This window comes from Eucalyptus grandis, chromosome 5, assembly GCF_016545825.1.
Source record: "Eucalyptus grandis isolate ANBG69807.140 chromosome 5, ASM1654582v1, whole genome shotgun sequence".
Lineage (NCBI taxonomy): Eukaryota > Viridiplantae > Streptophyta > Magnoliopsida > Myrtales > Myrtaceae > Eucalyptus > Eucalyptus grandis.
Genome location: NC_052616.1, coordinates 32,379,797 through 32,451,312, shown reverse-complemented (window position 1 = coordinate 32,451,312; position 71,516 = coordinate 32,379,797). Strand labels below are relative to the sequence as shown.

At 38.8% G+C, this 71,516-nt stretch overlaps 6 protein-coding genes and 1 long non-coding RNA gene across 7 annotated transcripts; 4 read left to right on the top strand and 3 right to left on the bottom strand.

The window, feature by feature from the left end:
- The first annotated feature begins 3,332 nt into the window (after positions 1-3,332).
- Positions 3,333-10,287, top strand: LOC104444833. Its single transcript, XM_010058588.3, is given in 4 exon segments — positions 3,333-3,653; positions 7,328-7,828; positions 9,356-9,526; positions 9,529-10,287. Coding segments are annotated over 4 exon segments (1,182 nt in total). The 5' UTR covers positions 3,333-3,565; the 3' UTR covers positions 9,951-10,287.
- A 4,152-nt stretch (positions 10,288-14,439) lies between these two features.
- Positions 14,440-18,572, top strand: LOC104444834 (cytochrome b561 domain-containing protein At4g18260). The gene is made up of 4 exons (XM_010058589.3): positions 14,440-14,992; positions 15,118-15,279; positions 16,442-16,590; positions 17,775-18,572. Exons 1-4 carry the CDS (start codon positions 14,873-14,875, stop codon positions 18,121-18,123), a joined length of 780 nt encoding a protein of 259 aa, XP_010056891.2. The 5' UTR covers positions 14,440-14,872; the 3' UTR covers positions 18,124-18,572.
- Positions 18,573-44,941: 26,369 nt separating this feature from the next.
- LOC120293835 (UDP-rhamnose/UDP-galactose transporter 6-like) lies at positions 44,942-45,634 on the bottom strand. Its single transcript, XM_039313604.1, has 2 exons — positions 45,497-45,634; positions 44,942-45,253 (listed from the first exon to the last, which is right to left on the bottom strand). Exons 1-2 carry the CDS (start codon positions 45,632-45,634, stop codon positions 44,942-44,944), a joined length of 450 nt encoding a protein of 149 aa, XP_039169538.1.
- Positions 45,635-46,680: 1,046 nt separating this feature from the next.
- Positions 46,681-47,865, bottom strand: LOC120293140. The gene is made up of 3 exons (XM_039311953.1): positions 47,192-47,865; positions 46,842-47,095; positions 46,681-46,769 (listed from the first exon to the last, which is right to left on the bottom strand). Exons 1-2 carry the CDS (start codon positions 47,786-47,788, stop codon positions 46,844-46,846), a joined length of 849 nt encoding a protein of 282 aa, XP_039167887.1. The 5' UTR covers positions 47,789-47,865; the 3' UTR covers positions 46,681-46,769; positions 46,842-46,843.
- A 1,470-nt stretch (positions 47,866-49,335) lies between these two features.
- Positions 49,336-50,872, bottom strand: LOC120293277. Its single transcript, XR_005551030.1, has 3 exons — positions 50,763-50,872; positions 49,434-49,515; positions 49,336-49,353 (listed from the first exon to the last, which is right to left on the bottom strand). It is a non-coding gene; the product is annotated as an uncharacterized LOC120293277 (long non-coding RNA).
- Positions 50,873-55,762: 4,890 nt separating this feature from the next.
- Positions 55,763-61,269, top strand: LOC104444835 (urease accessory protein G). Its single transcript, XM_010058590.3, has 7 exons — positions 55,763-55,902; positions 56,041-56,232; positions 56,371-56,431; positions 59,627-59,828; positions 60,301-60,422; positions 60,556-60,660; positions 60,975-61,269. The coding sequence occupies exons 3-7, from the start codon at positions 56,384-56,386 to the stop codon at positions 61,056-61,058; spliced, it is 561 nt and encodes a 186-aa protein (XP_010056892.2). The 5' UTR covers positions 55,763-55,902; positions 56,041-56,232; positions 56,371-56,383; the 3' UTR covers positions 61,059-61,269.
- Positions 61,270-62,756: 1,487 nt separating this feature from the next.
- On the top strand, positions 62,757-63,780 carry LOC104444837. The gene has a single exon (XM_010058591.3). The coding sequence runs from the start codon at positions 62,860-62,862 to the stop codon at positions 63,313-63,315; it is 456 nt and encodes a 151-aa protein (XP_010056893.2). The 5' UTR covers positions 62,757-62,859; the 3' UTR covers positions 63,316-63,780.
- Positions 63,781-71,516: the final 7,736 nt, after the last annotated feature.

Sequence of the window (71,516 nt, the reverse complement as noted above, 5' to 3'; positions counted from 1 at the left end):
ATGGACAAAAGTGTGAATGTCCTTAGTTTCTAGCCACTTTAAATTTGGCCCAAGGGACGAGGGAAGTTTTGGAATTAAGTGTTTGTTGGATTATGTGTTGGGGGTTATATCAGTATTGGAGATTGGATCGGTATGGTTTTACGTGGCCAAACATGGATTAGGCCCGAATACGCGGCATGAACATTGTTGTCTTTATCTTTGTCTCTATGAGGTTGAAATGTTTTCTTGTCATTTTCTTTCAAAGTTATGGCTACATCAGTGATTTTACCATTCATCAAACTCTCACTCTAACAATGTTCTGAACATAAAAGTGTGTAGTTCCACCCCCGTCTACCGTGTTGAGTCACAAGCAACATCTCAGAAAGCACGAATGAACTACATGCAGGGAAACTTGCATGTGTGGTTCTAGCTGAACTTCAATTTTCTCTCTCACTCTCTCTCCCTCTCTCTCCCCCAATGATGACAAGGTCAACAAAGTTGAGGGATATGTGCGTCAGCTTGTGTGAGTAGTAGATAGGCATCAAGTGTTCGCAATAATGGTCATAATCTCCTTTCAAATAGAGGTGGATAAACCCACACAAACTTCTCTCTCCAACGCCAAGCACATTGTCTATTGCTCTTGTTGCTTTCCTTTGCCATTTTTCACAGGTCCATGTGACACGGTTTCTATATTGAATCTATACTACTTCAAGAAAGTGTTGGGGTGAGGTCAACCCAAGTTTCTATACTATTGGGATCCAATTGGCTGAACCGGGTGAGCATTGGTCCACTTAAATTTTCTTGGAATGTCTCTATAGTTAGCTTTTCATTCTAGTGATAGAATGTCATCTTTGCCCTATACAGCTTAAGATGGAAAAGTGGGAATCAAATACCTCTATACTTTGCAAATTTAGGTATTTTGAATTTCTTAGGGATTTTCATGTCAAATTCTATCTCTAAACCAATTAGCTTGGTGAATTCATTGGCCCATAAGGCTTAAATGGCCTTCATCTTTTCTTCCATTTTATCTAAACGCCTTTCATTAAGCTCTCTCTTCCTCTCTTCTTCCTCAAATGATGTAGAGGGACATTAAGCAAAATAGTGACTTCGACTTGCATGAGAAGCGGGTCTTCTTTACCTTACCTACCAAAAGAAAATGCGATTCAAACCCTCTGTCTTTCTAACATCACCTATGGAGTCACCAATCTATACAGCTAGAAGCATCTTAGTCCCTAGAATCTTCTCAAATTCTATGTTTGAGTAATACAAGGGATCAAAATTCAGTTATGAACTTAAATGCCAAATCAGAGTTTGCACCAATCCATTTAGGTAAACCTACATCGATTATACACTTAATAGATCTAAGGACCTACACACTCCTCAAAGCTTGTCTGGGACAAACGAGTCTACAGAATGTATATGAAGGGATTTGGACAAGTTTATTTCATCAGAAGCTTGGTTGAGTTCTATTTTTTGTTGAGAAAATTCGTACCAGATTTTGAAATTGACAAATTTTTTTAGTTCTAACGCTTATATTAGAATAGATTGATTATAAACATGTTTATGAGTTTCTGATTGAAGACTTCTTTCAAAGTCTATTTTATTCCAGAAACATATCCCACCTTGACAAGTCCAAATCAATATTGTGTTAAGGCCAGAACGAGAAAGAATCCATAATCAAACTTAATAAGGTTACAATACAGATTCAGAATGAAACTTAGATTGTAAGGATTTTCCTCGGAGAATGTCTAATAGCTAGTGCAGCATGGAGGACTATTTAAAAAGATCATTCGGTCAAGAAAAAGTAGGAACTTGAATCTAAAATTCCAAAGTCTGAAGTCATTCTCAATTACTTGTCTTCGTCTATAAGCATTTCAAATTGTGATCAAGAGAGAAAATACAAAAGAAAAAAAATGTCTTAATGAGATAGTGTGATCTAACATTAAAGGTGCGAATGGTAACGTTTACGTTTCTTTTTTGTTTGGAGAAAGAAACAAAAAAAAGTGTTTACATTCAGGAACAATTTTTGAACAAAAGAACGCGTTTGGTAACGTTTGTTACGGAAATAAAAAATGAATAGAAACACGTTTGGTAAATTTTATTCTTTTTTATTTATTTTAATTTTTTAAACATTTTTATTTTATTTTTCATTTTTCCTTTCTTTTTTCGGCCAATCCCCGCCTTCGGCGACCGAATGACGGGGCGGCCTCGCCCGGCCACGGCGAGGCTCGCGCCCCCGGCGAGGCTCGGCCTCGCCCGCGCCGGCGACAATCCGGCGAGGTCGCCGACCCTCGAGGGCATCGCCGGCCCTCGACGGCCGGTCGCCGGCCATGGCGAGGCCGGCGGACCGACGAAAGAAAAAGAAGAAAAAAAGAAGAAGAAAAGAAGAAGAGAAGAAGAAGAGAGAGAAGAGAAAAATGTTTCTTCATTTTTGTTTTCGAACAAGAAACAACAATTTGTTGTTTTTTTTTTTGTTCTTATTTTGTTTTGGAAACAAAAAAACAAAAAAAATGAAACGCAACCAATTGCGTTTTTTTTTTGTTCACTTTAACAAAATCCGTACAGAAGTGTTCCGAAACGTTTCTTTGGAACGTTTCCATGCACGCCCTAAGTATTTACACTCATAAGTGAAATTTGACTAGTAAGCTGTTGGTGTGGGAGAGTGAATGTACGCTTAATCTAAGTTGAACCATTATAAATTTCACAGGCAATCTTCTCCTCCTTGAACTATATTTATTTAGCTCTATTACACCCTTTTAAGTTATTGTAGAAGTTTGATGTTTTGCAAAACTAATTATGATCTTTTTCTAGATTTTGTTAGCAACTTATTTTATTTTATAATTATTTATCAATATTTCTTTTAAACACTTATTCACCGTTTCCAGGTGTTTGTACTAATTTTGTCACTTTAACATATTAGATGTGAATTTATGGCAATATTCATTGCTTGGATGATGCATTAGGCTTGACTTTCGGGTATCGCTTGCCCTAGGCCCGTTCATCGACCGCCTCTAATTAGGACCATGTTATATGGACTACCTATTTTATAATGATTCTCCCGTAGATTGCTTATAAACTCTCTCTTTTGTAAACAATCGATGATAGAGAAGAGCTCACGAGTGCTTTAATTTGTACGGGTACAAGGATCCGGCGGTGGGCGGGTCCCCCGCAAGGACACCGCAGAGAGACCACGGTTCCCAAAACACGCAAACCATTAAAGTCGACTTTTCCTTTTTTTATGCCAAAAAGTGGAGAAAGAGATAAACAATAATGTGGCACCAAAGATCAATCCTGGTTCCCACTGACAATGACCTTTTTCTCCTTTCACCATTACTCCTAATCTTGATTATAATTATTTAAATCTCCGAAACCCTCTGGTCTCCATTTATTTATGACCGAAAGCAAAATAAAGTTAATTCCAGAACAAAGTTGTCTTTTTCAAGTTAAGTGAAGACGATTGAACCAGAACCTTGGATAAAAGGACGCCTTCTCCCCCTCCTTTCTCCACTCCCACTCTTCCCCATTAAGCAACACGCTCCACTCCACTCCTTCAACACAGAAAAGAGAGAGAGAGAGAGAGTGAGTGATGGTTGGAACGTTGGAGAAAAGCAAATGGGTCTCGCTCTTACTCTGTCTCTTTACTCATCAGCTGGCTGGAACCGTGGCTGAAGATGGTACCCTCTCTCTCTCTCTCTCTCTCTCTCTCTCTACGCATTTCATCAATTTCTGAGATCTTTGCCTACCATGAATTACATTGCCATTGTGTTCTGTCGTGCGCCTGTTTGTTCCTCATTGTCTGATTCCTCTTTATGTCTGATTCTCATCGTGAGATTTGACGTTTTAGTGGCCATTCAGTCTTCCTTTGGTTCCACCCAATTCAGATATCTCTCTTCAATCCAGCTAATTGAACTGGGTTTCTTTCTGGAGTTGCATTCATCGTGATTTCTTGATGATTTTATGCTCACCGCTTGCATTTTTGCACGATTTCTCTATATTTATTTTTCTTGTGTTTTTTTTATTATCTTTTTCTTGGGAACAAGAGAGACATAAATGACTTTAAGAAAAATAAAGAAACAGGAATATGTGCCAGGTTGCGTTGGTATCCAAAGCCGGCTGGTCCTTTCATTTTTTATTTTGACATTTTCATCAGGAAAAGGAAAATGATTTTTTGAGTTTTTTTTTGTGAGTTTAATTATTATGGATGGTAGAAACTATTTCAGCAGGATTTACAAATAGAACGGCGTCGTTCCACGGCAAGAAAGCGCGGATGATGTGTCTTTATCACGCTCTCCCTCCTCTCTCTCTCTCTCTCTCTCTCTCTCTCCCCACTAGCTGTGCTCACTGTTTTTAATTCTAATTGTGACTAGGTAAATTGACATGGGCCCACAAATCATATTATATGTGTCTACCGGTGGGACCGACACCGAATTTGTTGAATTTATTTAAAAAAGAAAGATATTATTTTCACCATGTTCCAAGAAATTATTTTCTCAACAATCGCACCTGCTCTGTCTAAGCCTAACGTGTTCGCTAGGGTGCACTAATGTGACACTAGTAACATAGTCGACCCCATGCCCCCTATAAAGGATGGGAGGACCACCATGATTACTCGACCCACCATTAAGGTTCGCACGCATCGCATTTACTTCTGTACTCTCTTGGCATTGTCCTTAACAAAAACCAAGTTTTAGTAAATCTTTTGAGTGTATTTTTTTCCCAAAAAAGAAGAAGAAAAGAATACATCTTTTCGTATATTTTCATTTTCACTAGGCAATCTCTAATGGCTATTTGTCAAAGCGCACGTCGCTAGATCTCCTTTGGAGCACAAAATCGATGGAACGGGGAAAATCTGTGGAGGCACGTTCGCAATGCACCTTAAGCTCACCTAACAAATTCATTTATGCTTCCTTATATGATTAAGTGGTGAACTTTGGGTAAAAATAAAATGGTGAACTTTGTGTAAAAATAAACTGATGATTTAGGAATCATATGCATTGTCCTTAAGCTTTAAGCTATGAAATATCGGATGTGTGCTGTCAGCTGGCCTGAGTTCTACGTGCTAGTGAGCAAGTATAGACAAGCTTATTCTCTTCCTTGATTCGGATTGCTCGTCTAGGTCCAATCATTTGCCAATTGACAAACTTAAATAAGGGTTTTTGGCTCTTTTTTTGACTTGATTCGTGCTAGAGACTCTTTTGGTTGATTTAATGATCGATGATACACTACATTAACATATAGTGCATAAAAATAATATATAGTAGAATCGTTGTATGGTCTCACACGGGCATACATCAATCCCGTTGGATGATTACAGTTTGCGACATTTCTCCAATGGATGTGCATATGTACCAAATTACATTTAGAATTAGAAAAAATATATATTTTCTCCCTCTTCTCTCAAAAGTAAAAGAGAGGGAAAAGGGGCTTCCCGCCAAATAAGAGGCATCTTTTTCCCTTTCCACTGAATTGAGAGACCCAATGTGCTTTCCGCAAAGCATCATGGCATCCGATGATTTTGATCTTCTCTTTTTTCGTGTTTTTGAGGTGGTTCTTTCCACATTCTCATTATATTATTTAATATCCCCAAAAAATTCAACCTAGAGTATAGTAAACCGATGATGGTCCGTGATAAGGGCGAGCTGATTACCTTTCTGTCGGTCAAAGCGGGGTTTGACTATGAATAAGAAGAGTGGGGCCCAAATAGATAAGTGTACTCGGGTTGGGTCCCGCAGAGTTGACAGTGTGGCTCGTTCTGGAGCCCCGTTCCGGTCATTCAGCTCCCATCACATCACCGATTTTGTCGTATATCATCAGTTGGATGTTACCCTTTGTCAGTCTCCCAGCCTTTTCTTTTTTTGTTATTTAGTCTTCCGTTTTCCTTTTTTTCTCCTCATTTTCTGATAATATCTTTTATTGGGTTGCCTTAGTTTCGTGAAACTTTTACTTGGGTTGAATATGCATTGTGAATTCTTTAATTCATTTCTATAAGAACAAAACTCGCCAAAAAACATAAATTATACTTATGATACATTTGTCTTAAAGTTCTTTCTGTTCCACACAAATTTCAAATTTATTTTTGTATAATGGATCTACCTTCTGTCAAAGTTTTGTCGATAAAATCTACCTATGAAAAATTTCAAATTTATATTTATATGATATATTTACTTTTCGGCAAAATTCTATTTACATGATGCTCACATGACTTTAGTGAAATAAAAATGATGTTTTAATTATAAAAATCTTATAACGAAATCTTGATGGGTGAATATGTCACGTAGAATGAAGTTTTGAGGTTTTTTTATTTTTTTTTTTTTTTTTTATTGTTATGTTACGAGAAAATTTTATTGTAAATGTGTCATAATGAATATAGTTTGGAGTTTTTGATGTATAAAAAAAAAAATTCATGATAAATGAGAGTTTGGAGTTTTTGTGGTTTTTTAATATTTTATAAAATCAATTTTTTCAAATTTTGTGCCTTTTTAAATATTCCTTTTTTTATCCGAATGCAAGTTTGACATGTAACACTCTATATAATCTTCCATAATATTTTATAACTTAATTTTACTCAATCTTACATGCATGTCATGCATAGGTTGAAGATAAAAAGCAACCATGAAGTTTCCTTTGCTATCCCTTGAACATGATCTTACGATAACACAGCAGAAGCTGCGGGGGAATCTCATCATTTTTGTTTTTTTCATTGGATTTACTTGTAGTGTCATGGAGTACTACGCATTGTTTTTTGGTGTAAGTTGATGTGATCCGAATGTTTTAAACAGTGCCCACTTCTTTTGTCCCCTTGTTTGAGGAGAGCAGGCTGGTCTCGTGACCATCATAATAACTCCCTGACAATGAAATATTAGCTGCCCTCCTTCGTTTTTCTCATAGATTTTTGCTTCACGAATAAGTGGAATTCTTCTAGCTCCTTTTATTGATATTTTTGTTGCATTTGATAATTAAATTGGAACCCCCATTCTACATAAGGCGAGTGTCGAATTTTCTTCGTTAAAATAAATCAACATGAGCATATCATTAGCTAATATAATTTGCATAACACCACTAGAATGCTTTTTTTTCTTATGTACTTATATTTTTGCTGCTGGAGCAAGCTCGTCTGCAAATTTAATCAAGAAATACAAGAAATATGTTCATTTCATCGAATTCTCTAACTCTTTCCAATCTATGCTCAGTTTCATTTTGATGAAATTTCAACCAAATACCAATTTTATCTTAATTTGGTGAATAGCTATACTGGTTGTGACGGAAAATAAGGGTATTAATGTTTGTGTTGATGTACAATAGAACTGCTACTATCACTTGCTCATTGCTTTTGGTCGATTTCGTCCAGGCCTGGTCACAAATGGCGACTTCGAGACACCCCCGTCGGGCGGCTTTGCAAGTGACGGGCTGTCGGCCGGCGCAGCAGCTATCCCTGGGTGGAAGACGAATGGCACCGTTGAGCTGGTGGAGTCGGGGCAGAAGCAGGGCGGGATGATCCTCATTGTGCCGGAGGGCACGCACGCGGCGAGGCTGGGCAACGATGCCGAGATCAGCCAGGAGCTGACGGTGGAGAAGGGGTCGATTTACTCGGTCACGTTCAGCGCGGCGCGCACTTGCGCGCAGCTGGAGTCGTTGAACGTGTCAGTCCCGCCATCGGCGTCGCAGACCATCGACCTGCAGACGCTGTACAGCGTGCAGGGGTGGGACCCGTACGCATGGGCCTTCGAGGCTTTGGACGACAAGGTGACGCTGGCATTCAGGAACCCCGGGATGGAGGACGACCCAACGTGTGGGCCCATCATCGACGACATTGCGATCAAGAAGCTTTTCACTCCCGATCAGCCTAAAGGTAAAAAAAACTTTGTTACTTATTTTCTTGCACTGGGTCCATGCACGCACTGGATTCATTTGATGGTCAATCCGTGGGCCCTGAATGGAGAAATTTGGGCCGTTGCTTAGGAATGCTCAAAATCTAGTACAGTAAATTTCAAAATCTAGTACGGTGAATTCTTTTTCTGTCTACAACCTTTTCCTTTTCTTGGGCAAAGATCTTTTGCTTTTGAAACTACCAACAACAAAAAGGAAATAGGAAAAGAGAAAACAAAAGAACATGTTTTTGAGGGTTCCCACGATTTTAAGATCATTAATGCTCAATGCACAGGATATAATACTAAACTAAAACTAGGCACTTGCTTTAATGCGAAAATAACTTGATCTGTCAATGCTTGTTCCTACTATGAAGCAACCAAAGATTATTGCCATTTTCTTTCCTCTTTACAATATCAAACTAGGCACAGGATATAATAGATCACATGTTCGTTTTTATCGATAGTTGAGGCTCAGTCATGATTTTCCTAGATGTGATCTAAGTGTGTGACATGCGTATGCCAATGTATTCAGTGAATTATTATTTTTTCTTGAAAAGCAGAAACCAAATATAATGATATTTTTTTGAGGATGATGAAAGCTCACTTAAGGAGGTGAATTTTGGGGGCATAATTTGAATTTTAGGATGAGAAGCCACGATTTTCCATGACTAACTCTGCATTGAATTTTGTCCTTGCTCTTTCCATGAATTTTGTCCTCTGAAGTAGGGCAAGTAGCATTTAGTCGTTTGTCCCCCTTGTTTGTTCGGTCCATTATTCCTCTGAATGAAAGTTCCACACTGTGCAATTAATTTTTCATCGAACTCTCTCGAATTGTTTCTTGCCCTTGGTCACTAAAGGGAAGGACAATCGTTTCCAGATGAAGCACTACAAATGAATAGTGACCAAGGCATGCTTGCATGAAGAGGCACTGCTGTCGTCTTTGCTTTAGGAATAGAATGTCATTTACCGGGTCTTGTGAGTTTGTTGTAACATTTCATCCTATTTTCAACGATATCATCAAACTTATGTTCCTCATCATCCCAAGTGGCATCTACAGAAAAGGAGGGAATGATGTGCTCCGTCCCATGGGTATTGATCATAGAGCATTTATTTTTTTTCTTGGTAGATATGCGAAGATCATGCTTATCTTAGGGTAGGAAAACTCATGTTTCTGTTGACAGAGCGAGTTGTTTCAGTTTTCAGGTTTTTTCAATTGATACGCCTTAAGTTTAAACAGAAGTCCTTCACTGGAAGTCCTCAGTCTTTTGATCATTAAATGATTTAGCCGAACAGATGACAACTTTTTTTCCCCTGATATTCATAAAAAATGTTTTATGAAGACTGAAAAGAAAAATTTAAGTTTCTCTAATCCTGAGTCCTAGAAATGGGTTGCCGTTCCTCTTTTTACTACACATTGCACATCCTGATTTGATATTGTGAAGCATACAAAGGACATGTAGTCGCCCACATTCATGGCGCAGTATAATTTGTTGTCCTGTTGCTTGCAGATAATGCTGTGATAAATGGTGACCTAGAAGAAGGTCCGTGGATGTTCCGGAACACATCTCTCGGGGTGTTACTCCCCACCAACCTTGACGAGGATACCTCTTCCCTACCTGGCTGGAACGTTGAGTCCAACCGTGCTGTACGTTACATCGACATCTACCATTTCTCAGTTCCCAAGGAAAGCGAGCTATCGAGCTCCTTTCGGGAAAGGAAGGTATAATCTCCCAAATGGTCGAGACGAAGCCCGAGAAAGATTACACCTTATCGTTCGCCTTGGGCCATGCTGGTGACAAGTGCAAACAGCCGCTTGCCGTGATGGCACATGCCGGGGATCAAGCCGAGAACATCCATTACACCCCGAATTCGAACTCGACATTCCAAACCGCGAGTGTTAACTTCACAGCCAAGGCCGAGAGGACACGAATCGCGTTCTACAGCGTGTACTACAACACGAGGAGCGATGACATGAGCTCGCTTTGTGGGCCCGTTGTTGACGATGTGCGGGTGTGGTTTTCGCGGGCCGGCAGGAATGCGAATACTGGATTCCTTTTGCCTGCGGCGCTTGGATGGTGGGTGCTTCTTCTGATCTTTGCTTAAGTTTGATTGGGTAGTTTGCGGCGGGTGAACTCGCGGCGATGGCTGGTAAAGGTAATGCGGGGTTTTGGTGAAACCGAATTCCCCGGTTTAAATGTTGTATGCGAGTATCTTTGTCTAAGTTATGCAGGTAACACGTATTACGATACTCTTCAGCAGAGCCTAGAGCTCGAGCAGTGATAGGACTCGGTTTTGCTATGCGTTGGCTGGTTGCTCTTCCTATGTTGATGACTGAAATTGCAAGCTGAGATCATTGTGAATTTTTGCAGTGTCCCTCTTTCTTTAAATCGAGCTTTGTATCCATGTTTACTTTAGTCATCAAAATCATGTTTACTTTAGTCATCAAAATCGCTTTAATGATTGACCAAATCAAGAAGACGTGACTACCCAACGAGCATCATAATCTTTTCGTCTTCTTAAAAATTACTAGTCGAACATGATGCAGCTGATGATTGCGGGGACTCCCCCTTGCTAAAGGGTGAGAATGAGATAAGCTTTAGTTCGGTGCTTGTCTTTAAAGGCTTGTGGATCCCGCGGGCGTGCATATAATATGGAGTAACCAAAACAAAATAAGAAAGATATGGATGAATTGATCGTTTATGCGAAACTTTTTTCACGATTGATTTTTTTTTTTAACGGAAATGGAAGAAAAGTATTAGGAACTTTCAATGCTGATTTTTAGTGTTGATGATCCTAAGTGCTGACACAGTAAGAACAAAAGGTTAGTTTGATGATAATTGAAAATTGATACCCGAATATCATTGTAGAACAATAATAATTTATTGGTAGGGTTAGTAACATATTCGGTAGGATTCTCGTTGGCATTTATTTATTATTTTCTGCTGAATAAATTAGACCCCTGGTTACTTACCACTTTAAGGGAATTTTTGAATTGATGGAGTCTTCGGAATTAAATTCTAATTGAATTATCAAACGAGCTTTATTGACAAATGGGATGGGGTGTAGAAGGTGCTTTAGTACCAAGTGTTTACTTGTGTAGTTGTCTTGGGCCTAGAATTGTGTCCAAGATACCATTTTAATTATGATATAACTTTACCCAGCCTTATTAATATGGTTGACTTTATACAGTATCTGGACATGCTCAAGGATCGTAGTACTTACAACGAATCTGCAATGTAATAAAGCTACATTTCCTATTCCACAGTCACCAACCGTAAATATAAAATGTAAATAGGAAATTTTGTATGCGTATATCTTTTGTTTTCTATCGCACTGTATTTTCCTTTTGCATATCTTTACTCCTTTATACATATTCCACTGGCACTCAAAAATCAACCATGGACATTGACTGAGCCAAAGGGAAGATTTTAGATCAAGATGAATCAAGGCAAACCGGAATGATCAATGGAAGATTAGTAGTTGCGTGCACTCGCCACGACAAGGAGTTAGACTTGTCATTGACTGCGCCGGATCAATAAGGGCAAAGACGACTCAGTCAGCAAAGGCTTTGGCGAGGTTTTGGATGGCAATAAGTATGAAAAGGAGATTCAGAATAAGAAGGACATACACAAACACTTGATGAACAAGATTTTTACTTCTGTTAATATCCTTTAATTCCTTACTATTTATTTCCAGTAATTTTCAGCATTTTATTTATAGCCACTCCTATTGTTCTTTTACTTTGTCAATCAAACAACTGCTCTTGCTCTTTGAAAAATATAAATGTTTTCATTAATGAATTTATTGGATCAATGTACAACTCAATCATCAAATTATTGTTTCTTTCTCGATGGGCGTTTGTCGATATTGAAGCATATAAGGACTCGTGAGTCAAGATGAGGCAAGATAATTTCTATTGTCAAATCGACTATTCAAGGAGAGCCAATGTCGGCCCACATATATCTACACTCTTTTTAAAGTTTTTGACCATTTTATTTTACAAACTATATTAGCTAGTGGCACTAAAATCACAAGTATGAGGACTTACTAGAACCGACTAATTAAGGGGGGGGAACCGAGAAAGAGAAGCATCATTTGGCTCACCTCTCATCGGTGCTGCTTTTCAATGACCATCATCATTGAAACGAAGAAATCAAGTTCTGCTCTCATTGGGACGTGGGGACCAAAGCCACTTTGTTTTGATCACAACATTCCACGTCTCCAACCCCCTAAAGCGCACTATTCATCTTTTTGCCGGCCCACATGTCGCATGCCATGATTGCATTTTGGGACCTTTGGACAAACAGTGTTTCTCGTATCGGACAAAGGTCATAGGGGCATGTGAAGAACCAGTGACTTTGGGATATTAGCTGTCTTTCAAGAGTATTTTTGTTTTATCTCAGGGGCCATCACAATCATCCATCAAACATGAAAACATATCGGGAATAAAAATGTATTTGTTTTGAAGAAAATTTGTAATAACACTTTTCGAGTTAGAATATATATATATATATATATATATATATATTAATTTTAAGTAGTTATATTTTCTTTAATCATAAATGATTTTACATTGACTAATTATTTTTAGATATATATATATATATATTAATTTTAAGTAGTTATATTTTCTTTAATCATAAATGATTTTACATTGACTAATTATTTTTAGTAAATCAAAAGCATTAAAATTCTAAAAACTAATTCGTCAAAATTATTTCACTCAAACAAACAACACACATATGTATCTTCGCTCAAAAAAAGAAAAAAGAACAGCACATCCTAAGGCTTAGTTCAAATAATTATTTGAAATAATTAGTTAATGAAAAATATTTCATTACCTCCAATAATTTATATCTAAATACTTTCATAAGCAATGAGTTTTTTTTTCATTCATTTTTGAAGAGATTATTTTTAAGGAAATATTTTTTAAATAATTTATTTTCTGCAAAATAGATGCATCGAAGTGAAAATGAGATCAATGTTATCTTGAGTCCTTGGCAATACTAAATGTGATGATGGGCTGAATCTTGGAACTTGAAATCATGTTTTTTTTTTTTTTTTTTTGTGTTGGTTTAATGTGTCTAAACAAATGTTTACAGAACAAATTTAGTCATCCTCGAGATGCCAGAGTAGAAGGATATGAATCATCTTTTTAGTTCTAAATTATCCTTTTTGGCGACTATGATTCTGAACCGTTTAGCATAGAATGGAGTAGGCATCCAAAATCAAATCAATCTTCTGAAAGAAAAATGCGAATATGACAAGGTGTATATATGTACACACACAAAGCGATGATGAATACTAATGTTTTTTTGTTCTCTTATGAATACAAATGTTGACTCTAAGAATTATGAATACTCAATCTATTCGATAAATTTCAACAATTATCTTATTCAAATTGTAATCAACTTCATCTTGCAAGTCATCTCAGTAAAACCCGCATGATGATTGCAAACATCGCGATTCAATAGGATCTTGACGCTCTGATGAAACTTATGTCGCTCCCCACAGATTTAAAGGACAAAAGGGGACGAACAAAAGCATAGGGGCCCCTCATATCCACCCACTCAGATTGAAGATCCGAGGCCCTTTTCTTCCCCATCTTTTCATACGTAGAGAGCATGATAATGGGTGTCTTTACTTCGATGATTATGACACGGGATGACTGGTGACCATGATGGATCTCTTGTCGTCATAGGACCTATTAGCTTATATTTAATAACCTCTTGATTTCATGTTTACTAAAAATAATTTAGCAAAAAAATATATTTATGAAATATATATTAGCTCTGCGTTAGTTAAGAATATTTCCTCCGACCAAAAAACATCAAAGTTCAGAATGTTCCAAATATTTTATAGGTAACGTAGGTTATAAATTTTGTGTCCATTATAGTTTATTTACATTTTTATGGGACTGACCAATGTGGAAAGTAAACTAGTTCATTTGCATAATTGTTTATGCCATCACCCAAATCAGTATCTTTCTGCCCTTTGTTTTTCGATTTATAAAGTTGGAAGGTATTAAATATGACTCACTTATTTAAGTATCCGATTACACTGCTACATTATTTAATATACAAGATGAAGAAAAATGACATTAAAGACTGAATCATGTAATTGACCTGGACCTTATTTGTTTTGGGGAAAAAGATCATCGGTAGTTGCAATTTGAGAAGTTTGTAATTATAAAATCCTTAGTTTCTCCTTCTCTCCTCTCTTTAGTGCCCTACCCCTATTGTGTATTGCCACAGCACAATCAGCACCATCGCCTAATCAGCCGTCGGTCAGGCACCTCAGTCGCCACAGGCAGGCACCTTGCCGCTGCCGCCGTCGCCGCCTCCATGGAAAATACCATACTCCTCGGAGAGCTCAAAAGATGGTGTGGCATGACCGGGACAAACACTTATATGTTCTCTGGATTCTAAGATTGATTTATAGCGTTGGTTGGTATTGAGTAACCAACTTCACCCGTTTCGAAGGAAAAAGAAACTAAAGATCAGTGTTAAAGCGCATAGTTTACATTTGCCGGATCAATAGTGACTCTGTATGCCGTATGCAACTACAATGAAATACCCGATTTTTCAACGCCCATCCATTCAAACTTTGACTCTCTTCCTTCCACTACACTTTGCCTGCAAAGTCTTTTCATAGACGACAAAAAGAGTTGAAAAAGTTTTTCCAAAGGTCCAATGCCAAGCTCCACACACCACAGAAAAGCTAGCTTCACGGAATACACTACATTACCATTTTCCTCTATTCTTCTCTCTCCATAATCTTCTTGGATACGCCAACCGACCACCATTAAACTCCCATATGCTTGTATATACTCATAATAATCAATGATCACAGAATATATATATATATCCTCCAGAAGTTGGAGGACTCACATGCGCTTTCTGCAACCAGCCACTTTCTTCCCCAGTATAAACTGATGGGCTTCATCTTCATCACAATCCTCAAAAGCTGAACCCAGAGAGAGAGAGAGAGAGAGAGAGAGAGAGAGAGAGAGAGATTACTCTAAGATGCTGGCAGTCTTAGCAATTCCCGCATGTCAAGCTCTTCTTCTTCCCTTGGCCGCTGATCAACCCGGCGAGGCCAATCAAATTCAAGGCCACAAGAACGTGCGCCAAAATCTTCACAAGGTACGTACTTTTCGATTGTGTATGCGTTGGTTTGAGCTGGCCCCTTTAATTCCCTGCAACCTCTGATCTTCCAGGGATTAAATTCGATCGCAGTTCCTGTGCTTGATTGTTTCTTCTTTTTGTAGATGAATGCGAAGATAAACAAGGAGATAGCGGTGCACGGACTTCTGCTTTGGTCATCAATGGGCTTCTTAATGCCTCTTGGAATACTCGTAATACGATTGTCCATTAGAGAGGAAAACCGCGCACGGGCCAAAGCGTTCTTTTTCCTTCATGTCATCTTGCAGGTAACATATCTTTCATTAAGCCGCATTATCATCATTCTACATGTCATTAAGATATTATGGTGAGTGATTTGTGTAGAACAAGAATGCTTTCGTGAAAAAACAACGTAAAAGAAAAGTTGTTGGAGGACATAAAAATGCTTTCAGTTGCATAGAATAGGATCGTAGGGTCTTAAAGACTGTTGATTTGTGTGTGGACATGACAACCACCAAGGAGGTCTCAAATGATTCTAATCATTGTGTCTATGCTTCTTTTTCAGTGTTTTTTTCAATTCTCTTTAATTGTGGAAAACTTTTATTGATTCCTTGTAAGCCATTCTCCAATAATGAGTGCTTGAATTACAAGAAATACTATTGGAGATGAATAAACTCGCAGCGGTGACACATACAATATTACTCCTACTTTCCATAAGGAAAAAAAAATCCATTTTCGTCACTGATTTTCACTAAAGTTGCGACTCCATGAATGATCAGTACAAATCCATAGATGATATATTCAAAGGGAAGCTACATGTGCTACTAAAAAAAAAAATCATAACTAAAACACTCATTTTGAAAAGGTAAACTTTGAGAACATAAAAAATTATATTATAATATTTAAATATTAAATCACTTATTTATTTAACAGATAAAAACTTATTAACAATTGGTAACGATCCCATGAAAAATGAAATGATATCAAAGTAATAAATCACTAGTTCAAATCTTTCAAACCTCTCATTTATCTTTCTTCTTATATCTCTCCATGCTTAGTATAAGGTCAAATTTCTGAATAAGCGTGAGGAGAATTACTATAACATTTAAATATTAAATTACATCTTTATCTAATAATTTGAGTTTTTAAAATAATCGGTATTGATCCCACAAAATTTGCCATACCCCGTGAATTTCATAAACTAAAAAAGACACAAGCAAAAAGTTAGGGCTAATGATCCAAACATATAAGACAATTTACATTTGATGCTGCATGAACATGTGTCATGTACCTAATTCACTTGTAAAATCCGTCTTTTAACATATGTATCACCAAGCTAGTTCAGGAGAACACAAGAAGATTCTACTTCTCAGGTTCTTCATGCAAACGTTTTCGCTCTATTTTCTTTATTTTATGTCTCGCCTATAAAAATTTCGCTCTATTTTCTTTCTTTTAAGTTTTATTTGACAGGTACTCTCACTACTCCTCGCCACATCTGGAGCTATACTATCAATCAAAACCTTCGAAAATTCATTCGACAACCATCATCAGAGAATAGGCCTCATTCTCTATGTAGCCATCTGGGTACAAGCCTTGACTGGACTTCTGAGGCCCCGTAGGTAAATATACTTTCTCTCATAATAATACGATGAAAACTGTTGGGATGATTAACAAATTTAATTTTCATTAAACACATGATTTCTCGATCTGACAAAGGCAATCTATTCGACTATGAAATAATTTTATGTGCTAATCAAATAATTAAACACTCGAATTTTGATCAATCTCCGTTTTTTGACTAGCTAATTACCTGTTAATATAGATGTGATCTTAGCCAGAATAGTCCCAGGTTTTTCCCCCTGTACGTTTTTTGTGCAAGTGAAGAACATTCTTTGCACCATCTGGAAACGGGAAAGCTAATCCTTCCAACTTTCTCTAATACAATATAAAGTAACATAAAAATAATTTTTGTTTTACGTTTAAGAATATTAGAAAAATTAATTGAGATTAAATTTGTCAACCCTTGTACAAATTTTTAAACGTTTCGCCCTAAAAATGAGTCAAATTATAGTGCAAGAAGTCAAAGTTAAGAGTAGAAGTCAGCCACGAGCAAAAAGAGTCACTTATTTTACTTCAATTTTCATCAAAAAGGCACTTAATTTTAGCTTTCAGTTTTCCCTAAGGTCATTGATAAGTTACTAAATATTATGTAGAAATGTAATAGAGTCCTTGACCTTTTAATCAATACAATTAAGTCTGATATCTTTGCTAAAATGTACGGTCCATTCCCCTGTCTTTAAATTGGAATAATCAATCCTAAATCTATGTTGAGAAATACAATTTAATGCTGCCATGCATGCAATTTTTAGTGCCATCTATGAAAAAGACGAATTGCACAATTTGAAAAATGTTTAAGATTAAAATGAACATAAAAAGTTGTATTAGTCTCGCATTTATTGGCCAAAAAAAAAAAAAAAAATTCTCTTTTCATGAAAAGGGGTCTTCCTTTTATGGTCTCCATGAGAATGGATCCTTTGGTCGTAAGATATCGTAACTCTTTATATTTTTTTCAGAATTTCTAAATCATATGACATACCATATAAAAGTTTATAAGATTTATGATAAATAGATGATATTACTTTTTGCTCGATGTTCATAAAGGGATTGCAGTCTTGCAGATCCATCTCGGGGACTTTTATAAACTTCCCCATCCCAATTATCATATAAAGCAGTCTGGGATTCCTTTTAATCTTTTGCTAGCATCCTTTACTAATACTTTTTTTCCGCCATGGAATCAACGGAGGGGGACCAAAAGGAGAAGCACTTGGTACTTCTTGCATTGGATTCTCGGAACAGCCGTTTCCCTTCTGGGGATCATCAACGTCTACACAGGCGTAATTGCCTTTCACAACAAGACATCAAGAGCCACGTGGGTGTGGAACATCCTCTTCACCGCTCAAGTCTCTCTAATCGCCTTCTTGTATCTCTTCATAGACAAATGGGACTACATGCGAAGACAAGGCGTGAACTCCGGCGACGAGCCGACCACGCCGTCGGCTAACAATCTAACGAGCTCGCAAATCGAGAGCCGCAAGGAGTTGGTGCTCCTACCATGTTCGAAACAAAATGCTCTCAAGAACTTGTTCGATTAGTCTACACGCTGACATAATCTGAACTATTGAGTCCGGCGGATTTTACGTGAAATCCATCGGATTCGATAGTTAAAATCTATATAGATCCATATATTGGCACATTTTTCTTTCTCTTGTTTGATTTTTCTTTTTCTTTTTTCTTTTGGTTTTTGGGAGCATCCACCCTAAGTTCTTCTCTTTGATTGTTTGCTCTCTACAATAGTAAATTATTTTAAGGCTTGAACTCCTAGAGACTCTCTTCAAAGTTCCAAAAATAGCACGAGTACGACTCATTTGCATATTACGATACACATCAATCCTTGGAAGCAGAGGAACAATTTATTCAAGGGTTTTTGTGTGTTGGGTGAATTCACATGAATCGGATCCGTGCAACATGTGGTCCTATGTATGATATTTGTTTGAATAAGGGAATTCAATAGGAGCAAAGCACGTCATGGTGTATCTGTACATATTTGAGATATTCTTCTGTATTGGTTCCTAATTTGTGTTTAGAGATTTTCTTTCTTGTGGATAATCGTGAGTTCAGATGTGGTAATTAGCGGAAGGCGTGTGCGACGATGAAGCAATCAGAATATTAGCATGTGTCATAATAACTGAATTTGAGTGATACTTTTTACAAGCTATGATGAGATGCTTGACGTGGAAAGGTATTTGCTAAATAAGATAGCAAATCAAAAGAGCTATATGATTTTATATATCTGTTATGTTCTCTCTCTGAGCTATTTTGCATGGTCTATGAATTATGCGGATCAATACAATCTCATACCAGTCATTATGTAAATCCCATAATGGGAACGGTAGCGCCTCGCCATTTACGACCTCGTAATCTACAATATTTTAAAAGAAACATCTTTTACTTTCGAGTGATCGACATCGAAATATGAAATGAATAATGCAATTTCGGAAATTTGTCCCACAGAGTCTTTCCTCCAGGGTGCGCTACCGGTATTCAAGTTGAATTGTTTTAAAATTTGCCGCTAATCATTTCCTAGGTCAATTGACAACTTTTAATCCTAGGTGTTGGGAGGAAGTCGACTAATCATCTATAGATCTTCCAAAAAAGTTTTAAATCTATTGTATTCATACTAATTGTTTTAAAATTAAATCGAATTAATTTAGTCTTAAACATTTTTACATTGGTACCTATTTAGTTCATCCGGCCAATTTAGGTTGGAAATCGCCAACGTGCATGTTAACCTTCCTCGTAATACAACCAACGCTGATATGTACAACTTCAAATAATTTTTAACAGTTTTTTTCTTTAATTTTTTATTCTTTTTCTATTTTTCCCTTTTTTTAATTTCATTTTTTCCTTTTTTTTTTCCTTTGGATTATAGCTAGTACCAACCATTGCCAACAACTAGCCACAAGCAAGGATTGCCCTCCGGCTCTAGCAAGGGCACAGCCCTCACAGCTTGGGCAAGGGCAGCCCTTGTTGGATCTTGCAAGGGTCATCTTGTTGCCCCCACTGAGTTTGGCAAGGGAGGGTCAAGCCCTCGCTAAACTCAATAAGGGCCGCCCTTGCCAAGGCCATGAGGATCATTCCTCGCCAATGGCTGGCAAGGATTGCGACGCCTGGCCATGGCTAATATCGGCCACAGTCCAAAGGAAAAAAAAAAAAAAAAAAAAAAGGGAAAAAAGAAGAAGAAAAAGTGAATTTTTTAAAAAATATTAAAAATCGAAAAAAGATCTTAAAATATTATTTAAAAATGTCCATGTCAATGCCGGTCATTCACGTTAGACAGTCAGTGTCCACATCAGCAATTTTCACCCTATATTGATTAGATTGACTAAATTGGTATTAATGTAAAAAAATTTAGGACTAGATATGTATTAATACAATAGGTTTAGATTTATTTATTTTTTAATACTTTCCCCATAGATCAATTGCATTATGAAAATTAAATATCTAGGTTTGGAGTTTGGTTACACGGGAGGAAGGGTTAGCGATAAGGGTGAGCATGATTCGGGTGGGCGGTTCTCACCTTAGAAATGGAAACCACTCACTAAGGACCGATTCCAAAAATTGGAACCAGGAACTGCTCGTTGGTTCCATAGACCCATCGAGAACCAGACCGATCTGGTTCCCAAGTGGGTCCATGGAACCAATCCCTAATCCCTACAAAATCGCATTCATCAATTAATATTATGTTGAACTTAGTTTCTATTTTAGAGCACCAAAACTTGGTCGACGTTATATTTGGGTTGAATTGTGAGCTATTGATTTTGATTAAAGATTGAAAACTACAGAACAAAACGAATAGACAATACTCATTAAATAGAAAATAACTTCTTTGAAGATCATGGTATCGTCCTCTTAGGATTTCCCGACACCAGGAACATTTGGAGATTTAGACTTTACGTTAAAAGTCATAACTTCCACATAAGTTAGAACATTAATCACTTGATCCTTTTTTTTTTCAACGTCAACCTAATTTAATCATGGGAACAACTAAAGAGAGATCTAATTATGCTCTTAAAATGAGCTATCGGCTAATTTCGTATCATGACAACAAAGTATTACAACATTTATGGACATCTCCAATCGGTCTTCTCCTTCCTCTTCATTTGTTTATTCTATTTGGTTGAGAAAGTAAGTAAATAGATTATTAGAATGAAAAAAATAGTAAGGAATTAATCCCGTTACACACTAAGAGACAAAATTAATCAATAATATCTAATAACTACAAATAAACATATGTACACACACACACACACACACACACACACACACACACACACATATACATACACATATATATATATATTTGGTTGAAAGCTACAAAATAATTAAGTAATTGTGATAGGATTTCTTTTTTTTTTTTTTTTAAATATATATACCAGTCTAGTCTGGATTGGTGGGTGATCGGGAACTGAACTAATACTCATTTGTTCCACTAAATTAGAAATGAGAATCGGATTAGCTTTTATGGGAATTGCCAGTTCTGGTCCGATCTTGTTCCAAGCGGTCCGAGTGGTTCTTTTGCATGTCCCTAATTAGTGACCCCACATCACCCAAATATCACATTCCTTAAGTAAGTTCTTTCACAAAGTATGATGGAATCTCTTAATTTGTATATACAAATAGTTTTCTCTTGGGATTTTAAAAATTTAAAAGAAAAACTTTGTGTCCACCCTAAGGTGAAATTGCCACGTGCTATGCGGACGACAACTCAATGCTATTGTGTCGGGTGTGATTAATGTCTTTAAGAAAATATGGAAAAAATGCATGCAAAAAGCAAATTAAACAAATAGATAAATCTTATTCATAACAAAGAACAAGCCTAAAGAGACATGTGTCACGGCCCGAAAGAAAGCATGTCCAAGAGGTTTCCATGGCACGGGCGTGACACATTGAAGACCCTCAGCTTATACCCCCGAGACTTAGAGTATTCTGCTGGGGGCGGGCGATACTGTATTTGTAGGTATACGTTATAAATGAGAGTAGCTGGTAGTTGGCAATAAATGCCGGTAATTGGTAGATGGGGAGGTGCAATCTCCACCGTTAGATCTAAGGGAGATCTACGGATACGATTTGCCTTATACTTGTATATAAAGGGGTCTGCTCCCTCATTGTAATTCATTCACAAGTAATACAAAAACTAGAGCTTCTCTTTCTAAGAGTTTCTCTCTCTACATACGAGTCTTGTGAGTCGAGTGTTGAAAGGCTGCTTAAGGGTAAAACCTTAAGGCCGCACGGGTCAGCCTACGTGTGATCGAGAGTGAATCGATCAGCCCGTGACACATGCATCTTGTTACCAATATTATATTAGAGATTTTTAAAATTTTCTATATAATATTAGAGACAATTATGATATTACCATTGATTATGTATACCAATCAAGATTGCATGAATATCTCATTTGATTGTGCATATTTTTTAATATATATTATTTTAGATAGTTGTCTCATAAGGTCTATATATAAGTTAATGTAATGTTTATTATCATAGATCGAAATACAAAAAATTCCTCTTTTTCACATATCTTTCTTATTTTCTAACTTGGGATTAGAGCCTTCATTCCGTATGCATTCAACCTTGCCACTTTGAATAATGATGGTGTTAGGGACATTGAACCTAGGCTCACACCGCCACAAATGAAGATCTCAACGTATGCTCATTATTAAACTCAGATTCGGTGATAAGACATCAATTTTGATTTTAAGAAATCACAAATCTGCTTTTTGAGGACTTAACTCCTAACCTTGTTATGATTATTCATCTTCTTATCTGGAGCTTGCTTTGTGTTGAATTTGTCTGATATTTAAAGGATATCATGAGGGTTTCGTGAAGATTTCATACTCACAAGTGTTAAATCCATATGCATCCAACCTTGCCACTTTGAATGATGATGGTGTTAGGGACGTTGAACCTAGGCTCACACCGCCAACAAATGAAGATCTCAACGTATGCTCATTATTAAACGTAGATTCGGTGATCAGGCATCGATTTTGATTTGAACAAATCACAAATCTGTTTTTTGAGGACTTAACTCCTAACCTTGTTATGATTATTCATCGTCTTATATGGAGCTTGTTTTGTGTTGAATTTGTCTTATATTTTTCTTGGTTTGTAATTGGACTATGTTTCTTTATTATATATCCATGGAAATAAATGAAATGTTTCTTTGACAAAAACGAAAAATACACCTTGTGTATGCAAACAATGTGCAAATACAAAAAAACTAAGGGGGACAAATCCAATCTTATCAAAATAGCGTTCAATTTCAGTACCAGTGCGCAATTTATTTTTCACAACATGCAAGTCATGCCTCAATTTATTTTTCACAACGACATGGGTTGTCACGACATGCTCCACTCCAATAATTAATTCATAATGCAGAGTTACACGATCATCGGACTTCATGTCTCAAACCAGCATTAAAAAATTCAATCGATGGTTTAAAGCATGTATGATCAATTTTCAAAAGATGGAATCAATTTCATAAGGAAATTCCATAAGGAAAAAAATCATATGTCAATAATTTCCAAAAATAAGTATTAAGAAATAACCACATGAACGAGTTTTTGGTTCTCGGACCAACGGCCCTACTAGGTCTATAAACCTAAGATCGGCTAATTTGAGATGTAAACAATTCAATTATCCTCCTCAATCCCAATAACTTCATATTTCAGTTAATCGACGTAACAATACTTAGATAATCCATATAATAGCTACGCTTATTTTAGCAGCACAAGGACTTTTTTTTTTTTTTTTTTCCCAAAATCTAATTTCCAAGTTAAGAGAAGAGTTTCAACTATATTATTCGAATGTCTAAGCTAATTTTGACATTACAACTACTAATATTAGAAAAAGAAGAAATTAGGCCATGCCCGATCACCCAACATGTGCGTCCTCGGGCCCAACTTCATTGATCGAAATTCCCTAAAAAATAAAACCAAGCTTTGTTTATTTTGCAAAAAGTATAATTGAAATAATTAGTCAATGAAAAATTTTCCATTACCAACAACAATTTATGTTTAAACATTTTGGCGAATAATTGAAATATTTTTCATTTAATCAATTTTTGTAAGCAATACAAACGATTCTTTTGAGTCATTTTTCGTGAAATAAACAGAGCCTAAGTGAGTCAAACATCTAAGATGAAAGATGTCTAGAGAGAGAGAGCGCTAACCTCGAGAGATAAAATTGCAAATGAGAGCCCCTACTAGTGCATTTTTGAAGCCTAGGCTTATTTAGCAAGGGCTTGCACCGGGCCCGACCCGCATGATGTAGCGCTAGGCTAATGTCACGGGCCGATCAATTGGAATCGTGACCGTGTGGTGACTAGGCTCTTTTGGATCGACTCGGATCGTCGAGATGCCTAAGCCAAGCCTTATTCGATTGTTGCTCACTTGCTGCTCACTTGCTCGCTTAGCCGGATCGTAGAGAGAGAAAGTTTCTATAAAGAGAAGCTCCGGAAAGAAATGAGCCTTTGTATTGCTGAATGGTTAGATGGATACAAATGGAGGGGAGGTGATGCAGGAGCATCCAACGTAGCTCCATCGACCAACTTAGAACCATCGATACTTATCCAAGCCAAGAAAAAAATTAGGCATTATGTGCTTCGATAGATCATTTTGAATGAATAATATCAATTACTTATCGATACTTTGTGGTATGTCAATAACTATTGATGGGAGACTACTTTAGATGTCTTGCATGACCAATTGATGAAGTTTCGAGAAGATCATTTTTTTAGTCAAGGGAGAAGCACAAATTTTGGAAGGCTAAAGGTTCAAGAATGCAAGTTCCTGTGCTAATAAATGCATTTCCTAAGTTTCTATGTGTCTTTATTGTTATGTAGTTTCCAAAAGTCAAAGGTTTAAGTTCCTAATGAGATAGCTAGTATAAGCACCTAGAGGGGGGGTGAATAGGTGCATAAACAATTTCTCAAGATACGGAAGCGATTCTAGGCAAAAGATAGAAAGGAAAATACGATCAAAGTAAGGTAAAGGTTAGGGAAGAGAAAATTGAACACAATATTTATAGTGGTTCGGCTTATTTCAAGCCTACGTCTACTCTTCCGCACTGACAGCCCACCGGCTGGATTTCACTATGAACAAAAAGAAGTTACAGCACAGCTTTTCCTTGATTCCACAAAGTGTAGATGTTCTACCACATTTCCTCAAGGTTTCTCACGAATATAGACTCTCTTTTGTTTACAAGATTTTGCTCAACAAATGAATTGACTAAGAACAAGGAACTTCAGACTTTCGAATTCTTCTATCGTGCACACACTCGAACAACTGGAATGTCTTCCTTATATACTCCTTCATGCCATCATACCCGTTGGCACTTACCAAAGGAATTTCTCCAATCTACTCGTTGGACGGAATCAATTAGGAAGATCATTCGAGCTATTAAAGGAACATGTCGATAGCCCATCAATCTTGTTCACCCATACAATCAGGATCTCGATTTCCATAAGTAGAACCTTCCAAGTATACTTTGCCAATCATCGGATCCTTAATATTCGAATCAATTATTATCAAATAAAGGATTCCGTTATATCATATCCAGCCAAGAGATCTTCTCCAGTCAATAAGACCACATCCTTAATGAAACATCTAGTTCTAGATAGCCTTTCTTCAACGAATTAGAAACTGCCAATGAGGATAGACTTTGAGTCTTGAGTCTGGCTGTCCGGAGGTCTTCAGACTTTAAATAGCAGAGTCTGCAAGCCTTCAGACTAGACAGATGGAAACATTTTGTCAACTTCAAAACACTTCAAGAGGATTTCTCCAACAATCTCCCCCTTTTTTTATGGTGACAAAACTTTCCTGCAGATTTGGAAAACTTTGACCTGCAAAACATGTCTCAAACACATATGCATATCTTATAGAGATAAATGGCTAAATGAATAACACTAGAATCTGCAACCACAGAAAATAGGTTAGTCCAGTATGCAATAAAGCCATCCATAAGATATCAATAGTAGTTAATAATAAGCAATCAAATCCAAATCCCAAATTTAGTCCATATCCAGACACACAAGTCAAGTCAAAACAAACCACAAACCAAACAAACCAAAAATTCGACAAATTTAAGTTCAAAGTTTTTCAAGTCTCGCAACTCTCCCCTTTTTGTCAAGCATAAAAAGATTGAGATGAAAATGGAGTGGAGTCAAGAATGCTTGGGAACACGAACAAGCTGGAAATCTTCCATCGACTGAACGATGCCTTCCAGCCTTTTCAAGTCTTCCTTCAGTTGTGCAACATCCTCACCCTTAGCATTAGCCTGAATCTGAAGAGAAATGGCTTGGATTTGATCATTTAATGAACCCGAAGAAGCTTGTCCTGCATTATGCAAGTTCTGAACTTCGCATCCCAATGCATATATCTGACCTTGCATCTCCAAGAGAATATCCATAATTCTGCGAAAGTCTGCTGAATTGTCGGTCTGCGTACTGGCGTCGACACGATCTGATGGAGTAAATGCAGACAATGGTAAATCAGCATAATCACGCAGATTTGGTGAAGAAACATCATGACCTCCCTCGGAAACCGAGAGGCATAAATATCCTCTGGATCTCTGGGATCAACCGACTCCCTCACTGCTTGGATTTAAGGACATTCCTCTTTTCTCTTGGTCTCCCCTGTTTTCATGCCTTCGGTGGAGAGTGCTCCTCATGTTATCATTCTTCTTGATCTCTTTTCTCTTCTTCTTCTTTTTCAACTCTCTCTTTCTCAACATCTCTTTCTTCTTCTTCTTCTCTTTCCTCCGTTTCTTTTTCCTCTGCTTCTTTCTCTGCTTTTTCTTCTGTCTGCTATTCTGAGTCTTTCTTTGGAACAGATCGACTCAGATTCTTCAAAGCCATTGCAGAAATAGTGATGTTATCCTCATCATCTTCATCTTCAACGATGAGAGCTCTTCTTCTCTTGGATGGAGCATCCATGGGCTCCTTCCTTTTCTTTTCCTGCGAAGAGAATTGATGAGATTTGGTGGTGTCTTCTCCTTAAATTTCTCCAATGCCTTGCTTAGTTCCTTCAGACGCATCTTGGTCACCATTTTCAGTCCTACCACCATATGATCGCACGATCGAGCATAAAGAATTTGCGGAGGCTGAATGTTCAGATGTCGAATAACCGTCACAAGACCTGGATAAGGAAGTTGACCTCTGTCCTTCATCACAGCTCTATACATGTAGAACATAACAAGTGTGAGGAAGTGAAAACCTTTTCAAAGTGATGATGGCATACATTAGCTTTGCCTCTGAACTTGAAACATCAGTCTTGGAAGTTGATTTCGGTCTAAGACAATTGATTACAATCTTCTGCAGCAAGATGTTGAATACACTCATCCTTGAGTAGGAAATCTTTTCCTCTATTCTCCTGTCCTTAACAAGTTCCAGTGTAGTACGAGCAATAGAAACTTTAATCCGTTGATGATATCTTCCTCTCAACTCCTAACACATCTGCTAGCATATCCATATCCACTACAAAGTCTTGATCTTTGACACTGAAAGAGAATCTATTCGCATCCAAGAAACTAAGATTTGAATAGAAATATGCAGTTAGTTGAGGATAGGCCCCTGTGGTGTTAGAGCAGAATTTTTCAAGTTGAAGATGACCGAACTTTTCCCTCAAGTTCACATTCACAGCATCCAGAAAGTCAAAATCCACACTCCTAGGGTTTATCACCCCACGCTTAAGCAATTTTGAGTATAGATCCTTCTGTTCCTTCGATCTAAACAACTCTCCCCTTTTTCCTCGATTTTCCGCAGCAACTCCCATTCTTGGTTGAAATTGGAGGATCTGCATCTTCAATGATTTCTTCATTTTGTTGATGATCAACATCTTGAGGACTAGATGGAGGAGAATGACGCTGCTGAGAATGTTGTGGGCTCTGCTGCTAATTTGGAGACACTTCTTCTTCAGTGAGATCGAAGTGCGTAGGCCCCTCACTCATTCGCCGTGGTCCCCTGCTTGCGATCCTCGAAGACTTTCTTGAAGACGACATCTTTCTTAGTCTTTGAAAGATTCCTTGCTTGAATTTCCCAAGAAAGATGACAACTTTTTTGAAGATTAAACAAGAGAAGAAAACAAGAATGGAAGATTGGTGATTTTTAGGGTTTTGGAGTTAAGCAAAGAGAAACCGACTGTATATAAGACAGGTCGAAAGGAGGGGATACCAAACGTCGTAATGGAAAGTGAAAAGATGCCTTTAAAAAATAATCTGCCTTTTTCGAGAAAAAATGGTCATTTCAAAATAACTCATTTTTCTAAAAAATTATTGCAATAATCTCGTTAATTAAAGATAGCGGTTGAGATAACAATAATCAAACACGGTTGATGAACGTACCTTTTCAAGATGAGATTAGAGAGAGAATAACTTACAGTCAAAGTCTTATTTGTCTGAATCTGAGAATCTCTAGACTTTAACTTCTTCAAACCTCAAAATGTTGAGTCTAGAACAGATAATTTCAAATTGATTTTTCTCCAAAGGCTTTGTAAATATATCCGCCAGTTGGTTCTTTGAGTCAACAAACTGAATCGTAATTTCTCCATTTTGAACATGATCTCTAATGAAGTGATGTCGAATCTCTATATGCTTTGCTCTTGAGTGAAGAATTGGATTTTTGGTGAGATTGATTGCGCCGGTGTTGTCACATTTAATCTCCATGCATGAATCTTCAATTCCAAAGTCTCTCAACTGTTGTTTTATTCACAGAATTTGTGAACAACAACTTCCAAGAGCTACATATTCTGCTTCTGAGAGAGAGCTACGTACTTTGCTTCCTTGAAAACCAAGACACTGTCCCGCCTCCAAGTAGTTGATGTACCGAGGTGCTCTTTCTATCAACTCGCATCCGGCTAAGTCTACGTCCGAGTACCCAAGAAGAGTAAAGTCTCCCATTTTAGGATACCGAGACCAAAGCTTGAAGTTGATGCAATATATCTGATAATACGCTTTGCAGCATTTAAATGTGATTCTTTAGAGTCTACGCTTGAAATCGGCACAAATGCAAACACTAAACAAAATGTCGAGGTCTAGAGGCGTAAGATAAAGAAGTGAACCGATGATACTCTATATAACTTTTGGTCGACTTTCTTTCCTCCTTCATCTTTATCTATCTTCAAGGAACTTGACATTGGTATATCGGCCTTTTTGCAATTGTCCAATCCAAACTTCTTCACAATATCATTAGCATATTTTTCTTAGTGAATAAAAGTTCATTCCTTCAGTTGTTTCACTTGAAGTCCAAGAAAGAAGGTTAACTCACCCATCATGCTCATTTCAAATTCATCCTGCATAGTCTTAAAGAATTTCTTGCACAGACTTTCATTAGAGGATGCAAAAATAATATCATCGACATATATTTGAACAAGTAGAAAACTCTTGCTTTCTCTTTTAATGAAAAGAGTAGTGTCTACTTTACCTTTAACAAATCCATTTTCAATTAAAAACTTACTCAGTCTGTCGTACCAAGCTCGAGATGCTTGTTTTAAGCCATATAAAGTCTTTTTGAGTTTGAATATTGAGTCTGGTTTCCTTGGGTCTTCAAACCCAGGTGGTTGTTCCACATAGACTTCCTCATGGATGAATCCATTTAGGAAGGCACTTTTGACATCCATTTGGAATAACCTGAAATTCTTATAACAAGCAAAAGCAAGTAATAATCGAATTGCTTCTAACCTTGCTACTGGTTTGTAACTCTCGTCATAGTCTATCCCTTCTTCTTGTGTGTATCCCTTGGCCACGAGTCTTGCCTTGTTTTTTTTATGACTTTTCCTTTCTCGTTTATCTTGTTTCTGAAAACCCATTTAGCTCCAATAACAGACTTACCTTTTGGTTTAGGAGTCAATTCCCATACATCATTAATGCTGAATTGCCTGAGCTCTTCTTGCATAGCTTCAATCCAGCTTTCATCAGATAAAGCTTCTTCTATGCTTGTGGGTTCTATTTGAGAAACAAGAGCCACAGCATTAGACTTTTCGCGCCTTTTGGATCTTGTGCGAATTCCTTCATTGATGTCACCAATAATAAGATCTTTGGGATGACTGAACTTGTGTTTCCAGTTGCTGGTTAATTTGTCAGATTGATGGTCACTTCCTTCACTTGAATCTTCAACAGTCACTTGTTGCTGGTCCTTCAAAGTCTGAGCTATTTTAGACTTTGTAGAGTCTGGAGCAGGTTCAGATTCTTCAAGATGAGTTTGAATGGATTCATTTTGCATAAAATCTTGGAATTTAACATTCATTGATTCTTCCACTGTTTGAGTCTTCTTGTTGTAGACTCTGTACGCTTTGCTTGTGGTTGAATATCCAAGGAAGATGCCTTCATTTGACTTTTCTTCAAACTTACCAACTCGATCATTTGCATTTTTCAGTATAAAACATTTGCATCCAAATACATGAAAATATGAAACAATAGGCTTCTTTTCTTTGAATAGTTCATATGGGGTTTTTTCCAGAATAGGCCTTAGAAAAACTCTATTTATAATGTAACATACTGTAGAAACTGCTTCAGCCCAAAAACGTGAAGAGATGTTACTTTCAATTAAAAGAGTTCTAGCCATTTCTTGAAGTGATATGTTCTTTCTTTCCACAACTCCATTTTGCTCTGGAGTATATGGAGAGGAGAATACATGCTGAAAACCAGATTCATCACAGAATTTTGTAAAATCATGATTTTCAAATTCACCTCCATGATCTGTTCTTATACTTGAGATAACATACCCTTTTTCATTTTGAACCTTTTTAGCAAACTTTTCAAAGTAAGAGAAAGTTTCAGACTTACTTGCCAAGAAATATACCCAAGTAAATCGTGAGTAATCATCCACAATTACTAGGCAGTATTTCTTACCTCCAATACTTTGTGTTCTGGTTGGTCCAAAAAGATCCATATGTAGAAGCTGAAGTACACGGTTAGTGGAAACTTGATTTATTGGTTTAAAGGAATTTCTTACCTGTTTTCCCAATATACATGGTGTACATAGATCAGACTTTTGGTATGATAAATTGGGTAGACCACGAACAAGCTTCTTTGTTGAGATTTTGGCTATTTGCTTCATATTGACGTGCCCAAGCTTTCTGTGCCATAAGTTTGCTTCGTCTTGGATTGAGATTAGACATTGTGATTCATCTGGTTTCACATCCAAGAGGTAGATATTTCCATGTCTTCGACCCATGAATGACTGAGTAAAATCTTTACTAATTCCTAAACATATTCCCTCTTGAAAGTTGATTTTGAAACTAGTATCACATAGCTGACTAATACTGAGCAAATTGTAATTAAGCCCTTCCACTAAGGAAACATTGTTGATCGTGAGATTTCCAATCTTTACAATTCCAAATCCCACAATTTTTCCTTTGCTGTTTCCTCCAAAAGAGACTTTTCCACCATTTACTCGAACAAGCTTTATGAAGTAATTTGAGTCTCCTGTCATGTGTCTTGAGCATCCACTATCCAGATACCATTTTACCTTTTTCTTGATAGTGACCTACATTTAAAAAAGAAACTCAAACCTTCTTTGGTACCCATATTTTCTTGGGTCCATTGGTGTTAGTATGATATGCGGTTTTTGCCCATACCTTTTTAACAGGTTTCCAAATCATATGGCATTCTTTTTCAAAATGATATGCACTATTGCACTTTGAGCATCTAAGAGCATTGCGACCAACTGGTTTTACAAAGATCCTTTTAAAATGATTTTTGTAAGCATCTCTTGTGGGTCTTTGTTTGATTCTTTCATTCGCTTTAGGAAAATCTATTAAAGGAATGGTTTCAGCAGTCATTCCCAAACCAGATTTATTGAAATAAGGTCTTTGAACAGAGAGAATTTTTTCCAGTTTCTCAGGTCCTATAGAAAATCTTTTGGAAATATTTGAGATATCACTTTTCAAGAATGCATTTTCTTTTAAAAGATTATCTTCACTTTCTTTAAGAGAAGAGACATTCTTGTCTAAACCTTTCACTTTTTCTTTCAAAATATTTTCCTCTTGTTTTAGAGCAGAATTTTCCTTCTTGAGTTCGGAAATTGTTTTAAGAGAAGTCTTAAGACGAAAACACAATTCATCAATGTATTTTGAAACTTTAATAGGGATTTTGAAGTTACCTCAAATTCGCTTTCAATCTGAATCTGTCTCGGAATTTGAATCTGAATCCGATTGTGCCACTCCAGGTTTCAGCTTTAAGAGCTTTTCGGTACTTTTCAGTTTTTCATTTCTTCTTCCTCAGAAGAGGACAGTTGGGTCTGATGTGTCCCTTTTCTTACATTCAAAGCAAACTACATCTTTGTTTGATTCATCATCCTCAACAGACTTAGTCCGTTGCTTTTGAAAACTTTGTTTCTTTGGATTGAATCTTCTTCCTTTTCTGTGCAGCTTTCTGAATCTTCTTATCATGAGAGCAAGTTCCTCATCATCCATATTGTCTTCAGAATCTGTAACATCAGAATCATCATTAGATTTTAATGCAATGGATTTCTTACCTTTAGGGTCTTCGTCTTCATTGATTCGTTCCACTTCATAAGGCTGAAGAGTCCCAACCAACTCATCAACAAATAGTGGCATGATTCTTTGGGTCTCTCTGATTGAGGTCTTTATGTGATTCCAATCCTTGGAGAGTCCACGCAGTAGCTTGTTTACTTTCATGGGATCAGAAATTGGTTGACCTTGATTTTCAAGACTATTCACGATTTCTGTAAAACAACTAAACATATCAGTTATAGATTTCTCCTGGTTTCATTTTGAAGGCTTCATATTGACCGAGGAGAATGTTGATTCTAGTCTCTTTCACTCGATCGATTCCTTCATAGGTAATATGTAATCTATCCCAGACTTCTTTAGCTGTAACACAAGAAGATATTATGTTATATTCAATAGGGGATAAAGCATAATATAAGGAATAAATTGCTTTTGCATCAAGAGCTTGTCTCTTGATTATCTCTTCCTGAGTCATTTCGCTAGACTCAACAGCATCTTTTCCTCTTTCGAGACAGATGCAGCTTTAGGAATGATTCCTTTTTCTACAACGTCCCATTCCAGAGGATCCTTTGATCATAGGAATGCTTTCATCTTGTTTTTCCATATGTTGTAATCCTTTCCATCAAAGTAAGGTGGTCTGGTATTACTTTGCCCTTCTACCAGCCCTGCAGCCAACATACTAGCCATGGATCTTTAACTTTGAAGTAAAACACTTCAAACAAAGTGAGTACACAAGCTATGATACCAATTGAGATAGCTAGTATAAGCACCTAGAGGGGGGTGAATAGGTGCACAAACAATTTCTCGAGATACGGAAGCGATTCTAGGCAAACGATAGAAAGGAAAATACGATCAAAGTAAAGTAAAGGTTATGGAAGAGAAAATTGAACACGATATTTATAGTGGTTCGGCTTATTCTTAGCTTACGTCCACTCTTCCGCACTAACAGCCCACCGGCTGGATTTCACTATGAACAAAAGAGAAGTTACAGCATAGCTTTTCCTTGATTCCACAGTGTATATGTTTTACCACATTTCCTCAAGGTTTCTCACGAATATAGACTCTCTTTTGTTTACAAGATTTTGCTCAACAAATGAATTGACTAAGAACAAGGAGCTTCGGACTTTGGAATTCTTCTATCGTGCACACACTCGAACAACGGAACGTCTTCCTTATATACTCCTTCATGCCATCATACCCGTTGGCACTTACCAAAGGAATTCCTCCAATCTACCCGTTGGACGGAATCAATTAGGAAGATCATTCGAGCTATTAAAGGAACATGTCGATAGCCCATCAATCATGTTCGCCCATACAATCAGGATCTCGGTTTCCATAAGTAGAACCTTCCAAGTATACTTTGCCAATCATCGGATCCTTAATCTTCGAATCAATTATGATCAAATAAAGGATTCAGTTATGTCATATCCAGCCAAGAGATCTTCTCCAGTCGATAAGACCACATCCTTAATGAAACATCCAGTTGTGGATAGATTTTCTTCAACGGATTAGAAACTGTCAATGAGGATAGACTTTGAGTCTTGAGTGTGGCTGTCCGGAGGTCTTCAGACTTTAAATAGTAGAGTCTGCAAGCCTTCAGACTAGACTGATGGAAACGTTTTGTCAACTTCAAAACACTTCAAGAGGATTTCTCCAACACCTAGGTCATTAAAGTCTGTTGTTTATATTTCCTAAGTTTAAAATCCTCCTATAAACAAGGTAAAACTATCAAATGTATGGACATACGAATTTGATAAATGAAAATTATGAGAATTCCTTTGCTTGAGTGAACTTCTTCGAAGAATGGATAACTCATTTTGGTCTCTTTATCCTTGCAGCATAGATCACTCCTTGGTGGTAAGCCAAGAAGCCCTTTATCTTTGGCTAGTGGAATCTATAGGCCTTGGTGGTGAACTTCGTAGATCTCGATCCTCTTCTTCGGTTGGCGTGACCTTTATACCTTGGAAGGAGTCTATCTTTTCTTATTCCCCTTCATTTCTTCACCGTAAACACTACTCCATACACTTAACTAGAAAAATCCCAAAAGAAAAAAGTTTCATTTTGAAATCACTCGCCCCATCACGCATCAAAAGATTGGTATCAGAGCTCAAGGTTCAACTCATTTAAGCGTACAATGAAAGGAGAGATTGCGCAATCCAAAATCTTCAGCAACAAATGGAGCGAGTTCTCAATCTTCTAGAGAATTCAAAGAGACATGGACAGCCAGCAAGGCGTTCCAATGAACGGCATCGGCGTGACGATTTTGAATCTCGTCAAAGTTCTAATGGCGATTCCGATTCCACTGGAAACAACTCTGTGATTATGAATATCAAATTCGAAGACGAAGAGGGAGGCATAAGGAGGACGGACGTGACATTAAAGTAGAGGTCTTTGAGTTTGACGGTAATCTCAACCTTGACGACTTTGTGGATTGGCTACAACACAACTAAACGAATTTTTTACTTCAAGTCCTATTCAAATGAGAAGAATTGTAAGGTTGTTGTCCTAAAGCTAACAAAATATGCTTCTCTATGGTGGGAAGATCTAAAGCATCAACGAGTAAAAGAAGGAAAATGCTTAATCCAAGTTTTTGGAAAAACTCAAGAAGTTGATGAAGAAGAGGTTCTTGCCCGACACCTATAAGCAAGATCTATTCTTCAAATTGAAATCCCTAAAACAACAAGGGTTGAGCGTTGAAGAATACATTCGTGAGTTTGAACAACTCAAAATTAGGTGTGACGTTCCAGAAGTTCTTGAGCAAACCATCGCTCATTTCCTTGGCAACATGAATCGAGAAATTGCCGGTATGGTTGAACTTCAACCTTATTGGTCCTTTGAAGACGTATGCAAGTTAGCCATAAAAGTTGAAAAATAATTGAAGAGCAAGAGATTTTCCTCCAGAAGCTCAACAAATGTGACATCCTATTTTAAGGGTGCTTCCTCAAGTAAGGGTGAGAGTACGTCAACAAAAGACAAAGGCAAGGGAAATATTGCATAGCCTTCCAAAAAAGTCCAAAAGAAATTTGAAGGCAATGCAAGAAATGCTTTAAGTGCCACGGTTTAGTCATTCAAGCAAATTGTCAAAATTGGAGAGTTATGACTCTTCAAGAAATTAAGGAGATCAATTCGGCACTTCAAGAGACTGAGGGTAATCAAGACCAAAATGTTTCTGAATCTGAAGAGGAAGAAGAAATTATGGAGAAAGCCGATGATGGCGAGATGTTGATCATCTGAAGAGCATTACATGTTGAAGTTTATCCTGATAATGAGCAAAGGGAAACTATTTTTCACACCCGTTGCACTATTAACGGAAAGGTATGTTCGGTGATCATCAATGGTGGGAGCTACATAAATGTTGCTTCGACAACTCTTGTCGACAAGTTGAAGCTTCCAACAACGAAACATCCTCAACCATACAAGCTCCAATGGCTCAATAAAGGGAATGATCTCAAGGTAACCAAATGAGTTCTTATATCATTTTTATTGAGAAGAACTATCGAGATCAGGTTGTATGTGATGTGATTCCTATGGATGCATGCCACTTGTTATTGGGTAGATCATGGCAATTTGATATAAATGCTATGCATGATGGTCGAAAAAACACATACTCTTTTCATGAGGAACAAAAATGCATTACTCTTTTACCCTCAAATCCTTCTTTGATACATAATAATCAACCTGGGGAGGGAAACACTTGTAAGGAAAAAATGTTCTCGAGTGAGACACAGGTTGAGAGAGCCATTAGCAAATAAAAGAATGTACTTGCTTTGCTTGTGGTCGAGAAAAAGAGTGAGATAGTAGAGCGACCCATACATCCAAAAATGCATTGCTTGTTGAAAGAATTTGCAGATGTGTTATCGGAGGATTTACCACTTGGATTACCTCCCATAAGAGGTATTGAGCATCAAATTGATTTGATCCTCAGTACTCCACTACCAAACAAGCCAGCTTATTGATGCAATCCAGAGGAAACAAAGGAGTTGCAAAGACAAGTCGATGAACTTATCAACAAATGATACGTTCAAGAAAGCATGAAACCATCTTCTGTTCCAACTCTACTTGTACCTAAGAAGGATGGTACATACTGAATGTGTGTTGATAGCCGGGCCATCAACAACATCACCATTAAGTATAGGTACCTTATACCTAGACTTGATAATATGCTTGATGACTTATATGGTTCTTTTGTGTTTTCAAAGATAGATTTGCGGAGTTGATGAATAGAAGATGGCTTTCAAGACCAAGGGAGGCCTTTATGAGTGGTTGGTTATGCCATTCAGATTATCTGCTCCGAGTACCTTCATGAGACTTATGAATGAGGTTCTTCGTTCCTTTATTGGTCAATTTGTTGTTGTTTATTTCAACGATATTCTTGTTTATAACAAGAACGAGGAGGAGCATATCTCTCATTTAAAACAGGTCTTTAATGTCTTGAGAGAACAAAAACTATACGCTAAAATGGAGAAATGTGAGTTCTTCTCTCCAAGCATTGTGTTTTTTGGTTATGTGTTTCCAATGGTTTTTGTGATGGAATCTCTATTGATCAAGCCAAGGTGGAAGCTATGAAGACTTGCCGATTTCGAAGTCCATTTCTAATGTAAGAAGTTTTCATGGACTTGTTTCTTTCTATCGACGTTTTGTCAAAAACGTTAGTATCGTCATGGCTCCTATAACTTTGTGAGGACAAAGGCTGCTCAAAATGCCTTTGAGGTAATCAAGCAGAAACTTTGTGAGTCCCATATTCTTGCACTTCTTGATTTTGATAAAGTATTTGAAGTTGAGTGTGATTCAAGTGGAGTTGGTATTGGCCCTGTTCTTGTCCAAGCACAAAAACCATTGGCATATTTTATCGAGAAGTTAACCAATTCCAAGAGGAATTATTCAACTTATGACAAAGAGTTCTATGCCATTGTCCGAGCTCTTGATCATTTGAGTCATTATTTGAGGCCAAAGCAATTTGTCATTCATTATGATCATGAGGCGCTTAAGTTTATTAGCGGCCAACGCAAGCTTAATTCGAAATATGCAAAATGGGTAGAATTTCTTCAATAATTTTCTTTTGTCTCAAAATATAAACCTGGGCACACTAATGTTGTAGTAGATGCTTTATTGAGAAGATATTCTATGCTTGTTGTTCTAGACTCTAGGATTCTTGGATTTTAAATCAATGAAATAACTTTATTATGAAGATATGGAGTTCTCATCCATCATTAACAATTGCAAGCGGGAAGTTCAAGGTACATATTCTTTACACGATGGGTTTCTTTTTAAAGGAAATTGATTAGGTGTGCCAAAGAGTTCTTTTTGCGAATTGCTAATTCGAGAGGCGCGTGGTGGAGGATTGGTTGGTCATTTTAGTATTAACAAAACTCTTAAGGTTCTTCAAGAGCATTTCTATTGGCCAAAGATGACTGGAGATATGCATGCTATCATCTCAATGTGTGCAACTTGTCAAAGATCAAAAAACCATTTCCATTAAGGTTTGTATCTCCACTTCCAGTACCATTGCAGCCTTGTGAAGATGTTAGCATGGATTTCATTGTGGCTCTACCAAGAACTCAAAGACGAAAAGATGCTATGATGGTGGTTGTTGATTGGTTCTCTAAAATGGCTCATTTTGTACCATGTCACAAGACCAATGATGCATCTCATATTGTTGAATTATATTTCAAAGAGATTATTCGCATTCATGGAGTACCAAAGACCATTGTGTCGAATCGTGATTCCAAGTTCTTAAGTTACTTCTAGAAGACACTATGGAGAATGTCTGGTACAAGACTCTTATTTAGCATAGCTTGTCATCCACAAACCGATGGCCAAACGGAGGTAACAAATCGTACTCTAACCACTCTTCTTCGTGGTATGGTGAGTAAATCTTTGAAAGATTAGGATTTAAAGCTTGCGCATGTTGAATTTTCTTACAATCAATCACCAAGTTATACTACTGGTCGATCACCATTTGAAGTTGTGTATGAAATTAATCCTTTCACACCCATTGATTTAATTCCAATTCCATCTAACTCTCAAGTAAGCTTTGATGAAGAAGCTCCATGAGTAGATTCGATCCAAGATCGAAAAGGCCAATGAATCTTACAAGAAGAAAGTCAACATTGCAAGAAGACTCAATTTCAACCGGGCGATCTTGTATGGCTTCACTTGAGGAAGGAGAGATTTCAATTTCGACGAAAGAACAAGCTCATGCCCATAGCTGATGGTTCCTTTAAAGTTATTGAGTGATTACAAGATTGACCTTCCTGGAGAATTTGGAGTTTCGGCAACATTCAACGTGGGAGACCTTTCTCCTTACTTGGAGGATGAAAACTTTCTAGATTTGAGGACAATTCTCAAACAACCCGGGGATGATGATGTGGGAGCATCCAACATAGCTCCATCAACCAACTTAGAATCATCGATACTTATCCAAGCCAAGAAATAAATTGGGCATTATGTGCTTCGATTGATCATTTTGAATGAATAATGTCAATTACTTATTGATACTTTGTGGTATGTCGATAACTATCGATGGAAGGCTATTTTAAATGTCTTGCATGACCAATTGATGAAGTTTCATGAGCATTATTTTCTGGTCAAGGGAGGAGCACGAATTTTGGAAGGCTAAAGGTTCAAAAATACAAGTTTCCGTGCTAATAAATGCATTTCCTAAGTTCCTAGGTGTCTTTATTGTTATGTAGTTTTCAAGAGTCAAAGGTTTAAGTTTCTAGATCATCAAAGTCTGTTTTTTATATTTCCTAATCTAAAATCCTCTTATAAACAGGGAAAACTATCCAATATATGGACATATGAATTTGATGAATGAAAATTGTGAGAATTCCTCTACTTGAGTGAACTTCTTCGGAGAGTGGATAACTCCTTTTGGTCTATTTATTCTTAGAGCGTAGATCACTCCTTGGTGGTGAGCCAAGAAGCCATTTATCCTTAGCTGGTAGAATCTTTAGGCCTTGATGGTGAGTTTCTCCTATTCCGAAGTCCTTTATCTTTGGCTGGTGGAAGCTTTAGGCCTTAGTGGTGAAATTTGTAAATCTCGATCCTCTTCTTTGGTTGGTGGCGTGGCCTTTATACCTTGAAAGGAGACCGTTCTATCTTTTTTTTATTCCCTTTCGTTTCTTCACCGTATACACTACTCCATACACTTAACTAGAAAAATCCCAAAAGAAAAAAAAAATTGTTCTAGAACCACTCGCCCCATCATGCATTGGGAAGGCACCCCTTCTTATACTTAATGCCATCACATTATATCCATTAATCGAGTTTTCATCTGGTAGATGAGATCGTATTGCCAATCCTACCAACTATCGACACTAATGACAGGAGTGTTCTAGACTTTGGCTCAATTATCATATTGCCCACCCTTGGAATGTTTTGGAAGTCTTCTTGTTGGAAATTCTAACGATCGCAGGAGGTCGTCCTCGAGAAGGCACGACCTTTGGCTATAGAAAACTCTTGGCCGTGACACTAAGCTCTATGACTGCATAGAATTTACAAATAATAAAAAGTTGCCATAGAATTTAATTTCTACATTTTCTGATTGCACCAAAATTTGCGTAGATTCGCAATCATCCTTCCCTTAAAGAATTTCCTGCAATCAACTCATTTCCTTTTTGGTATCCATCAATTTGGATCCTTCCATGACGTTAGAGCAAAATATATAATCTCCAAATATTCTTTCTTAATTCATCATAATAGAGTACTCAAAGAAAGAATATTATGCACAATGATATTTTGAAAAATAAATTCTCACTTGGTCATAGCATGATAAAAATAGAGAGAATAAAATTCCTTGAGTATCTAAAAATATCTTGCATCATCACGTAAAACAGATTTTCACCTTGCAAAATATGATTAAATCTGAGAGTATAAAATTAGACCAAATAAATTATTTTGTTTTTAAGCATGATATCAAAAATGATCACACGTATCAAATTAAATTTGAATCACAAAAACAAATCATGCGATTCTTTCTTCAATAAAACAAAATATGATCATTATAAAATCTGAATCAATCAATGATATATCGAATTTCAAGCATAATGAGAATTATGTGCCCAAAAACATTCCTTACCAACTTCTTCTTTTCCTTTATTTCCTCATCGGATTCTGAGTCCGTGCTCGAGTTAGACTCGATTCGAGTTTGTGTCTAAGTCGACTCAGATTCTGAATGTGCCATCAAGCATAAATTTCCTTGCTCATCATCTTCTTTCATTGTTCTTTTCCGGCCATTCTGCTTGTATTTTCTTTCATCGAATTTCCTTCCTTTTCTACTCAGTTTTTGAATTTCTTGACTATAAAGGCAAGTTCTTCATCGTCCATGTCATTTTCTGAGTCTGTTTCATCAAAAATAGCATTAGATCTTAAAGCAATGGACTTCTTACCTTCGGGATCTTCATCGTTAAGTTGCTCCACTTCATAGGATTGAAGAGTGCCGATCAATTCATCAACGGTGAGTGGCATAATCCTTTGAGTCTCTCGGATTGAGGTCTTGACATGGTTCCAATCTTTTGAGAGACCTCGCAAGAGTTTGTTGACCTTCATTGGGGAACAAATTGATGACCTTGATATGCCAAACCGTTTACAATTTCTGTAAACGATTAAACATATCTCCAATCGACTCTCCTTGCTTCATCTTGAAGGATTCATATTTGCCGAGCAAGAAGTTTACTTTTGTCTCTCTTACACGATCGGTCCCTTCATATGTAACATGAAGTCTATCCCAAACTTCTTTTGCTGTTTCACATGAAGAGATTCTCTTATATTCAGCAAGAGACAAAGCGCAATATAAAGAATAAATAGCTTTTGCATCAAGCGCTTCTCTTTTGGACAACTCCGTCCGAGACATAAGAGCGGGGGGTTTGGTTTCTTTGTCTTTGCCATTCTTATTTGATGTAGACGCAGCAATGGAGTTGATTCCTCTTTCCACAACATCCCATTGTAAGAGATCTCTGGATCTTAAGAATGCTTTCATTTTGTTCTTCCATACGTCGTATTCCTTTCCATCAAAATATGGTGGCCTTGTGTTGCTTTGCCCTTCCATAAGTCCTGGTGCCAACATACTAGCCATAAAGAATCTTTAGCTCAAAAGTAAAAACACTTTTTATAAACCGAGCACTTGGCTCGACACCAATTGAGAGTGCTAGTATGAACAAAATAAAGGAGTTAGGGAAGAGAATAAGAACACAAGATTTATAGTGGTTCGGCTTAATCCAAGCCTACGTCCACTCTCCCACGCTAACAGCCTTCTTGGCTGGATTCCAATATGCAATCAACAAGAGATTACAACTGAGTGCAAACACTTAGTAGTAGATCACACTATCTCACTAAGTCACTCTTTTGGTATTTCTCTCACGATTACAAACGTTTAAGCTCTCAAGAGACAAGTATATAATTGAAAGTCGCTCAGACTTTGGAATTATAAATTCTACGCTCCGTCTCTTACTTGCTCATCGGTCCTTCATCTCCTTAAATACTTCTCCACTTCCAAACTAGCCATTGGACAGCATCCCGGAGAATCGTCTTCCAATATACCCATTGGACAGCTCTGTATCTAGAAGATTTGGTAGCCGTTGAGTGACAAAGGTAGAATCCCAAATTGATTCTAATCGCCCATACAAACGAAATCTTGGTTTCCATAAGTAAAGCTTCTTCGTATAGAAAGATCTTGTCTTCAACATCCAATTGTCAATCAAATAGATTGAGTCAATCAAATCAATCTTGATGTGGAATCCAAACCAGATCACTAGCCATTATATGATTGGGCTTGAGTTACGTTGGTCGAATTCTGGATGTAAAGTCTGAGAGCAATAGAGAGTCTCAGACTTTACAACTGGTCTCGAACATATACGCTTCTTAACTTGATTTAGCTTTAAGGTCTCGCACCAAGTTCGGCTTCAAAGATAGAGTTTGTCTTCCGGTTCATTATTCACGTTCAGTCTGGAATTAGTCATAATGAGCAGACTTCTGATGTAGAATAGACTTTGACACGGCAGTCTGGCAGTCTTCAAACTTTGACACGGCAGTCTTCAGACTTTGACACAGAAGTCTGGAAATCTTCAGAATATACTTTGGACATATGTTACGTTCAGTCTTCTGGCCGTCTTCTGACTTTGATAATATCCTTTACATGTTCTATCATCTGCATGGTCTATTACTCAACCATCAAACATATTAGTAGCCTTTGATTTATTTTGTCATCTTCGAAACATCATAAGGGATTTCCCTAACAAGTTCTCATCATTGGGTTCTATGTAGTTCATGGTAAACTTTGGAGTAGTTGTGATTTTCTATTGTGAACTGTTTGGTTGCACCATATATTTGCTTTGAGCAGTTTAGCTAGTATGGACTGGTATTCAAATCATTGCAGATGTGATAGGCAGTCAAATTAGAATCTACCTGCAATAGCATGGTATAATGCCCGTGGAGCTCTAGTTGTGGCGTACATATGAGTTTTACATTTCAATTTTGCTCGTGGAAGTTTGGTACCCTGACTATGAAAATGCCTCATGGCTTCATATCTTTTGTACCCATATTGGATGATATCGAGTGAATCAGGCACATGAATCGATCTTTACTCATAATTTCAAGTTTATTAAATTGTTGTTTCATCCATGCCGAGTAGGTCCGCAAAGCATTTTTGTAGGATGTTATTATCTGTGCGGTCAATGCATGTCTAGTCCATCTTGGCTTAAAAATCAGCAAAGTCAACCTTTTGTTTGAAGCATCGGTGATTCTCAAGCCTTTGGCGTCTTAACAAATTTAACTTAATAACGTTTCTTCTTTTTGTCTTTGTGAAAGTTTCGTTTTTGTCTTAACACTGGATCTAAACATATCAACTCGATTAATCCTCACCAATGCACATATTATCCCATCATGTGCACTGGTTAAAAGAAAGGGGGTCGGGATCCACTTTATATGAGTCGAGAAGTTCTTCAGACTTCATGCTTTTAGATTTATGTTCTGTGGTTCATACATACAAGTAGCTTTCTCTAAATGATGCTCAGTAGAGTAATGTGCTTCATTGCAGGGAAAGATGGAGAAGTCGAGCATCGGAGTTTTCTCCATGTGCCTCCAGTTGTATCCTGGAAGATATGAGGTAGGTCTTCTCTCAATTTAGTCTAAGGCGGTCTAAAATTACAAGCAATTGCTGTCTCTGGATGAGCTTCATAACCTCCGTGGTCTTCCCCCGATGCGAGATAAAGTTCATAGTCGATGGAACATGGAGGATCGATCCATTGCGGCCAATTGTTCATAACAATGGATATGAGAATAACTTGCTCATTATCACAAAGCCATCCGAAAAGAGAGCGACACAAACATTTACACGAGAAGATTCGTTGTCTTATAACCGATGGAGGATGATTACATAGATCCTTCTACCCTTTTTCTTTTACACAATTGTAAACTTATGCCAGGCTTTTGATATGTATATACCACATTGATTGGCGTCTTTTCAACAAATTTTAGGCCTTTGAATCAATGGGGCACATTCACCAACTACTTTGAAACTTAGACCATAACTAACAATGTCATGGATTCCATACAGCTTGCAAGTAAATTGGACATGTATTCTGTCATTTTTATGGGATGTGATAGTATATCAGTGTTGCCATCAAAATCGGCTGTCACTCGAGCATATGAAACTTCGGGGATCAATAGATGAATGTTAAGTACCCAACTTGCATATAATTGTCGCCATCTAAAGTGGACTTGCAAAGGTCTGAACTACTTTAATGCTAGACGATAATACTTCAAATCGTGGGGGGAAAGGACACTGGTTATTTGGGCGTTTTGCGGTGACGAGGGGCTTTATCTTCTTTATCCTCTTACATTCCTTCCGTGGAAGCCATTGAGATGTTCAATTTTGATAACAATCGACAAGTCCAAGATTCGCATTCAGTCTTTTTTGGTTTTTGGTTGTACATTACTAGCCTCCACCTTTGAATCTTTCATTGACAGCCACGAAGGCGTGGACGTTGATCTATCTCGGCATCCCCTGTCTCGTTTACTCGATATTTGCTTGGTCCACCAGATTGTCCTGTTGAGGTAATGTTATGTGTATATTAGAATCTTCAACCCTTATCATGCCACATGAACTGACTAGGGGACACATTCACCTTCCTTTGCTCATCGCACATTTTGCTCATTGCATGTTTTTGTTTCACTGTCATTCTCGGATTAGCAGACGAGAGAAAGAGGCTATTCTCTATTTTAGCCTCTGCTTTCTGAATCTTCGTCTCGGATGTTGGGTGATCGATCCCAACTCCTCGATGACCAATCGAATAGGAAAAAAAAAAAAAAAAAAGAAATAAATCTTGTCTGTTAATTGTAAAGCTTTACCATTTTGTGTGTTACAGCAATTTTACATAAGAGTTGTGGGAAAAATGGAAACGCCACCATCCGTTATGGGCCATCCCCTCAAACAGACCATGGAGCTGCTGCTACAGCAATTTTACATAGAGATAGATGACCTCTCAATAAAAAGTCACTTCACCTAAGTAGGAACCCTAAATGACTGGGACTGAAAGCTGCAGCATGCATGAAGTGTTGCCTTTAAGCCAAAGAACAGAGAATAGCCTGGACAAGCTTGCTCCACAAAGAAGAATGAAGAAACCAAACCTTTTTATAATTATGAAATGAGCAACAATTTAATTACTATATTTATATGATCAAGCAGGGAAAATTTTTGCAGCACAGCTAAACCTATTCAGCAAGATCTGTTCCCTTGGAGCTGCTTGGGGACAACAAAGAATAACTCAATGAGGAAAAACAATGGAGAAGAAAAGGAACACCGGTTTTCTAATCTCAGATGATAAGTTGGAATCAGCTATCTTGTATGTTTGCTCAGTGGCAATCACTAATATTCAAACTTTCCCATCTATTTCGGTGGACTTCGACAAACTACCATGTTTATGTTGTTCGCTGGTAGGAAGTGAATGGCTTGCGCTCCTTCCCCAGGCTTAGATGACGCATTGCCATACCAGATCATTCCAACTACAGCTATGATCATGCCGATGACTACTTGGAGATTGAGACCCTCCTTCCCAAAGAAGAGGAAGCCCATGATCAAGACAAGGATAGTCTTCATATGGCCAATTACTTGGAAAGAAAACAGTAAATCTACCGATGCAGATGAACCTGGTGAGATTAGTCCCCACAAAGCAATGGTGCGGGATAGAATAATAAACATCTGCAAAATCCAACAAGAAAAGCAAGAGTTGAGTAACTGCTCTTCGTGATTAGAACTAATTGAGAAGCTTTAATAGAGTAACTGCCCATTCTTATGGTATCATTCAACACAACCTCCAGTCTTTATGTTTCCCTCTTATGAAACATCAATTTTCTGTGGCTAGAAACTCAAAGATGAAGCAAAATCAAAGAAGCAATATCAAAATCCCATATATTAAGTGTATGATATCCACGACATCCATACCTGGTCATGAAAGTTATCTGGTCCCCGGTAAATAAAGCGTAAGGAGGCCAACATCGGTTTCTGAACTCCAACAAGAACAACAACAAATGTAGGAAGGTGCATGTGGTTCATCAACAGGTCAAATATAGGCAAGCACATTCCTAGAATGTCCAATAAATCAGGTTAAACACCGTCGAATATACCTCAACAAAGTGCTAGCCTCATCTACGAATCTAACTGGAGCAAGGAAATTGTACATTACATATATTACTTGTAGCACAAGATTCAGAGAGCAGAGGCTCGGTCCATTGCAATGCAGACAACTAAAATGTTACTTTAAAGGCTATGAATATGTAGGCATACCACAGCAATTGGGGTTTAGTCATAAGCGTCAACTCTCTTGCTTGTCATCCAATAGTCCGAAATGGGCCTACCAAGAGCAACAACCAGCCACGGGGCAGGAGCGGTATGTCCCAGCAAGTTGAATTGAAGTTGGTTGATGATATTAATGAGTAAGTGTCAAAAAGTCAAGACTGAAATTAACAAGACTGATGCTAACATCTGCAAATACAACTATCTGTACATGGTCAAGCCTGCGCAAATTGTGTAAGGAAGAAAAATGCTAAAACCGAATCTGTTTCCCTTGTCTTATCAGTCAAAATTGCATTGTCGTTGTGGAAATTTCCCTCCTCATCCTGCCATAGTGCCTACATTTCCAGAATTTGAGACGCTTATCATTCCACACCATATGCACACTTATTCAAGCATGCCGAGATGTAAATTACAAATCACATCACTCCTGATCAGCTCAACCAGTTTGCACTCAATGCGAAGAATATTCATAAGCTAGAAACTGGTTCAACAAGATTCAAATCAACCTCTCCTTTGAAGATGTAAACTACAAAAACTAAGTTTGCAAAATCCAAATGTTCCAAACTCACTTTTGTCAAGCTTTCGAACCAGCTGAAACACATAGTGCATAGCAAAAATATCGCAAATACAAAAGGACATTGCCAAATCCCCAAACACAATGCATAGCCAAATTAACCTATAGACAACATCAAACTAGCACTTTTTAGTCTACAACTCAACATCAAGTAGTAGGCACTACACAAGCATTTCAAGGTCCACAATTGCATCTTTAACCACCAATTCCAAATTCTTGAGTGCATGGAGGTTCCGAGACATCAATGGAAGATTGGCCAAGTGAAACTTCAATGACATTCCTTGCTCTTGTCTGCCTCTTGGAAATAGATGGACCTCCAATGTCAATAACTCTATCACTACCAGGCATCTACAAGAAAAAAAAAACAAATGAACTCACTTTTCTTTTCGATATATATATAAAACTTTAGATAGAGATTACCCTTAAATAAGAATTCCCAGTAGCTTCGGATATGAAAAGTCCATAACCTTGTTGAGCCTAAAGAAACAAAATGAGCATAAAACATTAATGACAATATACACATGATATGAAAGTAAAATTATGCTTGATAAAGCACTAGCTTGTGCTCTCTCCTTCCTGATGATAGTGGAGTCCCTATTAGATGGTCTATTGGCCTGTGAACTAGCCTGCGCACCACTAGCTTCATCAACTTTCTTTGGTCTTCCTCTTTTTGCCTATGTGGAAAAACACAAGAAATATCAATGTTATCATTCATAACAACCCAACAAAAATCTTAATTAACAATTACAAAATTGTCCAATAAGACATACTTTGGGTGGCCTTGATGTCATAGGATTCTTGCATGTCTTCTTGTTATGCCCATATTGAAGGCAATTTGAACATTGCATTTGAATTCCAACTTTCGTCAACTTCTTACCATCACTACTTCGCTCATCATTATCCTTGATTCTATTTTTCTTCTCTCTACCCCTTTTCCTTCTGTAAGGTGGGGGTTTGATTGGCTCACCACCAACTTTGGGCCACATTATTTCCCCATTCATGACCGGGAAGGGAAATTTATAACAATTTTCATAAGCATCTTTCTTAAAGCAATCATCAACATAATCATTGATCTCTAACTTCATAAAAGCAATGCAACATATGGCATGTCTACATGGTATTCTAGAGATATCCCATTCCCTACAAGCACAAGTCTTTCTAGCCAAGTCAACCACAAATCTATTGCCATCCCCTTCAACCTCAAATTTATTCCCCAAAGATGCTCTAGCAAAACAATACCTAGACTCCAGTTTAGTTTTCTCCAACTTCATTCTAATTCTTTGGCAAATTGGATCCATTCGATCAACCATTAATTGGCTTCTCTCTGTCATCCTTTCCATCAACATGGCTCGTATTTCTTCAAGCATCTCAAGAATGGGTTTTGCTCTCGGTATGCAAATGTATCCGTTAAAAGTCTCACTTAAATTATTTTCAACTGCATCACACTTAGTACTGTCCTAATGAAAGCCCCGCGTAGAAGTGCTTAGGGTCTTGTCTCATGAAGTCTTCATAACCTTTAGGGCACTCCATCTTCAAATCTGCCATTACCAGGTCAAAATCAGCTTCAAAAGTACACCTCACGGCCCTCCAGAAGAGATTCTTCAAAGCATCCCCTTTATGCTGTTTTTTCCAATTAGCATATATATGTCTTGCACAATTTCGATGTTCGTTTGTGGCGATAGCCATGAAACTGCATTCATTAATCCCTGCAACCAAAATCAACCAATGAAAAAGAAATATGTCATAGCAATGATTGTACTAGTGTAGTGTAATGGTAATAAAATAAAAAAGTGAGATGTCACCTTTTTGCTTATCACTAATAAAAGTCCAACCTTCACTCCGTGCCCACATTCAAGTCAATAAATAACCGAGTGAGAAACCAAGTCCATGATGCCTCGGACTCAACTTCCACAATTGCCCAAGCTATTGGAAACATTTGATTGTCTCCATCTCGTCCAATAGCACATAATAACATACCTCTCAATCCAGTCTTAAGGAAGCACCCATCCAAGCCTATGACACGCCTACATCCTGCTAAAAACCCATTTTTCAACTCATCAAAGCCTACATAAAACCTCTCAAATACTTTGGTTGCTGGGTTGACCTCCATCATGAATGTTCCATTTTGCTAACTCTCTTGAGCTCCTCCAAATAAGATCTTAGCATATCATATTGCTTTCCTATAGGCCCTCTTATATGACTAAGGGCTGTCCATATGGCTCTATAGCATTTTTTTTTTTGTTAAGGATCGTGGCAAACCTTTCTCTTGCATCCGTTTGCATTTCAAAGAGCTGAATAAGTGAGTCTGGCTCTAATCTTAGGCATGTACTCGAGCAAGCCATGTAGAAGTGGCTTGCCTGTTTGTGAGGCTTCTATTGCGGCTATGCAGACTTCCAACTCTCTTTATTACAAAAGTTTTCTCAGCTTGAACCCAACTACCATACAACCTCCAACCACAGCCACTTGCACACTTTGCTTCCATTCTTTTCTTTTGACTCCTTGGCCAAAAATGTTAAATCCATTAATCACAGCATATTTTCGCACAGCATTCTTGAACTGTTCATGAGATTCAAATCTCATGCCTAGACTAAACATATTCTCATTATGGTCACACATAGGATCATACCTATTAACCATTTGTCCAATTGTGCTATTAGTTTCTTCAAAATCATCAATATCGAGACCACTTAGAAGTTCATCATCCAATATTGCATCTTCATCATCATCCCCCCTATCGTGTGGAACAGCACCAACCTCCTCCTCCATTCTTATATCGATGGAACCTTCAGGTAAGTCTCTACTATCATCCACCTCCTCTATTATTGCTTCCTAAATTCTTTCCTCATCTCCCTTGTATTGATCTCTTCATCATCGGATATATATAGTTCATTATCACATAAGTCTAATGAACCTCGTCATCGTCACTTTCATTCTGTGTAAAAACACAAAGTCATACGCTGGAAACTAAAAACAATATTCAAACGTAAAGGGTGAACAATTGAATGAACTCACCATTACTTCTTATTCAACTTGCAACACTTCAATTCTCCACAAGTAAAACGACAATCAACCTAGAATCCCAACAAGCCCAATCCTATAAAACAGAGGTAGAGCAAAAAATTAGACATTTAAAGTTCAATGTCGGACTTATCATGCTAATCAAATTCCTAGTAAGACAGCAATAACTCTACTATTTGTAAGGCATAATAAAAAGTGACGACACACTTCACATTGTGAAGAAGCATTTCACACAACAATAGCTTATTGATCGAAGCTCTAAAGAAAAGAATAAGTTCGCTCCCAATATCTAAACACATGACAACCCATTTGAAATACATAACTATTTGAACTAATCCAAAATGATAAAATAGGAGTAAGGGAATTTGAGCTTCCCAAAAAAATATGATCGTAGACATGACAATGAATGAAGAGTTGATTGCAGCCAGGCTACTCTGTTTACAAAGTGAATTGTATACTGTTTATGGGACATTTTGTGCTTAGGATTTGTACCACGAGCTCTTAGGCATTTTGTTCCTTTTAAATCTTCCATAAGATGAATGTGGTGAAGTGCAAAAGGCCAGGTTTAAGCTGGACCAAGATCCTATGGAATTAGCAAATAGACCAAAGAAAGTGGGCAAATCAAATTTTATACTATATTTATGGCTAAAAATATTAGCTGCAGCATTTCCTGTTTCTTTTTTTGCACATTGCAGATAACTATAAATAACCAGCATGATGTTAGGGGAAAGTGTACTATCATGTAACATGTAACTTATATTGGTGAAGCGATACTTGCAAAGTACCAAACTTCCCTCGTTTCACAATCTGCTTTGTAAGTCTCATTTTTGACAATTTACATGCATAGTTTGACAGTTCTAATAAAACACCCAAGCTGTCCAATTAAGCATAATAAATTCCTGTGTGGCTCAGATTGATTGTCTTGATCTACGAACTAATTAGAAAAATCATGATGTACTAAATGCCCAAGTGTCCTTCCCGATACTTTTAAATGTTTACGAGGCAATTCTCCTAGAAAACTTAAGTGTCTAGTGGTTTTGTCAATCGAGTCATTATCCTAACAAAATGTTCCACTTCTCCTGGAAATGCCTCAGTAAAATATTTTTAAACATGACATAAAATTTGCATATAAGTTCAATAATTAGCTCATAGATGATGTTTGCCTACTCTGATTTAGTAACTTTCATTCATATCTTCATAAAGAATTTTCGATTTTTATAACTCTAGTAGCTAAATTGCTCAAAGCAAATATATCACAATAGAAAATCACAACTACTCCAAAGTTTACCATGAACTACATAGATCCCAATGATGAGAACTAACCTGGGTGGCTCAACCATCAAATGACCCAGCTAAAAGCACCTCCGTGGCTGAATTTGGCCAAACTACGCAAGCCGTCCGAAGAAGTCGTAGAGCTCTACAAGCATTATCAATCCTCCTCTCGCTTCTCTTCCCCACAAACACGACACTTCACCTTAGCACGCTGCACTTTTACACTTCCATTAGGATGGACAAGTCTTGTTTTTCCAAATTTTATCACCCATTCTTCATATGCCCCGTAGACAACAAGACAAATTACCCGACAGGCGTGAAAGTATCAACAAAGTCCAAGACTCCCAAGTCATGACATATCCACCTATGGCCATGATCAAATTCATTCCAAGCCATAAGATTCTAAAGACCTAGCAAATTCACAAGTTCATTAAGCCTAGAAAATTTCAAGTTCAGTTCCTGTGAGGTAGATCACTTCTAGACAAACCATCAAGCACATGGTGACCGTAATTTAATATGTCCAATAGCAAAGAGTTGAATGCCTTCAACGCTCTCAACGCTCCGTCGACTTCAACCCTAAGCAAGCACAGATCCTTCGAGCCTAAAATTTTCGAGGGAGACGATGTCTCCGAGCGAACGCGTGTGAATATGTGAGAGTGACAGCCGTGTGAGAGAATGAGCGAGCAAGTCAGGGCACGAGATCTTCCAACGGATTGAAGATTGCCCGCGCACTTATTCGCTGAAGAAAGGAAACCGTAGACAGAAGGAGGAGGAGGAGGAGGAGAAGAAGAAGAAGAATACATTTTGATGCTCTGTCCTTCGACCTTGAGGAAGCATAAATCCTTCGAGGTCAAAACTTCCGACGGAAAGGACGTCTTCGAGCGATCGAACGTGTGTATGTACAAGAGCGAGTGTCTCCATGTGAGAGAATGACCGAGCAAGCTAGTGCGCGAGATCTTCCAACGGATTGAAGACTCTCGCACCCGAACTCACCGACGAAATGAAACCCTAGAAATTTTTTTCCCCAAACTCATGAGCCGTGCGTTCAGAGAAGAAGAGAAAGAAGAGAAAGCCCAGAACAATTTTTCCTTGTTAGATATCGACGTGGAAATGCCTGTGTCGGATGACCGTGAAGGAGAGTTAACTGCAGGCCGATTTGGGACACGAATAAAAGTTGGTGCTTTTTTTTTGAGACAAAATAAAGTTCGGGCCAGATTTGTCCCAAACCCTAAAGTTTGTGCTTTTTTATGGAATTGGCCCTATTAACTTACATTCATAATTGACATTTTAATTGAAAACTGGGAATGGCATGTCTGGACAAAGTAACTAGTTTAGTAGGTGTTACAACTTGATCACCAAGCATATAATTAAAAAAAAAATTTGCCAAAGTGGTTTAGCTCAAATGATAAGTTTGAATGTCATTACTAGTAGCCCTATTTGGTAGGAGATTTGTAAATCCATGATATGTAAATCCACTATGAGACCTTCTAGGCCTATGGTATGCCCTGGCCTTGGCATGGGGTAATCTCCCCTTCTCCTAAACCTTTTCATACAAAAAAGAATTTGTAAATTGCTAGATAATATTCCCAAAAATAAGATAATAAGGGCGTGCATGGTAACACTCCAAAAAAGTGTTTCTGGAACACTTCTGTACGGATTTTGTTCCCGGGAACAAAAAAAGAACAGAAACGCGTTTGGTTGCGTTTCTGTTCTTTTTTTGTTTTTTTGTTTCCGGAACGAAATAGGAACAAAAAAAAAAAACAACAAATTGTTGTTTCTTGTTCCATAAACAAAAATGAAGAAACACTTATGTACGGATTTTTCTATTCTCTTCTCTCTCTTCTTCTTCTCTTTCTTCTTTTCTTCTTCTTTTCTTTTCGCCGGTCGCCGGCTCGGCCATGGCCGGCGACGCCGCCGAGGGTCGGCGACCTCGCCACGGCCGAGCTCGCTGTCCCCGGCGAGGCCGAGCCTCGCCCAGCCGGGCAAGCTCGGCCGCCTGCATCCGGCGAGGCCGAGCGCCGCCGTGGTTGGGCGAGGCTGCCGCCCCATCGGCCGAGTCAGCCGGAGGCCGGGACCGCCGAAATAAGAAAAATAAAAAATAAAGGAAAAATGAAAATAAAATAAAAATATTAAAAATTAAAAGAAACAAAAAAAGAATACAATTTAACCAAACGTGTTTCTACTCATTTTTTATTCTCGGAACAAACGCTACCAAATGCGTTCTTTTGTTCAAAACCGTTCCGGAACAAAACACTTTTTTTTTGTTTCTATTCCCTAGAACAAAAAAAGAACAAAAACGTTACCATTCGCACCCTAAGCATATTGTAACAATAACACTCCCAACTATGATATCTAACATAACAAACAAGATAACACCCAAAATAACTTAGGCTCCATTCGCTTCGTTGAAAACATCACGTTTCCGGAAAATGTTTTTTAGGAAGTTATTTTCCAAGAAAATAATGATATTTTGCGATGTTCGGGCTGAAACTTGAAAATTAAATGGAAAATATTTTTCACCATTTAGTATTTTATTTGATTTTATAGAAAAATTGTAAAAAAAATAAAATCAAATGTTTAATTTTTAAAAATAGAATTTTAATTTTAATTTTTAATTTTTTCTTTCTTTTTCCTTTTTCTTTTCCTTCCTTGATGTGGGAGCATCCAACGTAGCTCCATGGACCAACTCGTAACCATCGATGCTTATCCAAGCCAATAAAGAAGTTGGGCATTATGTGCTTCGATGAATCATTTTGAATGAATAATGTTAATTACTTTGTGGTATATCAATAGGTATCATTGGGAGGCCATTTTAGATGTCTTGTATGACCAATTGAAGAAGCTTTAGAAGGATTATTTTCTGGTCAAGGGAAGAGCTCGAATTTTGGGAAGGCTAGAGGTTCACGGAAAGCTAACGGTTCGAGAATGTGGAAAGCCGAAGATTAAATGGCATTTAGTTCCCGTGATGGTAAAGGTTTTTTATTATGGCATTTAGTTCCCGTAATAGTAAAGGCTTTTTATTAAGTTCCTAGCCGTTTTTATGCAGTCCAAGAGTCGAACGTTCCAGTTTCTAGGCTATTAAGGTATGTTTTTAATATGTATTAAGGTTAAAATCCTCCTATAAAGAGGGGAAAACTATCCAATGTAGGAGATACGAATTTCATGAATGAAAATGGTGAGATTTCCTCTGCTTGAGTGAACTCCTTTGGAGAGTGGATAACTCCTTTCGGTTTCTTTATCCTGGAGCGTAGATCACTCCTTGGTGGTGAGCCAAGAAGCCCTTTATCCTTGGCTGGTGGAATCTTTAGGCCTTGGTGGTGAGCTTCTCCTATCCCGAAGTGCTCTATCCTTGGCTGGTGGAAGCTTTAGGCCTTGGTGGTGAGCTTCGTAGATCTCAATCCACATCCTCGGTTGGTGGCGTGGCCTTTATACCTTGGGAGGAGATCGTTCTATCTTTTGATCGTTCTATCTTTTTTTATTCCTCTTTGTTTTTTTCTTTACCGTACACATTACTTCATACACTTAACCACAAAAATCCCCTCAAAAAAAATCTCCGTTCTTGAATCACTCACCCCATCACGCATCATTCCTCCACCTTTCTCCGCTGTTGCGTGCCTCGCCCACCTTGCCACGGGTCGACTAGCTCAAGCCTAGTCGATATTTGGCGAGCTTGAGCCTTGCTGGCTTGTGGCAAGGCTCAAGTTGGCATGTGGTCGACGATCGGTCAAGGAAGAAGAAAAGAAAATGAAAGGAAAAGAAAAGGAAATAATTAAAATCGATTTTAAAAATAAAAAGAAAATATAAAAATAAAATGAAAATGTGTTTGGTGAAAGAAAGTGAGTTGGAAGAACTTTTCCCACTTTTGAAGGTGTTTTTTTTTTAATAACAGAAAACGTTTTTCTTAACTTCATTTTTTTTAAATGAACACCGAAAAATCCGTAAAACGTTTTTCTAGAAGTTATTTTCTATGAAATGAGCAGAGCCTTAATCTTTTTCTATTTGGCAAGACCAATCTTTTCATGGAATTGTTCATAGGACATCCTACATCAATCCCCTTTTGAAATCAAATCGCAAAAGCATAATTTCGTGCTGATTTCTTTAGAAATATCATGTGAAAAACTAATTTTGGAGCTTCTCCCTTTAACTTAATTGACAAGTAAGCAGGATCAATTTATCTGCATTTCTACACTTGGACATGCTGTTGCGGAATGTAACTGCTCATGATCCAGTGGAAGGAGTCGCTTTTCCTTGTCATCTTTGATAATTATCTTGAAGTGTATCCCACATTGAATTGTCATTAAGTTGTGTCGCCGTTGCCACTATTAGCACCACTACAATCGTGGCTTGTCAACGTCAAATTGCTCACGAGGTCCCAATACCAATTGACGCTGATCAATTACACATTCTCCTTGTTTGACAAAAAAAAAAAAAAAAAAAAAAATTACAAATTCTCCTTGCATTATGCAAGATTTAAGTAAAACTCAAAGTTGAAGGAACTTTTTTTCTATAATGATTTTTATTCCTCTGGGTTTCACCAACAATTCTCAAAACTATAGATGGAAGATGTGCAATTATTTAATATAAATGAATTTAAAAAAATCGTCTTAATTTTCCCTAAAGCGTATATTGCAGAATATTGCATGCATTACTGTTGTACTTTTCCATTTATAGCCTTGTTTGTATTGGTACGGATCCATCAAATAAATGCATCCTAATAAATACTGTCCTAAATTTATTTACTTTTAGCAATGAGAATAATGTATTAGCACTTAGAAAATGCTTAATTTATTACGTATTATTTAGAGTGGATACTTTCTTGTGGAACATCCAACATCACCCTTTTATATTAAAATATCAAGTTGCACTTAAACCATTAAGCAGTTATTTGTTAAAATTTTAAAGTTACCTTTCCGTGCAGGATCAGAAGCACCCGCTCCACTGTTTTCGGGCCGGGCTTGAATTTAAGCCCGAACTTTCCGGCCCGTTCGGCGTTCACAGTCTAACAAAGGCCAGTGAAATACTTAACGCCAGCTAGAGTAGCGGCCTCCCCACCCCCAAAAAAATAAAAAAAACCACCTCTTCCCCTGCAGTTCTGGTCAAATGTCTTCGAAACCCGTCCGGACCGCCGCGATCAGGACCACCACCACCACCACCACGACGGCGACCACCACCACGACGGCCACCACCACGAGTAATCGACCCCATCCATCTCCATGGACTTTTTCTGTCTCGTTTCTCTTTTGTCCTTCGCCATTTTTATTCAGTCTTCTTGCGTACTCCCTTAATCCTTGCTGAACGAGAACGTTGGCCCCTCCTCCTCCATCTGCAGTGAATCCGCAGGAGCAGCTTCGTGGGTGGGGCCGGACGGGAGGGTGTACCACAGCCACGACGGTCTCGCGCCTCACTCCCACGAGCCTATTTACTCGCCCGGCTTCTTCCCTAAGCGAGCCCCGCCGATCCTCTCCAGGGATTTCAACGAGCGGGCCTTCACTGTCGGCATTGGAGGACCTGTTGGTACTGGGTATGTTGCTGATTGACCGTCTTTTTGTTTTTTTTTTCCTGGTCTAATCGCATTGGAACCGTGCTCTCAAATCGGCACTCCGGAAGAATTCAAACTCGGTTGTGAGTGCTAATTTACTGAAATTTCTTTTTTGGGTAGGAAAACGGCTTTGATGCTGGCTTTGTGTCAATTCTTGAGAGATAAATACAGTCTTGCCGCAGTAAGTATCCTTCCATCAAGAACGGTTTGAAAATTTGAAGTTCATGGCTTTGAGGATAAGCTCTGTTGTGCTAGAGTTTGCCCCTTAAGAAAGTGAGAAGTAAATTCTTGGTGCGGCAATTATGAGCCAAGAGAGCTCATTTTCACACACAAATAACCGAATTTGATCGACTACATCTCTTGTTTGACTTGTCATCATCAAATGTCTCTTGCTTGACCTATTGGACAGCATTAGGTCAATTTCGTTACTTTATATTGTGCTTCTTCTGCTTAATCATGATATGCTCAACCGCCCAACAACCTACTACACGCCCCAAATTATAACAGACCTCCTCTGCCCCAAAATACTATTATTCAATAATATAATTAAAACATCAAGATTTGGTGGTCGAAGAAACACTGAAATTTCAATGTACATCCGATCAACAAATGCTCCGGCCATAGCAGAGCACCCGTGATATTCATGAGTCGTCCAATTAATCTCTTTAGAATACTTGATATTCCTTAGTACTACATTCTGTCACAACATAAATTTTAAGATTTTTTTTTTTTCCCCAAGCTCCCTTAATTTATTATGAGGTTTCTGGCTTTCCATATGCAATAACCATAAGCACGATGCGCTGGCCCCTATGGACTTCTTTCTCATTAAGACTCTTTCAGTCCCCCCAAAATTTAGCTATCTTGTCTTATGCATTGTTGCCAACAAACTTTGCCCTCCATTTAACATGAGAGCTGGACAACAATTCTCCCATTTCACAGTGCCCATTGAATAAGTCACAAACATGGAGCCTTTGCACTTACATTGCTTTTCAATTCAATATTTTTTCAACAGTTGGGTCTGATTCTGACTTTTGCAAGAAGTTCAGACATTAGTCTCTGCCTCAACAGCCTGTAAGCTTTCCCTAAAAAGGACCACTAGATCACCATCTTAGCAAAGAAAAGCAAATTCAACTTTCTTGCATTTTGGATGTAATGGAAGAAGTTCCTTTTACCATTGCCTTGTCATGAACTTGGTGAGGACCTCGTTTTGATTCATCCCAAAGAGGACCCAGAATGCATAAATATAAAGTTAGAGAGAAGAGAATGGGATCCTTTCAAACCTTTCTGATCAGTGAGTTACAAAATGAGCTCCATACGATAACACCTGGCAAACAAGGTGAGTTACAAAATGAGCTCTATCCAATAACACCTGGCAAACAAGGTGTTACGGAATTCAAGCAAGGCTTCTCATGAAGCTGCTGATCTAAAGCCATGAAAACTAGTAACATAAAGTTAGAGAGAAGAGAATGGGATCCTATCAAACCTTTCTGATCAGTGAGTTACAAAATGAGCTCCATACAATACTACCTGGCAAACAAGTTGAGTTACAAAATGAGCTCTATCCAATAACAACTGGCAAACAGGGTGTTATGGAATTCAAGCAAAGCTCCTCTCAAAGCTGCTGATCTAAAGCATGAAAACTAGTGATATGAGGAACTTTAGGAATCAACGAATTTGATGTTGCTTTACACAAGTTCAATGCTTTCCTACTAGCCATTGCTGAGATGACATCCTCAGCGGATAGTTCTGGTGAATCATATGAAACAGATGTTTATTCATGATCATGGACTATGCTGTGTAACTGGGAGCCATTAGAACAACTTTGTTTTGTGGGCTGTTCATGCTGTACTACATTGTTGTTGTGATCTGCCACTTTACCCTGATCAATTTTAACCTACTTCTGGAAGATTTCTTATAGAATGATAACCTCTGTCAAAGTTGTTTCTCCAATGACAATTCGTTGAGCTTCAAGCAATGTCAGACCGTGACTTGTAGTTAAGGAGCAAGAAGAGACTGATCTTGTCCTTTTCCTGTTTAGTAATTGCTCAGAATTTCAGCTAGTTGGATTCTAGTCTTCTCTGGAATAAACTTCTTCGGCTGCTTTTAGTTCAAGATACTTAGCATCTATCTCCTTTTCTCAGCTACTAGATCGATATCTATGTCCCAATATGATAGCAGATCTAAGATCAATCAGAGAGAAACAACCGATTTCAGTAAGTATCTACGCAGTATAGTCCTTGACCCTGAAATTATAAGGTTGAGTGCTGTTACTATATTATAAGGAAATCCTAAATCTTTTGTATGGAATGGAACCAAGTCCTCAACCTGTTCTTACATGGCAATGCAGTTACCCCCATTGATCTGATGTGTCGCAGCGACTTGGTGATGTGGCCGGCAATTAATAAAACAATGTTGTCTTTTAATTAGTCTCATATTAACATCTCTCTCTCCACCATCCAGCGGCCTCGGCCACCACTGCATTGCAATTGTTGTTTGTATTCTTGCACCCTTAGATTTCACTTGCCGTCATTTGTCGCCTGCGACTCGTCAACTTTCGGCCCTCCATTCATTAACCTTCAGCCAGAGACGAAGTTTCCCACTGTCTCGCCCTTTATTGATAAGGACAAAGGGGCTGAGGTTGTGACCATTGAAAGGGATGTCTTAGCCTAGGGTGACATCATATCTTGGCTCGCAACCTCAGATCCAATGTTGTAAGCCCAAGTATGAGGCTCGACAAATTGAGGGGCTAGAGAGAGAGGGGCCACTGCTCGTGTCAACAGAGGCTCGGTGGTGTGGGTGGCAAAATTGTGGGTCTTAGAAGGAGCTGGGCCTGTGCTGACAAGGCATGGCAACTACCATGGGGGCGTTGCATGGCTTTGATTGAAGAAGACGAGGACTTCCGATGAAGCTCTGTTTCTTGTGAGCTCTATTCATGAACTAAGAGAAAGAGAGAGAAGAGAGAGTGAAGGCACAAAGGAGAGTCAAGAGAGTGCGGGCATAAATGGAAAAGTGAGAAGAGAAAAGAAAAGCAAATAGAAAAAGGATAGAAAAACGAAAACGATATTGTTTTATTTAATCATGGGTCACATCACCAAATTGCCATGATACATTGGACCAACAAACTGACAAACGTGACTGGACTGTCGCGTAAGAAAATCCTGGTGATAATCTGAGGACTTAAATTGCATTTCTTTGTGAGTAGTACTACATTTGTTTAGTTGAAATGTTTAAAACTTGATTGCTTTCCATACAAAAGGTTTAGGACAATGGAACAATTTTCCCATTATGTTGTTATGCATGAACTCTATTGTCTCTGCTTGTCTGCTTTATCAAGACTGCACTAAAAGATTGACCAAAAGCAGTTTCTTTGTTTCAGGTGACAAATGATATCTTCACGAAAGAGGATGGTGAGTTCTTGGTAAAGCATGGGGCACTTCCCGAGGAAAGGATACGGGCAGTGGAAACAGGAGGATGCCCACATGCGGCAATTCGTGAGGACATTAGTATTAATTTGGGTCCTCTTGAGGAGCTTTCAAACTTGTACAAAGCAGACATATTGCTATGTGAATCCGGGGGAGGTAACTTAGCCTTGTTGCTTTCACTTCAAGCAAAAACAGAAACAAGATAGATAACCCATTTTTCTCTCACAAAGTAAAGTTGGCTATGCCTACATTGATTCTTTTGTGCCATCTTGCCTTAGTAAACACAATGATAACATGTGGCACTCTTGCAACAGTATACTTTTTCATCTGTTGCACTCAATCTGGTTATTGGACCAAGCTCCAAGTGTTGGATAAATGACATGCCATGTTGGAAGATTTGGAAAAACAGGCTAACGATAAATATTTATAGTCAAAGTTTGTTACAGTTGGGTTTGGAAGATTGCAAAGGCATGCGCATATGATGAACATGCAGCGTGTCTAAGAATGGTGCCTTAGACCTGGTCCTAAAAAAGGAAACGAATGGTGGCTACACTACTGTTTGATTAGACTTGCATCCTCTAAATTCAACTGATCAAGGCATAAAGATGGTCTTATACTGTTTATGCAGATAATTTAGCTGCGAACTTCAGCAGAGAACTGGCAGACTTCATCATATACATCATCGATGTTTCTGGAGGTGATAAAATTCCTCGCAAAGGAGGCCCAGGCATCACCCAAGCTGATCTCCTGGTACATTTTCCTCTCCTTTTTTGGTGAAATATCTTTATTTCTGTGCAAGTAGCAATGGCATCTTGCTTTCACTCAGGTGATTTGTGTGATGGAAATGATTTTATTGCCACGTGTCTCTACTTCAATATTCCAGGTGATAAACAAAACTGACCTTGCAGCAGCTGTTGGAGCTGACTTGGCTGTGATGGAGCGAGATGCACTTCGGATGCGAGATGGAGGACCCTTTGTCTTTGCACAGGTGAGGGAAGTGTGTGGACTTCGCAACCCACATCTCACCCTAGTACTTTCCACCTCATTTTGCATTAGTTCCTTCTGTCTCTATATCCATCTGACTTTTTCTCCCACTCTCTCTCATGCACGCGGATCATTTCAGACCACTCGGAACAGAGAGCTTTGGGAAAGTTTTTATGATGAGTGGTTTTCATCATCTAGACACATCCTTGTTTCTGGAGTTTCTTCTGTGCACATTCTGTATATACATGAGGGCATGCAAATTACTGAATTTGGACTTTCTTGAAAGAAATGATGGATCTATGAGCTATATATTTGCAGGTAAAGCATGGCCATGGAGTGGAGGAAATCGTTAATCACATCTTGCAGGCATGGGAGGTCGTGACGGGGAAAAAGCGGTACTGATCCTGCCATCTAGCGGTCCCAACTGGTGTTTCCTTTTTGCATGCTCTCTGACCGGTCAAATGTTGTGCCTTTGGCTGTTCACTGAAAGTTACTAAACGAGTTTGAAACTTAATAATTTGGTTTCAATAGTGCAGATAATAGACTCATGTTCAATTAGAGAATGGATGTGTGCACGATTTATTTATTTATGACGATCGTGTAGTTGCATGAATTGGGTAACACGGAGTTTTCCGTGCTAGCGGGTATTGATTTACTTTGAATTTGCTATTTAACCCACGCAACACGCATAGGGATGGGCAGGGGATGCAGGGAATTCGTGCCTTGTTGAGTACTACCCTAGATGGGGCAAATTTTCCTGCCGAAATGCCCCAGGTGTTACTAGGCGGGGCAATTGGTGGTGCCTGGCTGGTCTAGGTCCCGCCCCTGTCCCGTGTATATTCTTTGATATTATTTATATATTTGTGGTAAATGAAAGTATGATAAAAATACCTTGCTTTTATAAGAGATACAAAGTGAGAAAGTTCTTCAGGTAAGTAACTTGTTCACATTGTCCCGCAACATCTAACTTGTGAAAGTTGGAACTTGTTTAACTCTATGAAACCAACCATTCTTTCCTAAAGTCGCCTAAGATGTCATTCTTGAAAAGTAAACATAAGAAAAATGTCAAATGACCATTACGAAAGTGATATTTAGTTCTTTCTGGGCAGAAGCTTATAAGTCTAGGGTGGTGCTCCATTGTCTTAGTGAAGGCCGGGGCAAGATTTTCATCCACGGGTTCGGGAGGGGAATGTGATCCCCCAACTCCATTGCCGCCCCGCCTCATACCCATCCCTAAATTTAGCATCTGACCGGCTACTAATCTTTTCTGCAGAATCAAGAGCCTTTCACCTTTTTAGGTCAGTGAACCACTTATTTAGCCACCTTGAATTCGGCAGTTCATGCTTGTGTTTCGAAATGACATGATTCATTAATTTGTCACATGATATGTTCCTTCGTTAAGAATTGTCTGCGCCATGAAGGATCTCGTTGTCCACAACATAGGTGGGTCCGCCCTTGTCACTCAGTGCCTCAATGCCATCCACCTCCTTTTTGCCCCCTCACTATCCTAGATTGTTGGCTTCGACATCAAGTGGCACTTGAGCTTCGCGCATGGCGTCCACCACCCCATCGTTACCCTTCACCTCCGTGCCAGTTTGGAGGTGGAGATGACAGTGGGTCTGACGAAATTGGGGGTGAAGGAAAGAATCATAAGAAAGTAGAGGAGATTTTTTTTTTTTTTTTTGTCGGTCTTACTATAATCCTATTTTAACACCCACTTTCAGACTTTTGTCTTGCCTCCTTACAAGGCGTGGGAGTCGAAACCCACTCCTGAAATGAAACTGTCCCCACCCTAATCCCCTCTGAAAATGTGGAGATTTGAACCTCTTACCTCTCCCTTTCAAGTTGGAAGGGTGACCCACTAGGACGAACTCCAGTAGTTGAGAGAGGGGATTTGAGATGCTATGGAGGGAGCTAAAGTGGTGAATTCTAGATAACGTCGAAGATTTTATTGGACAAATAAATTTTTTTAATATTTTTAACGATTCGTAACATATTTGGAGGATTTTTTTTTTTATTCATTCTTATCTTATTTTATTTTATCTTAATCCAAATCCGGACCATTAAATCCGAACGAGTATAAGAACCCCTTCTCCGTTGTTTCTCCTCCCTCTCTACCCCCTCTCTCTCTCTCTCTGTGAACTAGCAAAAGAAAGAGAGCAGATCTGGACTTTCCAAGGCAAGCCGAAGAAAGGAAAAGGAAATGACGACCGAGCTCATAGCGACGCATCGGGACAACGCCGAGGTCTACAAAGGGGACTCTCTGTGCAAGCTCAAGTCCCGCGAGCTCCTCTCCGCGATCAACCTCCCCAAGGGCCTTCTCCCCCTGGATGACATCGTCGAGGTCGGCTACAACCGCTCCACCGGTTTCGTCTGGGTCCAGCAGCGCAAGCCCAAGGTCCACCGCTTCCGCGCCGTCTCCCGCAGCGTCTCCTACGACGCCGAGATCACCGCCTTCGTCGGGGACCGCCGGATGAAGCGGCTCACCGGGGTCAAGAGCAAGGAGCTCCTGTTCTGGGTCACCGTCTCCGACATCTACATAGACGGGAACGACCCGGCCAAGGTAGCCTTCGCGAACCCGACCGGGCTCTCGCGGTCTTTCCCGGTGTCGGCCTTCGAGGAGGAGGAGGAGGATGGGGAGGGCCGGACTGGCGGTTGAAGCACGATTTCGATTCCAGATGTCGGAGGAATGGATCGGGAATAGCCGGAGATGATCTGTGGGTAATTGTGGAATTAGATCTTTTTTATGACTTAATTAGCCGTGTTTTCATATGGGATTATTGCTGAATTTCAAATTAATGTAATTAGCTTGGTTGGTTGTGCAATTGGGATGGTGTCGGTAAGGGGCTGCAATGTCTTGCTGTTGGAGGAGCGAAGATTACTTCATGCGTACCCACCACGCGACGGTCCGTCAATTCATGTCAGAGAGATTAAGAGATTTTTGAGACTGCAGAGACCACACCATTGTCTGATTGGCTATGCAAACCTGTCTCTTGTATTTTGGCCGACCCAAAAGAAGGAAAAGAATCTATCTCTTTTTTGTCTTCCAATTTTGGCTTTTTATTTTTTTCTTGAGATTTTGATGAGATATGATGAAATGCATGATGCTGTAGGTATTGATTGATGAGCTAATGAAAGTATCTAAGAGGTATTACTTAGCTAGTAGCGCAAGGGTTGCACAATCAATCAAAGATCGCATATTGTTTTTAGATGTGAATAAGATTCGCTCAACTTGAAATCGGACCGGTCCAAAATAGATGATTCCTAATGGGTGGGTACTTGTGGCATCTTAAAATTTTATGACAACTCCTAGATATACCATGAATAAGTGATGGGAGCGCCATCGGACTATATTATGGTCATTGGTCTAATAAATTACAATAGATTAGGGTTGAGCATTTCAATGGACAATTATTTGATAGGAAAATTTTTACTCTTGGCCGTGTGCTTTATAGGTTGGATTTTGTTATTTTATGTTACAAAGTTTTATGGCCATATTAAAGTGTAATTAGATATCTATATAAGTTGGGATTAAATAGGAGTTGTTGCTTAATGTGATTGTGTGTGATGTATGGTGAATTTCGGAGGTGGTGGAGGTGAGAATTTTCGAAGTTATGGGAGTAGTACCTTAGTCTAGTAATCTGTTTTCTAGAAAAACAGTCCGACCTTTGGTGATTTCGTGAGCTGCATGCAATTTTCTAATTGGAATCTCACTTCGACTTCTTGATGAAAGTTGTAGATGACTTCTTGAAGATTAACATACTAAAAATTGAGATGAAACAGACAAGCATTGATTCGGAAAATGATTTTTCTTTGAAAGGGATTAAATCTGAAGATTGAGCCGAGGGTTAGGGTGAGTTGTAATAATCATATTTTTTTAATCCAGAATTAATTAGATTTCAATTTCTTCATGGGACTTTTACCTCTAAGTCTCAGCTATAACAATTAAAATCTCGGATTTTTCGGAGTTCATTTAAGGACTTAATCGAAATTATTTCCAAAACTGTGCAAAAGTGGCGTTGGAAATTATTTTGCCATGATGTATGAACCTATGTGATTGATGTGAAACTTTCTTGACGTGGTGTTCTTCATGAAATCTCTTTCTTTATGTCTTGTTTACATTGGCGTTGGAAGTTATTTTGCCATGAATTGATGAAACTCTTTCGTGGTGTTCTTCATGAAATCTCTTTCTTTATGTCTTGTTTACATCATGTTAAATCTTCAGAATTTATTGAGATCGTTTACTAATTTTTCCAGAATTTTTATTGAAGAAGGATTTTCTGCTTTATCCGAAAATTGTTCTGTTTTCAAAAACATATGAATTGCTTTATGAAATATGATATCTTGGGTTGTTATTTGTACTGCATATATGGTGACATTTGGCATATCATATGACATCAAAAATGTTGGTTTAGACCTTTGACATTATTGCATCAAATGCAATGTTGAAAGTAAGACATATATGCAAATATATATTGTGATGTTGATAATACCGTCGAAGGTGTGAGCCACGATGCCCCAAGCGTGTCGGGATGCCCGGTGGTATACCGATACGTAATTTGGGGGGAGGTCCGGTGGTATGTCGGTATGTAATTCCGGAGGATCGGGTAACCATTTTCATGACGAGCCCGGAGGTTTCCCAGCAGTGTCGGGATGCTTGATGGTATATCGGTACGTAATTCCAGGGAATGCCTAGTGATATGTCGGTACGTAATTCCAGAAGGCAGGGGTAACCATTTTCATGGCGAGCCCCCATCGATTCCTCGTGATGCCACGTGGGATGCGAGATGCCCAGAGTATGTGTGCCGGATGCCTAAAGGTGTGTGGCTGGTTAGGTGCAAGCAATATATGAGGGATGCAAACACTGATCCTTGGGAGAAATATAAGATCCTTTTCAATATCAAAATGGGAATTGAATCATGCACGTGTGTGTGCATATGGCATGAGATATAATTGCCTATGAAATTGAGTTGATATTATATGACATTGAGAATGCGATCATAAAGGCATTGAATGGATCTCATGAATATATATAACATGGATCATGCGCATGTATGTGCATATGGCATGAGATATAATTGCTTATGAAATTGAGTTGATACTAGATGGCATTGAGAATGCAATCATGAAGGCATTGAGTACATCTCATGGAGATATAATCATGATTGCATGGATGATATGTGCATTTCACATAAAATTGTGATTGTCTTGCTTGTTGCATTGTGTAATTTGATGGATCTTTACTGTTAAGTGATTGTACTCACCCCGTTTGGGGACTAACATTTTAGACTAAATAAGATACCTCTGCTACCACTGCCACCGGTAGATGGATCAAGTGATTGGATATGATGAGGAGAATAGCAAAGGTAGATGGATCAAGTGATTGGATATGATGAGGAGAATAGCAAAGGAATGAACTTTTGGACGCCGACACTTGTTGACACCTAAATTTTACAATTTTATTATGTGCAAAATTAGAATTAGTCACTAAATCAAAAAAAGAAAAAAAAAAACAAAAGCAAAAACAACAAAAAGAAAAGAAAAAAAAAAAGAAAAAGAAAACGTGGGAAGGGGCCGAGTCAGTTTCCTTCTTGGCCCGGCCCCGTTGGCCTCTATCCTTCTCTCCTGCCTTGAGCTCGCACGCGAAACCCGCAAAAAAAGAAAAGCAGAAGCGAGGAAAAAAAAAGAAAAGAGAGAGAGATCTGAAGGAAGAGGGGAGAGAGGAACCGGAGGGAGAAAGACAGAGAGAAGTCAGGTCGGGGAAGAATCCGAGAAGGGAGACCTCGTCGCCTCTACCCGAGCTCTTCCGGGAGCCGCCGCCCCTAGTCCCCGCCGTGCCGCCACCGCCCGCACCCGCCTGCCGCGACGCCGCAGCCGACCACTCGGAGAAACCGAGCAGCTCGCCGCCAAAGCTACTTGCAAACCGCCTGGGGCGACATCACGCTGCTGCTCGGCTCCTTTCGCAACGCCAAAGAACCCACGAAGCCGGGCGCCGTTGCGCCCGAACAAACTGGGATCCGAGGAAGAGGGCAGCGGCGGCGCTACCCGACGCCGTCCGAGCCGCCCCTCCGCACGCCATCCCAACAAACTCGCCGGCCACCACTACGCCCGTGCCTCTCGCTCCGCCCAGACCGCCGCCACGCCGCCTGCATCTACCGTGCCGAAGCGCGACCCGTGGCACCGCGCACCGCGTGTCGCCACCGCCGCAATCCGAGCGACCCACCGCGCAGCCGCCGTCCTCCCGCCCAAGCTTCCCACTCGAGCGCTCCGACGCGCCAGCAGATCTTATCCGGCCGCAACGCCGCGACTCACCCCGCAGCCAGCCCGAGCCCCGTTCGCCGACCCCGACGTCGTCACCACCACCCCGCCGAACCACCGCTCTCGCCCGCCCCGCCCGCCCGTGCCGCCGGGACCGACCCGACGCCGCCGCCGCCCTCCCGCCGCTTCAACTCGACGCCGTTCGAGCTAAGCCGCCGCCGTTACCGTTCGACCAACGCCGACCGCCACCGTCCCCAAAACCAGATCCGCGCAGGCGCGCGTGGAAGAGTCGACCAAGCAGGAGTGCATTTTGAGAAAGAGAAATCGGGAAGGAGGAGGCACCATCGGGCGCGGCCCGACGCGTCGCCACATCAAACCTCCGCTGCCGCCGCACGACCTCCCGCCCGTCGCCGTCCGGGAGCCGCCGCCGCCTCCGTCCCAACGAGCCGTTGCCGACCGCCGCCGAACCGCCGCTTCTTGGCCGCCGCCGTCCGCCACCCACCGCGCTCCGCCGCGAGACGCCGACGTGCGAAGAAACCCTAGGGTTTCCCACGAACCGGGTCGCGCAGTCGGACCGAGCCTCCAATCGGGTAGGGTTTTGGGGGTAATTTGGGCTTTTGGGCTTGTGGGTTTTTGGATTTGGGTCGGTTTAGCATAGGCTTGTGGCCTTTTCTTTTAAAAGAGAGGAGGGGGACCTCTTGGGTTGGGCCCGCGATTCGGGCCCACTCGCTCCTAATCGGACCGAGCCTGGTCCGGTCTCGTCTCCGACCGATCCGATCCGCGCCGACCGGGCCGAACCCGGTTGGGTTGGACTGACTAGGTTGTCCCGTTTTTTAAAAATATATATATTTTTATTTAAAAAAACAATTTCGAAAATCCAAAAGAATTAAAACTTTTAAAAAATTAAAAAATAACTAAAAAGAAATAAAAAAAAATTCTTTTAAAAAAAAAATTAATTAAAAAAAATTTTTGAAAATTCAAAATGAAGGGGCTTGATTAGGACTTGCCATGTATTGTCATTTTAGCGTATTTAGACCTTTATGTGCCCGTATATTGATTATGTTGCATGTTTAATTTGCAAATCTAATTATGTTTGATTGCATGTGTTTAATTTTATGGCAATTAGAATCTTGATAATTATGATGATTACTTTAATGATTGCGCACCCGCATGATCACCTCATATGTTAGTGGATAAGTATAAAATCAATTCAAACTGCCTGTGAAAAATCATTTTGTTAAAATGAACAAGATTAGGTACCGAAAGGGCACTAATTGGTTAATTAGTGTAAACAAGTCCCCGAACCTAGATTCTCCGGGGTTGCGTAGGAAGTGAGGCACGCTCCCATGCCTCACTTGGTTTCTAGCCGACCCCAATAGGCTAGTGGCGACTTCTTTTGTAAAATTTCTAAAAATATCCCAACGTCACGCTGGGTATGGGCTTGGGAGAGCCCGCGCTCGATTATGGGCCTTAGGCCTATCCTTTAGGCACACTCCTAAACCTCGTTCCCCCGAGGGTAGGTCGCGACAGACTTGGCGACTACTGGGACTTGGTTTTGAACCTTAGAGGACTTAAGCCAAAATTAATCTTGTTCAAAAAAATATTTTTGTTTGGCAGCGAGGATTCTGTGTATGTCTCTAACATTAAAGGTGTTAAATGTTTTTATAGAATGGGAGGTATAAGGGGAAGTATTTGCTCACCTTTGTCTTGTAGGGAGATGTAGGAATGTATGGTTTACTTTTTATGTATGAAGTGCTGATTGCCTATAAATTGTCATGCCCGCATTTTCTGCATTGCACTACACCATAGCACACACTACCTGCCGCCGGACCCGGGCCGCATAGGATTACTTAGGATGGTGTTGAGGTGGATACCACTCCGACTACAACCGCGTAATACGAGTCGCCCACCTCTACCCCGAAATTTCTTTCTTCACATCGAAGGTACCCACCCCGGTCTACAAGCATGCGACACGGGTCGGTTCTTTGACAAAGCCGGAGTCATGGGTAACCCGACCTAGCCACGATCTTGTTGGTTCAGTCCGGTTATCCTATGGCTTCATTTTGGACCGTATAGAGTAAAAATCGAACCACATTCCATGTGCATGTTTATGTGATTAAAAAAAAGCATGAAACAAAGGTTGACACCCATTGTAAGTATCATTTCCATTTTTATTTGCTCATTTTGTATTGCATTTTCATCTTGAAATTCGCGGAAATCAATCGAATGCCTTCGGCGATGTAGGCTTATGATTAAAAAAAAAAAAAATGGCAATCACTTTTGATAAGTGGACATTGAAAGCAAGTTCTAAACACTTTGATTTGGCCCCGTTGAACATATTGTTTTATTTAAATTTCTAGTTATGGGCTCGAAATCATTTTGAAAAAAAAAAAAAATTCAAGTTGTGATTTTATATTGGGGCGCAAAATTGAAATTGCAGTTTTATCAAATTTTCTCATTCTCATGTTTTGGGACTGTAATGCAAATCATTTTGTGTACAAATTCCTCAAAATAGAGATCACTTCATTTTTCTAGGAGTAAAATCACAAATCAATCTTTCAAAAATCAATGACACTTTTGCATACAAAACTTTTGGAATAAAAGTGGACATTCGATTGATGGCCGTTGATTGATAATTTTAATGATGTCTTCTCTATAAAATCTTGGCGAAATACTAAAGTCCTGTAATAAGGATTGTGGGGCATGTATCGTCGCCGATTTTATTATAAGAAGCGACGTCATTAAAATATCATTTTCTCTTATTCACATATTGACATTGTCATCTTTTTGCAGGTTATGCGCGATGCTCTTGACATTCTCATGGTGACCATTCAAGGAAGTGAATTCTAGAGCGAGGACAAGAGTTGATATTTTTACTTTCATCCGTAAAAGAGTCTCTTGTATTTTATTAGTCTTTATTCTTGTTAGGAAACATGTTTTCCGTTTTGGGTTTTGATTTGCAAATCCAATTGATGCTCTTGTAAACCGTGCAACACACATTGTTAATGATGGAATTCGGAAATCATCATTTAAAAAAAAAACAAAGCAGAAAAAATTCAGAAGTGTTTTAGGCGAACTTTTACGTCTACATTCCAAAATGAATTTCAAGAAAACTTTGCTTAAGGCCCTTTCTTCATATAGTCATTTTCTCGGGCTCATCGAACTCGAGGAGCAAGCATGCGTTGAGGTTTCGTCGGCGCCAATTTTCCATAGAGGCGGAGCGAAGTTGAATTCCATTCTGGGAGGTTTTGTTATTTGCAAATGCCTTAGGAACCAAAATAGCCCATCAATTTCATTCACTCTGCATGATGAGACAAATGAAGGGAGTTGCCAAGCATCGGCGAAATTGAAGGAAGAGTAGACGTATCAATTTCAATCATCAATTTCGATACCGTTTTGACATGGTTTTCTTTTCCATTATCAAGGAGGCATCAAGAGTGTCAAGTTTTGTAACGTCCTAATAAACGCAGTGGAGCATTTTTAAGTCTTGTTCATCTTAAACAAGGAAAGATTCAAATGAAACAGATGGACAATATTATCCATTCCTCCATGAAAGATACCTTGGGATGTTGATCGCCCGACTTTGAAAAGGATGTATCTCATTCCTAAACTTGATTCTTTTCAACATAAAAAATGACATGTCCTTTTCTTTGATACAGGACAGACTCGAACAGAACGAAGGTTTGTCAAATAAAGAGTTGGAGAACAACGTCTGATTTAGAGAAAAATCTCTCCTTCATCCACCAGTGAAGTGTGCTAGAACAACATTGTCAGATTCATCAAGAAGGATGTATCGTTCCTAAATTGAACCTAATTAAGTATAGAGATAACCCGTTTCATCTCCTCTCCTTACAGGGTGATGAATGGGAAAAATGTTGCACCTTGACCGTAGAAGCAACGCCTTCCATTAAGGCAATAAGCGGGCAAAGCATCTAAAGAACAATATCCTCATATGTAGAAACAAGGAGCACCCACTCTCCTTTCAAAGCAAAATCTTGAAAAGCACATCTCATGATCCATATATAAAATTTTCAAGCTCATTGTCAGCTAAACATCTCTTCAAAAAGAGCATCTAAAAAAAAAACAAAACAAAACAGGAATCAAACTTTGTGAATTGTTGTATACAATAAATAAGTGCTTTTTATGGATAAAATCAGGGCCACATAGCCATTTTTCAATCAATTCTAGCAACTTCAAGCAAAGTTCATACCAAGAATGAAAACACATGAAGGGTAAATGGTGTCGATTCCAATTGCTCATTTTGGACAGCGTCTCGACATGATTCTTTCTTTCCTTTGATAGGAAGACATCAAACACTTAAAGGCGAATACAAGGGAATGGTATTGTTGAGTTACCAAATATCCATGAAGGTGAATCCAAGAGATGTTAGCGCCAAAAGGATGAAAGCGAGTGAAGGGTAATAATGTATCGTTTCTAAATTTCAATCCCTAGGGATCTTTGCACTAACATATTCTTTTACATTCTTTATAGGATTATCGGGTCGCCATGCTGCAGGTAAGTACCCTTCTTCTTAGTCTTTTTTTTTAAAGTAAAAAAGGGGGAGAAAAAAGAGAATTTCCATTACAAAGAGAACTTTTGGGC

Excerpts from the sequence above, each read along its gene's own strand:
- LOC104444835 (XM_010058590.3), top strand. The coding sequence starts at position 56,384 with ATGCTGGCTTTGTGTCAATTCTTGAGAGATAAATACAGTCTTGCCGCA. Across the intron at positions 60,423-60,555 it reads TCACCCAAGCTGATCTCCTG|GTGATAAACAAAACTGACCT; the intron begins GTACATTTTCCT and ends TCAATATTCCAG. Across the intron at positions 60,661-60,974 it reads GACCCTTTGTCTTTGCACAG|GTAAAGCATGGCCATGGAGT; the intron begins GTGAGGGAAGTG and ends ATATATTTGCAG.
- LOC120293835 (XM_039313604.1), bottom strand. The coding sequence starts at position 45,634 with ATGTGCTTGCCTATATTTGACCTGTTGATGAACCACATGCACCTTCCT. Across the intron at positions 45,254-45,496 it reads CAGATAACTTTCATGACCAG|ATGTTTATTATTCTATCCCG; the intron begins GTATGGATGTCG and ends TGGATTTTGCAG.
- LOC104444837 (XM_010058591.3), top strand. The coding sequence starts at position 62,860 with ATGACGACCGAGCTCATAGCGACGCATCGGGACAACGCCGAGGTCTAC.
- LOC120293140 (XM_039311953.1), bottom strand. The coding sequence starts at position 47,788 with ATGCTTGAAGAAATACGAGCCATGTTGATGGAAAGGATGACAGAGAGA. Across the intron at positions 47,096-47,191 it reads TGACATCAAGGCCACCCAAA|GCAAAAAGAGGAAGACCAAA; the intron begins GTATGTCTTATT and ends TTTTCCACATAG.
- LOC104444834 (XM_010058589.3), top strand. The coding sequence starts at position 14,873 with ATGCTGGCAGTCTTAGCAATTCCCGCATGTCAAGCTCTTCTTCTTCCC. Across the intron at positions 15,280-16,441 it reads TCCTTCATGTCATCTTGCAG|GTACTCTCACTACTCCTCGC; the intron begins GTAACATATCTT and ends TTTATTTGACAG. Across the intron at positions 16,591-17,774 it reads GGACTTCTGAGGCCCCGTAG|GGGGACCAAAAGGAGAAGCA; the intron begins GTAAATATACTT and ends GAATCAACGGAG.